Here is a 72,089-nt window from a genome sequence, read left to right as displayed (position 1 = left end):
TCATCAAGGTTCGAGGCTGAGGGAGCAGCAGGAAGGCGCCTGCTGCCATGGCAGGGTAAAGAAAGCATGGGCAGTCACGAATTGCCACTCAGAGCCTGGGAGGACCTGAGGAGTCGAAGCTTACATTGTACATTGGCTTTTTTTTTTTTTTTTAGACAAGGTCTTCCTAAGTTGCCCAGCCTGATCTCAAACTTGCGATCCTCCTACTCCAGATTCCTGAGTCACTGATTACAGGCACCCAGCTACTTTGCTTTAATTAAAGCAAATGGTTCGGTTACACCAAACCCCCAGAGATGAGAAATTCAATGCTTTTTTGCATCTGAGAGGGCAACCAGGATTCAGTCTCTCTAAATGTCTAATTTTCTATTAGTAAGACATTGACAGTGGTGGTAGTTCCTACCCTTCCATCACATAGAACTATGTGATGGATAGTAGGGACTACCACCATTGTCAATATCATAATAATAGAAAATGTCAATATAAAAAACATCATCAGAGATAATATAGCCATGAAGTTATCCTTATCTCTTCAAAATAAGGGCCTGTGGGTTATATGACTAAGTCACTGTTGTCACTTAATAACAAGAGCTGCTAGCATGGACAGGTAAACTATTTTGCTTCTGGCAAAATCAGATTCATTATTGCAATGTACAGTTTGGAGGGCAGGCACTGGCCATCAATGCTAGCTCTCAGTGTACATTTTGCTCTGATTAATGTTCAAATCTACTTGTCTTCCCTGAGAAGATCACAACTGCTGGGTGTGTAAGGAAGGGGTGCACTAGGCTTGGAGGGAAAGGGTCAGGGAGTCTGAATCTAAGCTTCAGTTGCTGATAGGAGACAAAATAGAAATAGGCTGCTGGGCCTAGCCCTTTTACTCAGCCTCCTACATCCATGATAGCAGCTTTCTCTGATAAAGATGCCAAATAAAGTAGTCCTCCCAGGCCCTGGAAAGAAGAGCTTCATTTCTAAGGTGGCCAACTAAAAGCAGTCTCAGATGGGTCTGCGCTAAGCACAGGGTTTGGCTGCCTCCTGCAGAGAAAGCTGCTCCTTGCTCACCAAGAGCCGTCCAGAGTTGTGATCAGGGTGTAATCAGAGACACACCAAAGTGGTTATCTTGGGAACTGGGGCTCTCCTGCCAAGGTGGAGCTGGCAGGTTGCCTGACCTAACAAAACGAAAGGATGTGTTATGTCAGTGTGCTGGTGAGATAAAGGACAACAGGGATCAAAGGGACCGGTGCTATTACTGATCCAAAGACAATCTCTGGCTTTTTTTTTTTTTTTTTTTAATAAAAGACAGAAGAAAAAGACATGGCAGCTCCCATGAACAGGCAATATGCCTTTAGCCTGGAGCCCGCCCGCCAACAGCTCCCATCTGCTCATGGAGCAAGTTGCGGATTTATGGAGAAAGGGGCGGTGGATGCTTCTGCATTGCCATGTAATCACAGGGGCAAACGGAAGCCCTGTGAGCTGCCTGGAATGTGGTCCCCATCCACTAAGCCTTGCCTGGAACCACCCTACCCATCATTCCAGCACGTTACAGCTCCCATGTTCTCCAAGAGGAAAGGATGGAAAGGTCCCCAAGTCGCCCAAATGAGACAAAAAGATTCTTTTTGTCTCCACCATGTACCACGAGTAGCACCATCAGAGCATTCCCTACTGTCTCCCTCTACCCAGTCTCAGGGTTGTGAGCATTTCGAAGAGACAGTGATCAATATGGTTTATTTGCTGATTTCACCCAGTTCCATGTACACAGAAGTGGCTTAATACCTATCTGTTGGTGTAGCTGGATCACATGGTGATTTTGTGATGGCCTCCAATTTCCTTTGTTAACCTAAGAAACATTTCCAACACCTGTAAAAGTACCAAGAATAATATAGTGCTCCCTCAGCAGAATATTCATTTCTACGGATGCCTTTACTTAGGTGATAGACCCTAGAGGTTAAAGACATGGACTTTGGAGTCAGAATGACATGGGTTTCAACATCTGCTCTGTTTCTGATTAACTGTGTGTTTCAGGCAAATTACTTCACCTTTCCAACCCTCAGCTTTCTGTGTATAAAAAGGGGCTGACAATACCTAGCTGGCTGTGTTATTATAATGATTAAATGACATAGTAGGGGCCAGGAGCATAGCTCAGTGATAAAACCCATGCTTAGCAAGCATGAGGCCCTATTCAAATCCAGCATAGAATTAAAATTTTAAAAAATAGTTGAGAGGAGATAATATATACAGACAACTATTAGTTAGCTTTCTGCTACTGAGATAAAATACCCGAGAAAATCAACTTAGAGTAGAGAATATTTATTCTGGCTTATGATTTCAGAGGTGTCAGTCCATGGACATTCGGGCTTCATTGATTCTGGGACTGAGGGGACGCAGAGCATCATGGCAGAGAGCACATGGTGGAACATAGCTGCTCACCTGTGGTGACCAGAAATCAGAGAGGAGAGGGAGGGAATGAGGGAGGGAGAGAAGGAGAGAGAGAGAGAGAGAGAGAGGGGAAAGAAGTCAAATCTACCCTTCAAAGGCATGTCTCCAGTGACTCATCTCTTCCAGTTGGATCCCACTTCCTAAAGGCTCTACCCCACCTCCCAGAAACACCATCAATTGGGAACAAGTTTTCAACACACAAGACTTTGGGGGACATCCAGATCTACACTGTAACAAACGCTTACCCTAATGCCTGGGCAATAAAACTGCCTGAGAAGGCAGCTGTCATTCCATCATATGCACTACCAAAGGCTCCTGGGACTGAGACGATGAGCATGACATCACAAACTTTGAAAAGTATACTATTTAGGGCTGGGGATGTGGCTCAAGCGGTATCGCGCTCGCCTGGCATGCGTGCGGCCCGGTTCGATCCTCAGCACCACGTACAAACAAAGATGTTGTGTCCGCCAAAAACTAAAAAATAAATATTAAAAAATTCTTTCTCTCTCTCTCTCTCTCTCTTGCTCTCTCTAAAAAGAAAAAAAAAGAAAGAAAAGTATACTTTTTAAAAACTGCCTAACGAGAGAGGAAAAAAGCCATAAGTCAAAAGAAAATTAAAAGACTTATAACAAATGGCATTGCATTGGAACTTATAGAGATCCTGATGCAAACCAACTGAACCATGTTATCTGATGAGGAATTATTATTAACTCTTAAAGCTATAGGAATGGTATTGTGGTTATGATCTTTTAAAAAAAAAGTCCATATCTTTTACAGATCTTGATACATCGACAGATTAAAATGTATAATAACGTAGGATTTGCTTCAAGATAATATAGGATAGAATGGGGACCACGGGAAACAAGGGTTTTTAGTTGGTACTTTAGCTGGAGACTAATTGGATAACAGACTAGGTGGATAATGAATAATGATGAATATTGGTCAGTAGCAAAAAAAAAAAAAGCCTTTTTTATCCATCTAGCATACAATGAACACATTCTAGATATTTTCCATGAACACTCGCTGGTTGCAGGTGTTTCCTTTTTGCTTATACTTCAGGAGGTCATCCTTCTCTTCCTTACTCTATCTACCAGCTACTGCTCAAGGGGAATGTTTCTTCCACTCTACAAAATGGGTGCAAGGGAGTTAGGCATGTGTACGTCTATGCAGCAGGCTGAGTTAGGGTTTGGATCTTGAGTGTCCCCAGAGGCCCAGGGGCCAGAGACTTGTTCCTCAGCTTGGTGCTGTTGGGAGGTGGTGGACACTTTAACAGGTGGGGCCTACTGGGAAGTTTCAGGTCACGGTGGGTGTGTCATCAAAGGGGATTGTAGGACTCTAATCCCTTTTTCTTTCTTTCCTTTTCTTCCTGGCCATGAGGTACGTTGCTTAATTCTACCATGCACTCTCCATAATGGTCACCTCGCCTTAGGCCTTAAAGCATCAGGGCCAACTGACCATGAGCTAAAACCTTTAAAGCGGTGAGCCAAAATAAGTTTTCTCTTTATAAGTTGATTATCTTAAGTATTTTGTCACAGTCATGGAAAACTGACAATTTGATAATGAGCGTCACTTTAAGCCTTCTTTGAAGGGACTCTAGGGGAAGTTGATAAAAACATTATGTGTTCCTTAATAGCCGCATTAATTAATGGATTATCTCACCAGTTTTATTTTCTCCTACGGCTAAACAGCAGGCTTCTGATTTCATCTCACAAGAGAGTTTCAACTTGCTGAGATCAGAAACAATACTTTGGCCATCTATGTGCATCCCCATTTAAAGGCTTACAGCCAAAGAGCAGTGACTCATTTCAACTGAGAATTACACACACTCACACACACACACATACACACACATACAAACACAATACACACACACTTATTCTCTTTTGCTATAATACACCATCACTTTTAAAATTTGAAGGAAGAAAAATAGGCAAGGTTTTTCTTTTCACTCAGTGAAAATGCTAGTAGATCCTAGATATCTGAAATCGTGGCAAGACAACCAAAAAGGAGGCCTAAGATGGTTTTTATGAAACTCTGTTAGTTAAATGTCCATGGAGAGTTAAAAGATAAGCCCTGGTACAAGAAGAGGCAAAGTAGACTCTATCTGAATGTACCTGCCGGGAGAAAAGGAATCGATGGTGTTCACCTTCACACATTTATCTGCCGCAGGTACAGCATTTGAGACAAAGAAGAACTGAGAGAATTCATTGCTGGAAGACCCGTGCTACAAGAAATAGCCAAGGAAAGTCTACAGGCAGGGGAATATGATGGTGGGCATAAAGTTGGATCTATACAAAGAAATGAAGTTAAATTGGTTAACCTGAAAGTACAATATAGAAGTCATTTTCTTGTAAATTGCTCCAAAAGATAATTGATCTTCTAAAGGAAAAAAACCCAGAAATAATAAATTGTAGGATTATGACACACATAAAAGTAAAATGCATGCCAACAATAGCACAAAAATAAAAATGAGGAAGTGGGAATATACTGTCATAAAGTTCTTATGCTATTTGAGAAGCAGTATAATATTATTTGAAGGTAAACTATGGTTACAGATTAGGGAAACGTATGTGTATAGAAGACCTATGAACTTGACACAGCTGACATTGGCTAAAAACAACATTTCATTCAACAGGAGCAGAATACACATGGAACATTCACCAATGTAGGCCATATTCTAAACTAAATGAATAAATTCATTTTCTGAAATACTTCCACAGATTTTAAAGAATAAAAATAATACTATGTTCTCTAACTATAACAGAATCAAACTACATATCAATAAAAAAGAGATATCTGGTAATCTGCCAAATATTTAAAAATGAAAAGCCCTCTTCTAATGTCATTCATTTTGAACTGAATAAAATACAATTACAATATATCAAAATGTATGGGATGTAGCTAAAGCAAAGTTAAAAGGGGGAAAAATGTAGCATTCTGTGCTTATATTAGATAAAATGAAAATCTATATTGCTATGGTCTCAATATTGGTCACCCGCCACCCGGCCCCGTATCAGACTTATCTGTGGAAACCTAATGACCTATGTGATGGCATTTGGAACAGGGCCTTTGAGAAGAGGCTAGGTCCTGAGGGCTTTGCCTTCATGAACAGGACATAAAGGAGACCCCAGTGAGTGGACACACTCTGTCTCCTATGTGAAGGCACAGTGAGAAGGATATGCTAATCCAAGAGATAGGAAGGGGTCCCTCACCAGCAACCAACCATCTACAACTTCCTTGATCTTGGACTTCCCACCTCTAGAACTGTGAGAAATCCATTTCTGTGGCTTATAAGCCTCTCAGTTTAAAGCATTTTTTGTTATAGCAGCCCAAATGGACTAAAACAGCCGTCTCAGTTTCTACATTAAGAAAAGCAATTTAACCAAAGCAAGAGATGAAGGGGGGGGGGGAAATCAGAGGAATAGAAATCAATGAAATTAAAAAGAAATATATATATATATATATATATATATATATATATATTCTTTCATATATATATATGAAACCAAAAGCTGGTTCCTTGGAAAAACTCAATAAAACTGACAAACCTTTAGCCAAATTGACAATGACTATCAGGACTAAAACTACCAATACTAATTAGGAACAAAAGAAACGATATCACTGCAGATCCTATAGACATTTAAAGGACAATAAAGTAAAATGACACACAACTTAATGCCAATAATTTTGACAATTTAGATAAAATGAACAAATTATTTGAAAGATACAAATTGCTGAAATTCACTCAAAAAGAAATAAATGATCCAAATGGTCTATTAAGGACATTGAATTTATATTTTAAATTTTTTCTAACAAAGAAATGTTCTGGTTCATATAAATTCAGTGTTTTGTAATGCCAAATGTTTTAAAGAAGAAATAATTCAACACAAGTCCTTCCATAGAATATAAGAGCAGTCTACCCAACTCACTTATTGAGGCCAGCTTTATTCTGATACCAAAACCAGACAAGACATTATCACAAAACAATATTGTTAAGATGCTCAGGAATATAGATGCAGAAAAAAATCTCAATAAAATAGTAGGTGAAATCCAGAAACATATAAGAATGATAATACTTCATGTCCAAGTGAGCCTTCATAGGAAATGACAGGTTAATTAAACATTAAAAAGTTAATTAATGAAATTTGCCATATCTACAAACTAAAGAAGAAAAAATATAAGATTATCTCACCAAATTCAGCAGCATTTATGACAACAATTTTTTAAAACTCTCATTAAATTGGGAGAAAGGGAACTTTCTCTACATGATAAAGAATATCTACAAGACAAAGGAACAAAAAACCTACTATCATTGAACTTCATGGTGAAAGACTGAATATTTTCCACCTAAGCTAAGGAACAGGCCCAGGATGTCTGCTCTCACTACTCTTAATCAGGCCCAGAATGGAAGTCCTAGTCAGCATGAGGAATCAAGCAAAGGAAATAAAAAGCACACAGATGGGAATCTAGGAAAAAATACAACATTCTCTATTAACTGACAACTTGGTGGTATATGTAGAAAATCTCAATCTGTGAAAGAGCTTCTAGAACTAGTAAGTTCAGCCAGGCTACCAGATTCAAAATCAATATAAAACTCTATGGTAATTCTATATACTAGGAACAAAACAAAAATTTTAAACTTCTATTCATAATAGAACCAAAAAAATGATATACTTGGGTATAAAGCTAACAAAATATATGCAAGATGTGCTTAAAATTATAAAACACTGATGAAAGAAGTAAAAACAAATGATGTAAATAAATGGAGACATGTGTCAGTACTGAGAGTGGGAAACTCAATATTGTTAAGATGCCAATTCTTCCCCCAAAGGACTTACATAGTAAACAGAATAAAACTGTGTTAGTCAGATTTCCACCACTAAGACAAGACACCTGACAAAATAAAAGGATGAAAGGTTTATTTTGGTTCATGGTTTCAGAGGTTCACTCCATGGTCAGTTGGTTCTGTTGGTTTGGGGCCTATGGTGAGGCAGAACATCATGGTGGGAGATGTGTGGTGCAGCAAACTCCTCACCTCATGGTCAAGAAAAGGAAATAAAAGGCACACAGGTGGGAATCCAGGAAGATTTCCACCACTGTAGAGAGAAAGGGGGTCGGGGTCCCAATATCCCCTTCAAGGGCGCCACCCCAGCAAGCTCACTTCCTTCCACTGGGCCCCACTTCCTCAAGTCTCCACTTCCTCCCAACAGCTGGGGACAAGGCCTTTAGCCCAGGGCCTCAAAGAGACATTGAAGATTCCAACCATAACAGGAACTTTGAGTGAGATTTTTCTGGTAGAATGTTGTCAGGCTGATTTTAAAATTTATATGGAAAAGCAAAGGAGCTGGAAAGACAGAATCATTTTCAAAAGCAAAATGGAAAGTTGACAAAACTTGATCTTTATTTATTTATTTTTATTTGGTGCTGAGGATCAAACCCAGTGCCTCACAAATGCTAGGCAAGTGCTCTACCACTGAGCTACAACCACAGTCCCAACATGTACTCTCTTAAATCTGTACTTATGGAACAAGATTATCTTTACAAACAATGCAAATATGCAGAAAACAAACAAGCAAAAAGCCAACTTCCTTAACTTAATAAAAACTTGATTTTAAAAGAATTATCATATGGAAACACAAATCCAGACCGTGTGGTATGGGTAAAACAAAAACAGACACATAGGTTGAGGGAACAGAGCAGAAAATCCAGAATAGACCCCTAGCTGTATGGTCAATCGATTTTGGACAAAGCTCGCGGTCAATTCAAAGTGAAAATGGTAGTCTTTTTAACAAATGATACTAGAATAACTGGACAGCCATATGCAAAAAGAAAAAGGCAAAGGAGAAGAACCATGACCCATCCCTTGCACCATATACAAAAACTGAAAATGAATCATATTCTAGAAGGAAAAATAGGAAGAAAATCTTTGTGACCTTGGAAAGGCAAATGTTTCTTATACACGACACCAAAAGTAATAAATTATGTCATTCAAAAATAAATAACTTGGTAATAGATGATGACAAAGAGAAAGATACATTACCATACAGAGTAAAACACAGCATTTTAACTTGTTGAAGCATACTGCAACCCTTAGCCATTTGTGTTAGTTTTTCAGGGAAGCTACTATTTAACCATGCACTCATACATTTCACAGTTACATCATGGGCCACTATTTGTGTATATTTATTTTACTAGCTGCAGGAGAGAAAAATATAACAGCATAAGTTTTTTTTTTAAAGGATCCAGCAAATTAAATAAAATGCCATGACCTTTACTTCTCTCTTGTAGGTTTATTTTAAATTATCACATTATCCTGTAAAAAGGAATTTTCAAATGGCATGTGATTTTTCCATTCTAATCAACTTCTTCAGAATACTGTCATAAACAAAAGAAAAAGAAATAGCTTGGGCTTTATAAAAAAATTTGGAACTTCTCTTTGAAAGGTACTGTTAAGAGAAAGAAAAAATATACTGTGAATTAGAAGCAAATATTTGCACCATACTTACATGATAAAGGACTTTTCTCCAGAATGTAAAATTCAATAAGAAAACAAGTAACCTAATAAAAAATGAGCAAAAGATGTGAAGAGATTCTTTTTTTTTTTTATAAGAAGGCTTTCTATGAACATATAAAACAAACCCCTACAAACTCAGTGCCTTACACACATGCTAGGCAAGCGCTCTACCACTAAGCCACAACTCTGTCCCCAGGTAAATATTTTTAAAATGTGTCATTGTGCTTTATTTACTTATTTACTTTTCTATTTGATTTTTTCTTTTTTCTTCTAGTAAGGGCTACTGACCTGTTCCCAGCCAATTTCAAAGGATATGAGTTTTTTTTTTCAATTGTTTGTGTAATAAATTCAAAAAGTGTTTTGACTCTTGCATATATAAGTATGCTCTGAATGCTATTACAACAGAGCATGTTAAAGTTCCAAGAGACAGTCTGGCTACTGAAAACAGCTTACTTAGTCTGGATGATAAAAGTATATACAGTCATCAGCAGAAGTTCATTTAGCAAGGACCAAAGCTACTTGATACTTTGTAGAGTCTGATGACGGGATGAGGGTTGGGATTGCAGGGTAAATTCAAAGTTGCGTGCTGAAAAAGACCTTCCTCCAAATGTGGGATCTCTGGTAGCTTCTATGTATCAAAGATCAGGAATTTAGTGACTTTGGTTCACTAAAAACAGTGCACTATAAATTCCATTGCCTTCAAAGTTATAGACATTAGTATAAAAATGCAGGTGGGCTCAAGTTCAAGTGGAAGCATTAACATGCTTCTTTCAATAGGGAGACTGAAATGCAAATGAACTAAACCTTACTTCTTTCATTGATACTAAGAGAAATAACTTAAGTGGCCCCACACATCTCAGGCTCTCATGTATGTAAGTTTTCTAGAAGTCAATTCCCAGCTCAGTGATTGCAGCTGATATTGCAATGATTGCAGTTTAATATTTCAGCTGATATTGGGTTTCAATTGGCCCCCAGGCACTAGTCGGGTGGCAAGGTGATTTCCTCACTGTTAGTACCATGTTTGGTGTAATCAGCAGAAACATGGAGAAAATGCTTCAATCTGCAAGACACAAACTCCAAATGCAGCCATGCACTTAACAAATATGATTTTCATGTTTTGTGTTATTTAAATGTTCTATGCCTATATATCTTATCTCTGTTTTACCTGGAACTATGTGTACAGAGTTTTCTGCAAACATCTCAGTTCTGGCAGGGTGAAGGTCTCAGGAGAGTAACAGCCACATTCATTTCACAACATTATTTATATAAATGATATCATTAAAATAGTATATCAGAGACTATTTTTCCATTAGTGAATAAAACAATATACTTTTCAAAGACCTTTGAGTCTAATAAAATTCTTTTAAAATTGTCACAGAAACTTTAGGTGGCGTGGGATTAAAAAAATTTTAGGGGACCAGTTTGTCTCAAATATTAATTGAATGTCTACTTTGTGACAGAAGGTATGAAGACAGTCAGGATTAACATTTTAAGTTAAAGCTGAAAATAAGCTGACGTATTTGCAGAATTAATTGCAAAGTTACCTTCAACAGAATGAGTTATAGATTGATGATAGACTATATTTCGCTTCAAGATTACTACAATATAAACCTTTCCATGTAATTAGTTTAAGGAGGTCACCAAACAAGATTTTATTCAAAAAATCCCTCACTTCTCATTCACCTGATCTCTGACCTAGCTCCCCTTGAAAAGGACCAATCACATTAAAGCCTTTTGTTAATATTTTCTTTTTTCAGAGCTTATGTAAACAAAGAAAAATTCTTTGAAAGATTCACTCTATTTTCAGATAGAACATAAAAGATGTGAAAAACAAGTTGGGCAATAACAGTTAACGTGGCACTGTTGATGTTGGCAGCAGGTGTGAGTATTTCCAAATACTACTTATTCTTGACCTAACCTCATATCTAAATTTTGGACTTGCTCTCTGCATTTTTACTTTGTTAATGAACCATGTGTCTGCTTTGTGACAGTTTTCTCGACTCTCCTATACAAAGTGTTCCTATAAGTAACCAAAGAGTACACATGGGAAAGTTTCTCTTTAGAATGTTCTAGCTAATAGACAAAAGGAATGTAGAGCTAGTAGATCATAATCCTGTAACTCATAATGAACTGATGGATGGAAGCATTGTACACCACCTGTTGTCTAGACACCTCAAAAGAGTGACAATCAGGTCTACTCTGACTCCCAATAGGAAAAGACACCACCACCTACTGAAGTATTCTTGCCAATTTTTTTTTCCTAACATGATTCTGATCAAGCCTTACAGAGCAAGTTACAGTCACCAATGTACAAAATCACAGAGGTCAGAGGCACATGTTAAAGTGTACTGCAAGGAGGCCATCAGCAAAATCCAGATTGCTGGAAATTCTGCAGTGCAAACAAGTTGAAAGAAAATAAAAAGAGATGGAAGGGAGAGGTGTAGAAATCGAAAGAGACTTGAAAGATGTATGAAGCAATTGCAATAAAATCAATGGTCATAAAATCAATGGAAAGTTGTATACACAATGCTTGTGTTCAATAACATTAAGAAATTATAGTTAATTTTCAAGGTATTATAATGGTATTGTGATTGTATTTTTTAAAAAGAATTTCTGTTTTTAGAGATACATACTAAAATGGTTATGGGTAAAATATTATATTTGGGGTTTACTTCAAAATAACACAATGAGGGGAAGTAAATAGTGATCTAGATAAAACAAGACTGGTCATGAGGTGTTAACTTTTTAAAGAAAGATGTTAACTTTCTTTAAAGAAAGGTGTTAACTTTTTAAGAAAGATGATGGATGCAGTTGGGACTCATTATTATTTTGTCTACTTTCCAAGTATTCCATAATGAAGAAAAATATAATCACTGAAAGGCTCACACTTTATCTGCCCCTCTAGATTTTAGTACTGATAACAAAACAAGACCAGCGACATGAACTCACCTTCTGGATCCTTCAGCAAACACTATAGGAAAACTCTCCTTTCACTGTCTCTCGGAAATGAATTTACAGATCTATCAGCTTTAAGCCACTTGGACAGAGTTATCCACCCAACCCTTGTACCAATGCTATGCGAATCTATTAGAGTCACTGTGGGCCCATTGTATAATCAATTGGCCCCCAATAAATGCACAAATGATCCACAGAAAGTGTGTTTCTCTGCCAGGTTTATATGGATTCCTAAACAGCATAGGATAATAATAGTCCTTGGATTGAATACTGGCTCTCCCAATCTCCATCTGCCTAACTGTGTGACACTGTGTACATTATTTAACCTGTCTGAGCCTCAGGGCCCTCATCTGTACAATGGGACTAGTGACTGAAGTATTGTGAGGATTAAATAAGCTACCGGTGTCAGTGAGTATCAAACTTGAACTAAAAGAATAATGAGGTTATGAGGCTGCCTGCAACTTTAATTTTAGGATCCTTTTAGGATCTGTTTATCAGACATCAAAGAAGATGCTTAGGGCTGAGCATGGTGATGGACACCTATAATTACAGTGAATTGGGAGGCTGAGGCAAGAAGATTCCAAGTTCAAGACCAGCCTCAGCAACATAGGGAGACCATCTAAAAATAAAAAAGCAAGGAGCTGGGGATGTAGCTCAGGGGTAAAGCACCCCTGGATTCAATCCCTAGTATGTAAAAGAAAGAAGCAGTTAATGTATAGTGTCTAGCCATTTATATATTTGGTTATGTGTACATATGTGTCTTATACATTCATTTAAACATGAAAATATTGGTACTTGTGCCAGGTACAGTGGAGCATACCTATAATCCCAGCCACTCAAGAGGCTGAAGCAGGAGGATCATGAGTTCAAAGCCAGCCTCAGCAAAAGCGAGGTACTAAGCAACTCAGGAGATCCTGTCTCTAAATAAAATACAAAATAGGGCTCGGGGTGTGGCTCAATGGCCAAGTGCCCCTGAGTTCAATCCCCAGTACCACCCCACCCAAATATATTGTTACTTGTTTTCCAGTTACATTTTAGATTCCAGAATAGTGCAGAATAACAGCCTATATATTTGAAATATATAAAATATTTCAAATATTTTGAAAATACTTTCATTGTAAAATTTAAAACTAAAACCCTGACTTTTGTTTTTCATTTTAGTATGTCTTGTAATTGTTTTCTTGATAAAAGGAACTGCTAAGGAGGACATAGAAAATTTAAACAGATCAATTTCAAGCAATAAAATTGAAGAATCCATCAAAGGACTACCAACAAAGAACAGTCCAGGAACAGACGGGTTCTCAGCCAAGTTCTACCAGACCTTCAAAGAAGAATTAACACCAATAATCCTCAAATTATCCATGAAGTAGAAAAGGAGGGAACCCTTCCATACTCATTCTATGAAGCTAGTATCGCCCTGGAACCAAAACCAGACAAAGACACATCAAGGAAAGAAAACTTTAGACCTATATCCCTGATGAACATAGATGCAAAAATTCTTAATAAAATAAAAAATTCTTAATAAAATTCTTAATAAAAATTCTTAATAAAATAACTGGCAAATGGCATATAAAAACATATTAAAAAGATAGTGCACCATGATCAAGTGGGTTCATCCCAGGGATGCAAGCTTGGTTCAACACATGGAAATCAATAAATGTAGTTGCTTAGGTTGTTGTGACACGTGTGGTCGAAACCTGTGATAACAAAAATGATCTTCATACTCCTGACCATTATTTAGATTCTCCCTCTCTCTCCCTCTCCTAGAATGTTCATTCACTAATTTATTAAAAACATGAAATGTTAACTACATTTTTTTTAAAGAGAGAGTGAGAGAGGAGAGGGAGAGAGAGAGAGAGAGAGAATTTTTAATATTTATTTTTTAGTTCTCGGCGGACACAACATCTTTGTTGGTATGTGGTGCTGAGGATCGAACCCGGGCCGCACGCATGCCAGGCGAGCGCACTACCGCTTGAGCCACATCCCCAGCCCAAACTACATTTTTATTTACTGTTTCTTATTTTGTATTCCATTAAATATCAGAACAAATATAAGAATGCACTAGCTCTTTTTCCCCATTAATATAACAAAATATCTGAGGCTATGAACTAAAGTTAAAAAGGTTCATTTATCTCACAGTTCTGCAAGTTCAAGGGCGAGGTGCTGCCAGCTTCTCCTCGGCTCTCCTGAAGACCTCAGAGCAGATGGCATCATGTCAGCTTAGGAACCAATTCCTGCGGGGCATCATGGCAGGAACATGTGCAGGAGGGGGAATCGAATGCAGGACATGTCAGAGACCCAGACAGCAAAGACAAACCCACATAAATGTAGTATCTCATACTAGACAAAGGCTCCATAAACATACTTTGGAGAAAAGCCTCTTCAGCAAACGGTGCTGGGAAAACTGGAAATCCATGTGTAGCAAACTGAAATTAAACCCCTATCTCTCACCCTACTTTGAAACTCAATTCAAAGTAGATTAAGAATCTAGACCAGAGGCCCTGCACCTACTAGAAGAAAAAGTAGGCCCAAATCTTCATCGTGTTGGCTTAGGAAACTAATTCCTCAACAAGACTCCTAAAGTACAAGAGGTAAAATCAAGAATCAAAACATGGAATGGTATCAAACTTAAAATCTTCTTCACAGCAAAGGAAATTTCCATCAAGAATATGACAAGAGAGCCTACGGAGTGGGAGAAAATCTTTGCCACCTGTACCTCAGATAGAGCATTAATCTCCAGAAAATAAAGTTAACACCAAAAAAAAAAATAATAACCCAATCAAAGGAACTGAACAGGTACTTCACAGAAGATGAAATATGATGGGTCAACAAATATATGAAAAAAAAGTTCTAAATTTTGGCAATTAGAAAAATGAAAATTTAAACTACACTGAAGGGCTGGAATTGTGGCTCAGTGATAGAGCAAAATAAATAAATAAATAAAAGCATTGTGTTGTGTCCATCTACAAAAAAGTTTCTCTCTCAAAAAAAAAAAAAACTACACTGAGATTTCATCTAACTCCAGTCACAATGGTACTTATCAAGAATACAAGCAACAATAAATGTTGGCAAGGATGTGGTACACTTATACATTGCTGGTGGGACTGAAAATTGGTGCAACCACTATGGAAAGTAATATGGAGATTCCTCAGAAAACTTGGAATGGAACCACCATTTGATCTAGTTATCCCACTCTTCAGCATATACCCAAAGGACTTAAAATCATCATACTAAAATGATACAGCCACATCAATGTTTATAGTGGCTTAATATCCAATAGCTAAGCTATGGAACCAACCTAGGTGCCCTTCAACAGATGATTGGATAAAGAAAATGTGATATATATACACAATGGAATATTACTTAGTCATAAGGGAGAATGAAATTATAGCATTTGCCAGTAAATGGATAGAACTGGAGACTACCTTGCTAAGTGAAATAAGCCAATCCTCAAAATCCAAAGGCTGAATGTTCTCTTTGATATGTGGATACTAACACAAAATAGGGGGGTGAGGAGGGAAGAATAGAAGTTCAGTGGATTAGACAAAGAGGAAATGAAGGGAAGGGAGGGGGTATGGAAATAGGAAAGACAATAGAATGAATCAGACATAACTTTCCTATGTTTATATATAAATTCATGACCAGTGTAAGTCCACAGCATGTGCAATTGCAAGAATGAGAAGTTATAATATATAGTATAATATGTCAAAATAAATGTTACTGTCACTTATAACTAAAAAGAACAAATAAAAAAGTAATTGTGAGGTACTAGTCTAGTCTCTCACATTACTCTCATTCCAAGCAAGAATGCTTCTGGTAAGGAAGGATGTGTGGCTAGTCAACACTCTCCACCCACAGTGTGTCCTCCTGAATTTTTTTTTAACTCATGCTAGGAGCTGCACTTCATTTTATGCTATTTTCTCACTTTTTATTGGTGCATCACAGTTGTACCTATTGATGGGATGTGTTGTTACATATATTCTGACATGCACACAATATGCAATATAATTTGGCCAATTAACCCCCCCCCAGCATTTCCCCCCTTCCTCCCTGCTTTCCACCCCTTGTGAATGGCAGGGTTTTATAAGCATTCAGTTGATTTTTGTTATGATTTAAATTTTAGATGTCCCCCAAACGCTCATGCGAGACAGAGCAAGAAAATTTAGAGGTGAAATGATTAGGTTACCAGAAGCTAAATGTAATCATTGCATGAATCTGCTGATAGGTATTAACAGGGCTGAAGCTATAGGCAGTTAGGGTATGGAAGGAAGTGGTGGGTCTCTGGGGCTATGCCTTTGGGGTTTAATTTTGATGTGGTGAGGGTAAACACTCTCTCTGCTTCCTAGTGTCATGTCCTGAGCTGCTTTCCACAGCCATACACTTGCTGCCATAATGTTATGCCTCCCTTCAAGCCCTGAGGAATGGAATCAGTTGTCTATGGACTGAGACCTCTGAAACCATGAGCCCCAAATATACTTTCCTCCTCTAAAATTGTTTTTTGTCAGTCCTTTTGGTCACAGTGGTGAAAAGTTGACTAAAACAGAAATTGGTACCAGGAACACGGCCACTGCTGTGGATAAACTGATCTAATTGTTCAGAAGTTTTGGAGCTTTTTGGAATTTGTGGGAGGAATTAGGAGACATTTAGAGATGCAACCTGGAAAAGTTTTAGGTTATTGTAAGCAGAGCTTAATGGGCAATGCTGGTGGGAGCTCCGAAGACCAGAATTCTAACAGGTCTATGAAGAGTAGGATTCATGAGATTTCAGAGAAGAATGACTCTGGTGGAAATTGGACAAAAGTCCATTCATGTTACATTCTGGCTCAGAAATTGTCTACATTTTGCTCATTTCCTGAGTCTTTTTGTGAGGCTGAATTCAAAGGTGATGGACTTCTTTTTTTGTAGGGTAGGGTTCTTTCCAGTTATTCATGACAGTAGAATCTATTTTGATATTCATACAAGCATGGAATATATCTTATTACTAATCAGAATCCCAGTCTTGTGGATGTACACGATGGTGAGATTCACTGTGGTGTAATCATGTAGGTACATGCAAAAGTTATGTCATATTCATTTCACTGTCTTTCCTATTGAGTCTCCTTTATGCCCCTTTGTCTAATCCACTGAACTTCTATTCTTTTCCCTCCCTTTGTGGGTTAACATCCACATATCAGAGAAAATATTTGACCTTTTTTTGGGGGGGGGGATTGGCTTATTTCCCTTAGCATTATAGAATCCAGATCTATCCATTTACTGGCAAATACCATAAAGTTGTTGTTGTTCTTCTTCTTTATTGGGGGTGAGGTGGGGTACTAGGGATTGAGCCACATCAGGGGTCCTCAACCACTGAACCACATCCCCAGCTCACTGAGTTGCTTAGGGCCCTGCTAAGTTGCTGAGGCTGGCTTTGAACTTGCGACCCTCCTGCTTCAGCCTCCCAAGTTGCTGAGATTACAGGTGTGTGTCACCACACCCTGCTAGATGGTGGACTTCTTAACCTGGCAGAAGAAATTGCTAGACAGCATAGCCTTCAGGTATTGGCATGGATTTGCTGGTGACTTTTAGTCAAGTTTACAGTGATAATCAGGAGCAGAAACAAAGAGCAGAAAGATTTGAAAAATTTGAAGTTTGGCCATAAAATTGTAAGTAAAGCTGGGGCTAAGGAAGGTGTGGTTGTTAAAGACATTACAGACACTTTGCTTTACGACTTGGCAGTTTTCTCGACTCTCTATACACAAATGGGAATCCACTAAATACCAAAAATGTGGCTTGAGGACATTGCAGGAATTGGCAAGACCACAGCCTCTCAGACTCAAGGATGGAAAATTCCTTTGAGAAGAGACCATGGGGGCACCCGGCTTGTACAGGGGTCCTGGCAAGTTGTTTCACCAGGCTCAGCTGCTGAGGCACTCAGAGGCTGCTGCAGCCATGGTTCCTAGAGTTTTGGTAACTACTTGTGATGGTGGCAGATACTGGCATCAACCGCATGGTACTGGACCTGCAGGATGATTGCAGGATGCTGAAATTAGCGGGTCACGGAGGCTTCCATTGAGATTTCAAAGGAAGTTCTGTGATGCCAAAGTGCAGTAGGGTCAGAGTCCCTGTGGGATGCCTCTGGGAGGATAATGCATGGAGATGGAAGGAGGAGGCTGAAGCTGCAGTGGAGACCCCCAAGATTAAGAGATGATAGTAACATGGGATATGTGCCAAGGGAAGTTGCAGGAATTGAACAGAAATAAGCCAGGAGTGGGCTATAACCAGCAAAGCCATAGGGACAGAGCCACCACAAGCCCTTTAGAGAGAACATCACAATGCCCTGAGCCCCAGAGGCTGGATGTGAAGCTACAGAATTTGTTTTCCCAGCTGGATTTCAGATTTGCTTTGGCCCCATCCCTTCTTTCTATGCCCCTATATATTCCTTTTGAAATGAAAATGTTTTCTCTGTGCCTTTGTATATGGGGTATATGTAACTTGCTTTTGATTTTTACAGAGGCTCACGCTGAGAGTTTGCCTTGTGCATCAGGGGAGACTTTGAACTTGAACGCTGGGGCAATGCAAAAACTGTTAAGATTATGGGGACTTTTGGAATAGACTAAATATATTTTGCATTGTAAGATGGGAATGTGCTTTTGGGGGCTAGGTATAGAATGTTATGGTGTAGATCTGAGGTGTCCCACAAAAGCTTTATGTTGTGAGACAATGCAACAAAAATTTAGAGATGAAATGATCGGGTTATGAGAGTTTCAACCTAATCAGTGCAGTAATCCCCCAATAGGAATTAAATAGTTATTAACTGTAGGCAGGTAGAGTGTCACTGGAGGAGGTGGGTCATTGGAGGGCATGCCTCTGGAGTACATATTTTGTTCTTGGTGAGAGGGGTTCTCTGCTTCTTTGTGTCCTGAGCTTCCTTCCTCTACCACACCCTTCTGCCATGATATTCTGCCTCACCTTGGGCTCAGAACAGTGGAGTCGGCCATCCATGGACTAAGACCTCTGAAATCATGAGTGCCCAATAAACTTTTCCTCCTCTAAAATTGTTTTTGTTGGGTCTTTTGGTCACAGTGGCAAAAAAAGGGGCTGACTAAAACAATTTTTAAGCTTTAAGTTTGGTGGAGAATAAATAGAATAAATACACAGTAAAAGTAGACCAGGGAACTACTATACCGAGTTAATCTCAGACGGACAAGACACCCGAGAAAGGAACAGCCCGTGCATGGTGTGTGTTGGAAAGGCTATTGTGGGTCACGTTGAGGAATTATGGGCCCTCCCCTTTCTTGTGAAGGAGGCTGTCCCACTTGATGCCCAGGCTACTAGTCATGTACAAAATGATCTTTTAAAAAAGAATATCAAATTTTAACAGATTCAAGTAAAACAGCATCTATGAAAGATAATATGGTAAAGTGAATGAACGTGTAGAGGAAAAAGACAGTTAAATGAGTGTAATAAAAAGATGAAAGGAGAACAAAATAATGGTCCAACCAGGTGTTTTGGGTTTTAAACTGAGGTGGCTGCAGCTGTAGAAATCATGTGAGAATGTCCAACCAGGATGAGGCTCTTGGAGCTGAGATTCTCAAAGCTTAGGTCTAGGGGCTCAGGCTAACCACGGTGGTGTCAACAGACACACAGATCTTAATCTACAGGAGTGGGTCGGAGGGTGTGTCATTACAACTCCTGACTCACATATCTCTGGCCCCTTTCTGCTCCTTAAGAAAGCCCACCTGCTCATCAAGGACCCCCACCCTGGTCTCTTCATGCCCTTCTGCCTGGCTTGTTTTCATCATTAGTTCTCGACTCAGACATCATCTAATCAGTGAGGCCTTTCCTGACCATTCTACTCCGCAAGTCACTCTCTGTCGTATTATTTCTTTCTGACACGTCTCCATTTAGAATCATGTTGTCTTCTTTCTTCCCATTAAAGTCTAATCTTTATAAAAGGAGGGAGACCTATCAATATTGTTCAAGGCCATAGATATATCATCTAAGTTCTAGAGAGATTCACCTATGTTTTTTGTTAAGGGTCAAATAAAAAATATTACAAGTTTTGTGGACCGTATAGTTTCTGTCACAACTAGGCAACAGGGCTATTGTAGTACCAAAGCAGCCATGCATAGTAGGAAAACAGATGGGCATGGTTGTGTTCTAATAAAACTTTATAAACAAAGACAGGCAATGGGATTTGTCCTATAACTGCAGTTTGCCAACTCCTGCTCTAGAATATTTTACTAGATCACCGTACTCAGTATGATATTTTTAAATGAACGAATAAACATAATTTAAAAAAATCTGATGGATATGATATTATAATTGTCTACTTGTTACTCCATTCCAACCAAATGAGCAATATGTTTAGATATTGCTTTTTCATAAACCCTTAGTCCTGACAATATTGAGAGAAGGATGTGATAAATCTGTTGGAGGTAACTCAGTTGTGTCAGTGTGGCTTTGTCAGGGTATATGCTTTGTCTTATAATTATTTTTCATTTCTAAACTCTTAGGTGCAGAACTTACTTAGAGTAGAATATGTGGCCAAGGAGGGGATTTGATTTCTGGAATTTGCTTCTACTATTACACTAAAAATACAAATACTTTGAAAAAAAGTGATAGATAGGTTTAAAGTCATAATAAGTCATTAATAAGGATTTTCCTAAGTTTTGTGGTAAAGCATGTCCCTAGCATGTACAGGACCCTCGGTTCATCCTCAGTACCACTAAAATAAACAACAAAAACACCATGCTAGATGTCAAAAGAAGAGATGCTTCAGAAGAGAACCATGCAAAAAAAGGACCAGACTCACAAAAATCAGTTTTCCTCCTTCATAATTTTGAAGAGAGCTAGAAGACTAGTACGGATGGCAATTGAGATGATAAGAATACTGGCCCAGGATTCAAGCGATCTGGGCTTTAAGACAATCACCTAGCAGTTGTCAGCCTTCTCTAACTTATCTGAGATAGTTTATTCACCTGTAAAATATAACATGTACATGAGAAAATATAAAATTTAAAGAGATAAAAATAGAGTCTGATCTTTTTTTTAGGTTTAAGATTCTTATATTAATTATGACTTTATATCATAGCACATGATGAAGCTATAATTATGTTATTGTATACACATTCAATATCAGCTAAGAAATACCAGCAGATTCTAGCTTTTATATACAAATAGAAGAGAATAAATAATAAGAAAGAAGTATTATAAAGTTATATTAGTGATGGCATATTAAAACCTTCATATTGATAAATAGGTGGGAATTCATATTATGTCTACTTAAGACCTTTCCCTGTTATATCTAGTTAAGACACTTTCCCAATTCTGTTTATATAAGTAAAACTGCTTCCTTTCTCTATTTAATGAACAGTGGTGGGAAAAAATACCCTCCGACACTTGCTGTCTCTTGTGTTTCTTTATTGTAGTAATGGGGGAAACCATAAAATAGTAGTTTAAGAAATATAGATGACTTTTTAGACTTCCTTCTTGCCCTGTAGGTTGACATGTTTTTAGGTAATAAAGGCAAAATAATAATCATCAGGCTAAATAGGTAATGGTAATAGAGTAAATTCAAAGTTTAAGAGTTCCTTCCACATTCTAATGTGGTGTGCCTTGTAAGGTATAGGTGACATCAATCAAGATTCTTGCAAGTAAACAGCAGCAGAGTGCTTGGAGGTTTATGTCACTTAACTTTTTTTTTTTTTTTTGGTGAGGTCCTTAGTTCAATCCCAGTGTGGGTGTGTGTGTGTGGGGGGGGGGTGTCCCCTTACATTGTTAGAAAAATCGACTAAAACTTCCCTTGAGTAGATGATAGTATTATGTTTCTCAAAAGATAGTCCATGGACCACCTTCCTGCATCAGCATCATTTGTGGTTTGTGAAAAATCCATGTTTCTGATCTGTACCTGAGACCACCTGGACTCCTGGGGTATCTGTATTGAATCAGACACCCTCTGTAGCTATTTATACACAGTAAAGTCTAAGAATCACTATCTAAAATCCTAACTGTAGAGTATGTGTTGGGGGTTTGCTCATCAATGCATTACCAGCTCCAACTACAATGCCTCAATATTTGTTGAATGAACAAAATGAATAACTGGACTCATTTTGAATGTTTGATTTTGGCTCCCTGGACACTTCTTATAAAATATGCCTGGACTAAATATAGTATTACTTTTTGATTTTCACTGTCATCAAGTCAATAACTAGTATTTTTTTGCATTGGACATTTTCCTAGAGTTTTACTCCTATTAATTTCATCCTAATATTATATAGTGTAAGTGCTATTTTATTCTCATAGAGGAGGAAACTGGAGCACAGAGCCCAATAACCCACAACCAATATGTGGCAGAGGTGAGTCTTGAGATTTCTGAGTCTTAGCAAATATATACCTGTTTATGGTCATAAAGTCATCCATTTCTTATTGACAAATATCTACTTGACGTTTATCGCTCCAACTAAGGGAAACTCTAAAACAAGGAGTGATTATGCAAGAGTTAAGACTCAGCCGGGGAACCTGTAGTTACTCACTTTGCTACTTTACAAAATTCTGCAAACAAGTCCTGCGTCAGGTGTGGAACATGAAATGTATGTCACCTCCGTGCACATTCTGGAGCGTGTGGCATTCTCAACTACCAAACACACGTCGGACTTTGGGCGCTATCTAAAAAAGCAAGTACACATTCTTATGGCCCCAAAGAATGAAAGGTCAAGTAACCCAAGTTTACCTTTCTCTAGGTCTTTCCTTTAGCGTGCCCACACTCACACACAATAAAAACCCCAGGGCCTCAGATTCCACATATTCGGTTCGCAGAGTTGAACCACTAACAGTGGAGATCACTGGCAGAGAAGCCCTGGGGCTAAGATTTTGGAGGACGTGCCAGACCTGCGGGAGCAAGAGCCAATCCCCCTTAACGCGTGCTTTAAAACATTTAGCCAGCCTTAAAGAAGAAGCGATAGGCTCTCCTCCCCACGGTGGGTTCTCGCGACTGTGGCTTTCATCCGGGGGCTGCAGGTGGGTCCTCGACGGGCTCCGCGATCCTGCAGCAGCCGCGCACAAATGGCGCCAGCTGAGCCTGCAAATCTCCGCCCGACCGGCAGGAGGCGCACGAGGCAGAGGGTCCGCCGCCTGGCGCGCCCGCGTGTCCCCGCGCGCCCTCCTGGCGGCGCCGCCCGCGAGGCCCCCGCGGCTCGCTGGGCGGGGCGGGGCGGGGCGCGGGCGAAACGGCCCTGAGTAGGGCGCGCCGCGCGGCAGCGGCGCGAGCCCGAGGGGGCGTGGAGGCGCGGGCGGCGTGCGCGCGCCGGGCGTGGGCGCGGGTTGGGGTAAGAGGAGCGGGCGCCGAGCGAGCGCCGGCAGAGGGACGCCGGCTACCCTGGACAGCGCATCGCCGCGCAGCATGGTGAGTGCGGGCCGCGCGCCGCCCCTCGGGCCGCGCTTCCTTTCTCTCCTCCGCCCGCGCACTCGGCGGGCACCGGCGGCGCGGGCGCTGGGGGTTCGACCGCTAGAATCCGCGGCTGTTGGCGGCGCCCGGCCGGGTCCGCGCGGGCGGGCCTGGGGAGGGGGCGGTGGACGTTTGGGCGGGGGCGCGCGGGCCGGAGCGGGGCCTGTGGTCACAGAAACTTTGTCGAGGTCGCTCCCCGGGACCTCGAGGCGCCCACTCGCGTCCAGCCCCCTGTTGCATGCACGCGGACGCCGAGGACCCGGCCGCGCCCGCCCGCCCGCTCTCGCCCACCGGGACCGAGGACCGCTTTTCCCGCGCGCGGGACCCACGCTGCCTCGGGAGGTTCTCGGGTCGGGGCCCTAACGGTTGAAACCCTGCGCCCTTCTCGCCTGCACCCGGGGGCGTGTCTGCGCGGCCGCCCTCCCCGGCCGGCGTCGGGTGCTTTGGGGTGAGTGTCGGGGGGCCCTGCCCGGGGGACCCCGCCCGGCCCGTTGGTAACGCTGGCTCCTCCGCCGGGAGCTCGTCTCCTGGAGAGGGAGGGGGTCCCGGCGTCCAGCGGCCTGCCCGAGAGTTTTAGCAGCCCAGCCCGGTTCTCTGGATACAAAAAGAGAAATGGTGCTGTGCTTCGCACGGAAGAACAGCCCTTGGCAAAATGTGAAATCCACATTTGTCTTCCGAGGTCCATTTTCTGCCTTCGCCTCCCTCCACTTGAGGGCTTGTTAAAATTCACTAATCTCCTTTTCCCTACTCCACCTGACCCTCATCAGCCCGAGGTTTTGCCCCCGCTACTGTTTCAGGCACACAAGTGCCACTTGATTGTATGTGAAGTCCGATCACTTTTTTTCTGAAATTTCCACCTTTCCCACCATGTTCATATTTTGTTTACCTGCTTCATTTTTGTCTTCATTTATTGTTTAGCATCCTGTATGTTTTGTTTCTTGTTTATTGAGCATCTCCACCAACATCTAAGTTTCAGGAAGACCATTTTTTTTTCCTATCTCTCTCTCTCTCTCTCACACACACACACACACACACACACAAACCACCAGTGCTGGGCACACAGTAGGTGTTCAAGAAGTATTTTTAAAAAAATTAATCCCAGTAAATCAAAATACTTTCTGTTCATGCAAAACTGGGAAGCAGCATTCACTTTGTAACGACTGGGTAATCACTTCGAGGATTATCCCATTGACATTGTGATGATGAGAGTCTCTAGTGATGTTTGGGAAGAGGTAGATATTCTTGGACAGTGGGGATTCAATTTTGTGACCCTCAATGGTAAGAGTATAGGTGGTCATCTCTTATTCCTGGTCTGTCACTTCATGCTCTTGACATCTTGGCATCAGAATAGACAGGTATTTTAGGGTTGATTGGCTCTCTCCTTTGTTCCAAAGTATAAGTAGGAGATTACTTGAATAAGGGAACAAATTCAAGGGTATCTCCTTAACTGAATGAAAAAGTTGTGAGAATTAATCTAACAGCCAGAATCAAGGGTAGGCTCTTCTAAATTTTATCCTATACAGTTGTGCTGCTACTTCTTTTGGTAGGCATTTTTCAGTAATGTATCTGAATCCAGATTATCTCACTTAAAAAATGGGGCAGGGGGTTGGGGATATATAGCCCAGTTGGTAGAGTGCTTGCCTCACATGCACAAAGCCATGGGTTCACTCTGCAGCGCCAAACACACACACACACACACACACACACACAAATAATAATAATGGGGCAGGGAGGGAGAAAGATTGGGGGTTGAGTTTATATATAGTGGGTCAGTGAGAGAAACCCTTTTGAATTCCAATAAGAGCTATATAACATGGTTTGTTCTTAATCTAGGGAGTATGTTGTTATAATTGGAGACCAACTGCTTAATGAAATTTAGAGGAGCAAACTTGAAAATGATGTTTTTTAAATTGTGACCTCATACAGGTTGGTTGTTCTGTGTTAACCATCTTGTCCAGATAGGTGATAGAAATTAAAGGTGAAAAGGAAGGGAAGACAAGCCTGTTTTTGAAATCAAAGCCAAATAACCCAACATAAATGAAAGATACCTTATTCTTTGGTTCTAATTGATATTTGTTGGAGATTTTACTGTAAGGATTCTGGTCAAAATATCAAGTCTTTTTCTATCCCTTCAAAGTGTAGCATTTTCAAGAAGTATAAGATTCATTTTAAAGTATCCAGTTGGGTAGGCTTAATTTTTGAATCTTTAGCAAATGGTTGCAATTTAACCTAGCTTCCTTCAAAACATTTTAGTCAGTTTGGGCAGTTCAGGTGCTGTCAAGAGTCTGAAAGGGACTGCTGAAAATTTAAGCACATGCATTTCATATCTCAAGTTATACTCAGAAAACAGGGTTCTCCTCTTCAAGGTAGTGCCAATAACCCATCTTCATTGTACAGTTAGGTATGTACCATTTAAATTGGCAGGTGGAACTTTTAGGAGTAAATGCTGATAAAGGGAAACAAGTTTTGGTGGAGACTTATTTGGTGACTCAACATGATGAAAGTATGCCAACAGAAGTAGCTCATCATAATTCAAAAGTAACACTTTGCCGGATGTTGTGGGGTATGTTTGTAATCCCAGCTGCTTGGGAGGCTGAGGCAGGAGGATTGCTACCCTCAGTAAAAGCAAGGCACTAAGCAACTCAGTGAGACAATGTTTCTAAATAAAAAGTACAAAATAAGGCATGGGATGTGGCTCAGTGGTTGAGTGCCCCTGATTTCAGTCCCTGGTACAAACACATTTGTATTTTCTTCTCAAATTAGGGCATTACCAGTTAATATCTGACTCTGATAAGGAACCATTTTTAAGAATTGTTAGATTTTCAAAGGCTGTAATTAAACTGTTTAATAACTGGAGAGAATAACTTGTTTTAGAACTTGAGATCTGGTGTCATTCATGGGTTTGCATCTCAATACCAATATTTCACTGTGACCTTGGATCTCAGTATTTTCTTCTATGAAAGATGATAATATTTTTTCATAAGGCTGGGAGGAACAAATAAGATGTACTTTGTGTCAAGCATAGCGCTTAGGGTGCTCAGTTAATACTTTTAAAATGTGTTCTTATTTTTTGTGTATCTGTTTTTGATTGAGACACTAGATGGTATCTCTTATCTATTTCATATTTCTCTGTCCTTTATGTAATTTTAATATATATCTTAAACATTGTTCTGCATCAACACTGTACAATAGGAACATAATGTAAACCACATGTAATTTTCTAGTAGTAACATTAAAAAAAAAGACTAGTAGAATTAATTTTTTTCTATGGTGCTGAGGATCGAACCCAGTGCCTCACCAGTGCTAGGTGAGCTCTCTACCACTGAGCCACAACCCAGCCCTAAGACTAGTAGAATTAATGATGTATTTTATTTAACCCACTCAATACAAGTATCAATGTAAAAAGGTTGATAACATATTTTACTTGTTTTTTCCATAAAAAAATCTTCAAAATCTGGTGTGTATTTATTCCTATAGCACAGAGCAATTCAGACTAGCCACATTTCAGTTGCTCAGTAGGTACATGTATTTAGAGGCTGCTGTGTTGCACAAGACACCCTAAATAGCACACATCCTTCAAACTTACATGTTATCTGCTAGGCCCTTTCCACTGGGGAGAGCCTCACTGCCACCTAAACCCAGCATTGCACAGAGGAAGCTACTCATCTTTCAGACCCTCCTCTCTGTTCCCTCTCATTGACAGTAATTCCACCAGCTCTTCAGTCTACTGTGTCTGAAATCTGATTCTTGTTCTCTTTTCTTTTATGTTGTTTATTGTCCTAAAATTCTTAATATTCTTTTTCAAAAATTCATTCTTTTCAGCTCTTTCTGTCATTTTTACCTTTTCTACAGGTGTCCAATTTTATTGTCTGTTTTAAATTTCTGCCTCTATTGAAAATGTAGTTCTCTATATAAATCACTGAACTCTACATTCTATTCTTTACTTAGCCCTTTTCATGTGAAATTATAAAATGGGTTCTGTTTCATAGCTTATTCCTATGCTTAACCTCTTTCCTTTATGAAATATCCAAAGAAGAATACTGAATATGATAATCTGGTATTAAAATGATCCACCCAAGAAAAGGATAAAAATAAGCCACAAAAGGAAAAATGAAATTGTTTATTGAAATTTTATTATCTTCCAAGAGGCATAATAGAACTAATAATAACAATGAATATCACAACAGTGATGACACCCTACATACTTTATAAGAAACAGCACTGTCCTCTTTGCCTGGTGAATGAAGGCACAAAACAGAAAACAGACACTGGACCAAGAGTCGGCACACCCAGTGTCTAGACCTGGCTTTAGTATTTACTAGATCTATTCCCTTGATCAAGTCCTTCTGAGACACTCGTTACCTACCTGCTAACTGGGTGTTCTTTTCTAAAAGATTGTTAAAATCCCAAGGGACCTGTGCCCCTTTTTACCTCCCTTGGCTGCATGGCTTTTCCCCCCAGAGAGCTGGATGTTTGTCTTAATCCTTTCACAGTCAGACCTGCCCTGATTATGCTGCTCATCAGGTTACTCATTTACATACACTTGAACCACTTGTGGTTTTTTATTTTTATTTTTTTGATTTTTTAGTTGTAGATGGACACTATACCTTTATTTATTTTTATGTGGCACTAAGGATCCAACCCATTGCCTCACACATGCTAGGCAGGTGCTTTATCGCTAAGCTGCAATTCCAGCCTCCATCTATGTTTTTATTTATCAAATTGTTTATTTCTTACCTGAATGCAAATTTCCTGAGGCCAGAGTTTTGTTCAGTAGTGTATCTCAAGCACCCAGGTTGTTGCCTGGCAGGGAGGAAGTGCTAAGCTCTTTTGGCTGAGAAGCTGAATGCCAGCTCTCCTGTCTTGCTGCACTGCTGTTCTCTTCACATCCCCCATGGTGGTTTGAGAACTGAACATTGGCTTTGCAAAGATACTGTGTAGTTCCTTCAAATTGCAGACACTCTTGAGGCAGTCAATTTTATTTTATTATAATCATGATTCAGCTTAGACACGTTTCAGTAACATAGCTGCTTCATTAATGCACATGTGCCAGTGTAACTTTTAGTAAAAGAGAAAGTGCATATACTCCTACAACTATGTTTACACTTCAGTCATATTTGTGGAAGGAGCCAGGTTATATAATTATATTCAAATGATGAAATCTGTAATTTTATTATAAATTCTTACAAAATTAAAACATGTATTTCCATACTTAAGTTTGCATTTCATGGTATAATTTGTTGAAGGGGCCAGATTATGTTATTTTTACATCATGAAATCTATAATTATAGCATTAAGTTCTTACTAAAACGAAAAAGTCTCAATGTAACCAAAGATGTGATACATAAATTTGCAGAATAATTTTTACTTTATATGTATTTATAGTAATTTTTAGCATTAGTTATATCTTAAATATCTCATTTTATATTAATCAGTTAAATATTTTCAATGCATTTTTTGTGCACATTCACTCTTTTGAAGCTTCCATTACAAGAAAACAAATGCTGTATCAAAATATCTCCTTTACAATTAAGAAAATTGAGTTTCAAAAAAGCTAAATGAGGGCTGAGATTGTGGCTCAGCAGTAGCGCCCTGGCCTTGCATGTGTGAGACACTGGATTTGATTCTCAGCACCACATATAAATAAATAAAGATCTATCAACAACTAAGGGAAAAATATTTTTTTAAAAAACTAAATGATTTGTTCAGAGGTACACATACTGTGGGTAGCAAAACCAGGTCTTAACCTTCAGATCTAAAAATGACACCGTTTCTACTATTCCATATATTCTAGCCATTAGCCAGCCTAACTATACTTATATAAATTAACAAAGTACTTTGGGAGAATCACTGTGACTTCTCTGTGTAGTTTCCTCCCAATGAATTACAAGAATAGACAGATATTTATGGATTTTACATACATATATGTACATACACATATATGTAAATATATAAATATATAAAAAATAAAATGCTCACATATGTATATGTGTATTATAAATACATATTATATGCATATGTATTTATATATATGTAATACATACATATACATACATACACACAAACACACAGGTTAGATGTCCTTTATCTGAAATGCTTAGGACCAGAAGTATTTTGTATTTTTTTAGATTTTGGAATATTTGCATATAAATAATGAGATATCTTGGGGATGGAATCCGAGTCTAAACATGAAATTAATTCGTGTTTCATGTGTTCCTCATATGTACAACCTGAAAGTAATTGTAATATTTTTAGTGCAACTGTGTATTAACTGTGACCTATTACATTAGGTGAGGTGTGGAATGTTCCATCTGTGTTCCTCATGTCAGTGCTTAAAAATTTCAGATTTAATTTTGGATTTTGGATAAGGATGCTCAAACTGTAATATGCACATATTTACTTAAACATATTAAATATACAAAAATCTGTTTCCATTTTGTATGTATAGAAAATGGGACCTACAAGGAAAAAGTGTTGTTTGTAATGGAGGTGTTCATGAACAAAATATGCACATATTAAACTTATTAGAATAATAAATTGGAGCACCCTTAAACTAGACTAATAATTTTCAAGTCACTGTTTTTTAATAGAATGCAATATTAAGACATTGATCAGAAAGAATAGCAGTAGCTTTGCACATACATTCTTATTTCAAAATGAAATTTGGCTTTATTTCTAGTACTTTTAACCATTGAAACACATTGAATTTTTCATGTGACTAAGCATAATTTGGTTTGTGAAATCTTTTGAGTTTCACAGATAATAGGACTACCTTATTTTTTCGATAGGGTCAAAAATTTATTGACCATTAAGGAGTTAAAAATTAACTCATGCCCTTAAAGAAAAAGATAATGTGCCCATAATGCAAAATTAAGTTTGAGCCATTTTCAGTGTTCCTGGAAATCCAGTTCTGTTCCCCTGACCGTCTCTGCCTCTGGAAAGTCTGTGTAGTGCTGAGGCATGGCAGGAATAAAGGAAGTCTGTGCTTGGAGCCTCTGCTCCTGTTCTTTAGGCTTTTCTTAAATTGTTATAGGGAAGGCAGTCTTGGAACAGCAGCTTCCTTGACTTTGGGACATCAGATTTTATGGCTGTTCTAATGTCAGTCATGAAGTTATGCTTAAGAGGGAGGGTGCTTTGGGCTGTCAGGAAAACTCTCAGTGGGCTCTACTCTCCTCTAGGGCAACCCAACCAAAATTGTTCTTGGGGCCTCTTTACTTCCCTGTCTCCAGAGGCTAGGCAGTTGTTATCTGTTGTATTTTCAAGGAAGCCATTATCCTACCTTCCTTTGGCCTTTTCTGCTTTCAGACTCCTAAAAAGAAATCACACAGATCACAAGTCAATTGAGATTTATTGCCTGAAGTCTTTTTCAAGCTCACAGATACAAAAAGCAACAAAGCTAGTTTCATTGTTTTGTTACTCGTGTTTCTTAAACAAGAGCATAGTTATGACATCAACCCCTAACAAATCCTACCAGTGCCACTAAAATGCTGCCAGGTTCATTTTGCAAACTAGGTTTATTGTAATAATTGTTAACCTTTACAGTTTAAAAAGTCGATGGAAACATCCCTGTATTAATACATTTCTGAAAAGAACACTAATCTTATGAATGCTTGCCTCATATAAGCTAGAACAAGTATCTCTAATAGTCTTAAGCCCTTAGTGTGAACTTCGAAATTAATAGTTTTCATTTGTCGTTCTTTTGAAGGAAAGAAGTATATTGTCTACATTGAATATCTGAGTCTTTAAAATTGCTCTCAAGGATACATGCAAATACATTGCCTCAATCATTTTTTGATTAGATATATTCAACACTTTGTTCATTCAGCATATACTCAGTACTGCTCATTACAGATTGTGTGTTAGGCACTATCAATTTAAAATAAAAGACAGTCTCTGCTTCAAAGAAATGTGTAGCAAAAGTGATGATTTGTCTCTTCCAGTGCAGTATACCTCAAGTCATCAGAGAGCCTTCATGTCCTACTCAGGCTACTAAATGTGCTTCCATGTCTATATCCTTCTATCTAATAGAAATACCTAGTCTAATAACATGACTGATTATCATACACAAAATACAGATTCTATGGCATGGGTAAATTTTAATTTATCATAACAAGTATGTGGTCAAGGCATGCAGAGGACTGGTAACTAAGAGCCAAAATATCAAGGATTAATAAGAAGACAAATCTGTGTGACACCAGAGTACTCGGTAGACCAGGCAATTCAGTGAAGAGGAAAAAAGACAAACCAGTGGTCTGAGAGATAGTATTGATGAGGTAGTGTGGGTTTGAACAGGGCCCCAGGAATCTGACAGACATGTTTAAATGCACATGTGCAGACTGGGCGTAGCCAGACCTGCTGCATGAGAATTTCTGAGGGAAAGGCCTGAGAATCTGTATGCTAGGAATCACCTGCCTCACATTTGAAATCTGATGCTCTAGGAAATACTTTCTAGCCGAATGTTTAGAATATGCTTCCTGAAGGAATTGGGATCAATATTGAATCACAACTGGGTTATATTTTGATAGGCAGGAAATGGGAGGAGTGTAGGATTGAGCTGAACATCCTGGTTAGAGGAAATAGGTGGGTAATGTCCCAGGAAGTGGTAACAGATGTATTTGAGAGACACTATACAATAAGCATTTTATGGATTAGGTGTCGGCATGGAGCTAGCTCACATGTAGGTGTTCAGTAGTTGCTTTTTGGATATGTAAAGTCTATGTATCACTTGGTTATGGGGCTTATACCAGGGAGAGATGAAATCAAGTCAGATTCTGAAGTTTTAGACTAAGATGTTTCTCCTAGATTGTGTAGGTGGTAGAGAATGGTCCAGTTTTTGATATAGAGAGTCCACTGATAGCAGCATCATTCAGGAAGATTAATCTAATTCCCATAATCCATGGGGCTGGAAGGGCCTGGGTAAGGAGGTTATAAGGGTTCAAGTAACATTCTCTGCCTTTCACTTATTTTCATGTTGTCAACTTTTGAAAAAAATCTTGCTGCACATTCCTGGGTTCAAGTCCCTATTCCATGTATTACTAGGTTAGTTATTTGAACGTCAGTGGTCTCATTTATGACATGTATAATAACTAGCACATAGTGAAGGTGGGTCAGATAGGATAGGACATTTTAAGATTCTCATGTTACACAGGCCAGCTGGTAGTAGACTCTCAGCTGGTGCAGATTCCCACAGAAACTGAACCATTTCATCTTTACAATCCTTTCCCCAACCCCTCTATGCCTAAACAGGAGATATTTTAAAACTATCTTGATTAGTGTATATGCATTTACGTTTTTAAAATTCTCAAATCAAATTCCTATGATAATGGATTTGAATTTTAACATGCAGGATTTTTTCTTAGAAGAAAAAAAAGTAAAAAAGATTCATTACCTGATTTCTGACCCTTATCTATAGGATTAGTTCTGCTAGAGTAATCAGTGAACAATAGTAATTAGTGAACATAGTTCATGTTTGTTTCAAAACTATTTTTGTCATGTTCTCACCTATAGATACATTGGTATTACAAAACTGATTTTTTTTTGGAAAATTTTAATGGATTTGAATAACAACATTGAGAAATCTCAAGAGATATACATAACCATTAAACTTCAGTTATCTGCCCAACCACTGGCATAAAATTGTCTGTCTTGAGCTTCTTAATAGTCTTTAATCTAGTGCCTTAACCCCTAAAAGTTACACTGCAGGAAAACATATCTTCCATTTTCTGTCTTTCCCACCTAAATAAGATAAATAATTGGATTTGTGTATTGTTTTGGAAATAATAAAGAGGATGCATATATGCATTTAGCTTCTTGTCTGTCAATTTTGAAGTAATGCAATTTGATTACATGTTTAAGTGGATAAATGGGAACAATAAATGAAGAACAGGCAGTGTTAAATTAAGTGGAAAAAGGAGGAAACACAGGTTGGGTGTATTAGCAACTAATAGACCAACTGGACTGGAATGAATTCCTGTGCAAGGGACTGAAGACAAGAAGGGAATATTTTGAACCAAACAGAATGACGTTTCTAGGTCTCTGGTCAAAGTCCGTAACTCCCTCCAGTGTAAAATGTTTTCCTGCTTGGTAGAATAACTTTGTTTTATACCCTTTGAATAGAGGGCAGAATTTAAAGATACAATCAGGCATCCCTTGCTGAAGACAAACTAATAGGAGGAGAATTTTTGAACCATATGTTTTCAGAGAAACTTATTTAAAAGTAATATTTTTAAGCCCTAAGTCATGTTCTTTTGTACTTTTTATTTTGTAGGGCTTCTGCACACAAATATCTTTGTGCAGTAAGTTGTTTTATAGAAACAGAAAATAAGATGCAAACTACTTTGAGAAAGGCAGAGTCAAGTTTCTGAATTTGGTACATATTTATAATAATATATGTCGGGGGGGGCAATGTATTTTTAGATTTCCTATCTCTGACAATGCTTTCTTAGTTCAGAAAGTAATTTCTTGGTTAAATACATTTCAGTAGAATACATGAACTTTGGAGTAATATAGTAAAAATACCAACTAACCATCACCACAACAAAACTGTCATTTTAGCCATTTGGAATACCCAGTATCTTAATGGGGTTAAAAAACAAACACAATGAAAATTTTCTTAAGAGTTTATTGGTATTTGTCTTCCTTTCCAGAAGTCGCCTTGTTTTACACAAGTTTGCAAGTTCCTTTCCTGAGCTAAGTGCTCAAATAGGCCAGTTTGCTAATGTCAGAGGTGTCTTGAATGCTTGATTTATTTGTAATGATTCAAGGGATATTTGATTATCCTTTGTTCATGTGAAAATAGATGGTATCTGCTACTCGAATTCCCTAGATTTGCCAATGATCTTGTACATACGGTAGAAAAAAATTAAGGGTTTAACACTAGATTTTTGTGGCCTTGTAGAGGTACTATCCAGGTCTCTCTTGCTTTTTGTTTTGGTAAAAACTTTTATTCAAAGTGGTAAAAAATATGAAAATTAATTGTGGCAGTTTTTAGAATAAATTCTGCAATTTAGTAGTGTTGTCACTATTTTTAAGACCTTGAAGTTTTTTTCATAGCTAAGACCTCAATCTTATAAGGAGCAAAATAGACAAATATTTTAAACATCCTGTTAGAGGTATGACAGAATCGAAGCATAGAAAGTCACTTCTCCAACACATCTGATGCAGACTAAAACTGGAGTCCAGGTCTTTGACTTCTAGTTCTTCCCTATTTATAATAGGAAAACATCTTTGGTTTTGCCATAGAAATGTGGAAATTTCTGAATAGACATCTGGATCAGTGAGACAAAAAGAGAAAGTCCGTGTAGATGTGGGACCTTGCTACCAGAGAGGTGGCATTATAAACCAGAAGAGACTACTCAGGGAATAGTGTTGGATAGATTAAATCTCTACTTGACATCTACAAAATAAATTTCAGACCACTTAAAATACTGAAGGAAAGTGAAGCTTTAAAGTATTAGAAAAATATAGGTTATGGAAGGAATAAAGTCTTAAATGAGACTAAAAAACGTAAATGATGATAGATTTGGACTGAGGCCATACCTGGAAAAGGAAAAAGTGATAGGTTTGACCACATCAAAATAAAAATAAGGGCAGGCTAGAAGAAGGTATTTTCAATGTACATAAACAAAAAAAGTAACACCTAGGATATAAAAATGACTTTTAAACACAAGTCAAATAATCCATTAGGAATATGAATGAAGGATATTCAAGACAGCTCACTGCTGGGCGTGGTTACACATGCCTATAATCCCAGAACGCAGGAGGCTGGGCAGAAAAATCACAAATTTGAGGCCAGCTTTAGCAACTTAGACCCTGTCTCAAAATAAAAAATAAAAAGGGCTAGGTATGTGACTCATCTGTGTTCAATCCCTAGTATCAGTTAATGAATACATACATACATACACACATACATAGGTAGCTCACTGAAGAGGAAACTATTTATATTATGTGAGTAAACATTTTAAAACTTGCACAACTGCAATAGCAATATGGAAATGCAAATTAAAACCATGGTAAACACATGGACTTGGCAAAAATTAAAAACAGTAGCAGGTTCTGTAAATTTTTCAGAGCAATGTGAGAGTTTTTACAAAAATTAAAAATGCATTCTTTAAACAACATAGCAGCTCCACAACTAGATTTATTCCTAGAGAAATTGTGACTTGTGAACATAGAGATTTGTATAAAGCAGCACTTTTCATAATGACAGAAAATTGGTAACAACCTAAAATGTCCACTAGTAAAGAAATGGACACATAACAGTATAGAGCACCCACGTGGTGGAGTGCAGCCAGCAAACAAGACTGGGGCAGAAGGAGCCACAGAAAGGCCAGTGTGTACGGTACAGTGTATATGAACCCAAATGCCCAAAGCCTCTTGTGTCTGGAAATCTGTAGCAACGGGGATGCAGACAGAAGAAGGGAAGCAAGGTCCAGGGATGTGCTGAGGGAATGACATCCCTATCTATTGTTTTATTTCTCAGTGTCCAGCACATGACAGATAACTCATAAACATTTTTTGAATTAATTAATTTTAAAAGATTTGGAGCAAAAATGATATAATTTTAACATGCATATGTTTGTCTTATTATTCTCTTAATTTCTATGCTTCACATCTCCCCTTCCAAGTTAAAAATAGGTTTGGATTTGGGATCTGCATTAGAGTCTTAGATCAGAATTCTATTAATTAAGAACTGCATCCAGGACAGATGAGCCACAGGGCAGGAGACCTTCTGTTGTTCTGTTAAACCTTAATCCTGTTGTCTTGGCTAAATGAATCGACAGGTTGCCTCCATGCAGCTGTAGAGAACTAACAACACAGAAGGCTGGGTTTGTCATTTTCAACATCTGTGAAAAGAATAAGCCAATTTCCCCATCATGGAAAGACAGAATGACCAAATATAAGCAGTAATAGCAACGAATACATCTGATCGAGTGTTCCTTACTTCCCAGCAGCTATAGGAATCTCTTCTTTACTCAACTTCACAGCAACTCTGGACGTCGCTACTGTCATTCCCTTTTTACAGATAAAGAAACTGAGGCAAGTCCAGGTGAGAGGGATATAAAGGAATAAGGAGAGCATTTTTACTCCAATTGTATACCATAAATATTTGTTTCCTAACCAGAAGTCAGTTGTGAAGGGCTCTCAGGAACCAGTAGTGTCCTCTCCCTTCTCTCTTTTCATATACACACCTCATTCCAGTGTTGTTTTTGAGAATTGTATATTGACTGTCCATGAATTGCAACTCTCCTTTTTACACCACTGAATTTCCTCTTTTATTTTTATTTTTTTCAAGATGTCATTCTTGACAAAAGCACTAAAGGAGGATGCTTCTCTAGGATGACACTCCCCTTGGAGATAAGTCTGATGGCAGTGGGAGGGAGTGGAAAGCCGTGACAGTGTGTGCCTGCATTGGGATGCAAAAACTTAGAACACTGAGGTCCTATCTGTTACCTTCCATGTCCTGCCTGTCATAGATCCTTTACAAATATGAGGTTGACTCTTCACAACAACACTGTGAGGTTAGGGTGATTAGCCCCATTTCCTAGATAACAAAGATGCTGCTCAGAGATAATGGTTTACCCAAGATATGCAGTTACTTGGAGTCAGAGTCAAGACTGGGACTTGTGTAAACTCCCATTCTTTGCAGTGAACCATGCTGAATGCCATGCTACCTCTTGGCCATAGCCTGAAGTGACCACTAGACTCAGGTTTGGCTGAAAATAATCACAATGTGAGTGACTGGCAGGAAGACACAGCCGTCCTATAAACAAGTCACTCATCATTAGCTCTATGAAATGGGGCAAGTGGCTTTATTTCTCCAAGCCTTATTTTACCAGTCTGTCAAGGGGGAAAGAAAATACCTACCTTATAGAGCAGTTAAGAGAAAGAAAAGAGATAATAGGATACAGTGTATTCAGTACAATGGCCGGTGTCTAGTGACACTTTCTTGCTACTTTCACTTGTTATTCCTGTTATCATCATCTTCTGTAGTGTATGTAATGAAGAAATAAGTGATGACGGAATTCTAAAATTGGGAAGTTCTTGATGTATTCTAAAATGGAAAAAAATAATAAAGAGTTAGCTTTATGACTGCTGTAGTAGCTAATGTGGAAGAATGTACTCTTTTCCCTTTTTATCAATCACTTAATAAAAATAAAGGAAAAGAAAGCTGACCACCATTGTCACAACATGGAGACGGTTTACTCTTCTGATGGGAACAGCTGCTCTGCACTGAAGCCATTCAATCATGGGTCAGCCTGTTTTTTGTACCTGCTTCTAGTCAATAGTAAAATCTCCTTATAAAGTGATCAAACTAAAGAGCCAGAGAACTAGAATAAATCATGCAATGGTTTATCTTGGCAACTATAGCCAACGAAGCATGCAATATTCTGGATTGACTTTGTTTTATTCTACTAAGGAGTTAAAATGCTATCCAAATCTAAAACTAGAAAATAATCCCCAAAGAGCAAAAGGCATCCCCTAACCAGTGCGACTTAGATGTAGTTAAAAAGGAACTCTGCCGTCATCATTTGCTTGATTGAAAAGAAGAGAAATCCATGTGTGTTGACCCCCGCCCTGCACTGGCAAAAGTCCAAAGGAGACCATTTGGAGGAAGGTGCCAGGGGAAAAGGTTTTAGAGAGGCCCAAGCAAAAGAATTGGTTATATTAATAGATACACAGTGTTCATATTAGGAGTGGTAATAATATTTCTATTACTTTCTGAAAGTGTTCACTTCCAAGAGCTCTAAAATTGTTTAAAAATGGACAAACCTGAAAGATTTTTTTAGCACAAAATTAGGAAGGGCTTTCCAAAAATAAGAAACATTTAAAGCTAGACTTTTTGAGCTGGTTTGGAGGCTCTGGCAGGGGAGCACAGCTGCACCTGTGCCTTGCCCTTGACCACAGCCTGTTCCCCTCATCCTAGCACACAAATTCTGGAGGGATACACGGGGAGAAGTGAGGGGAAGGGGACACCCACCAGCCAACCAGATCAGCCTCATCAACCCTGGTGATCAGTGCAGTGATGGATGTCACAGCCAGATCTCCCCCACACCAAGAACCTAAGGTCCCTCACTGGAGGTTTTCTAGTATGGTAGGTAAATGTCTATCAGAATTGTGGAAATATTTCGATGGAAAGTTGAAATAGATGTTTATGACTGTCTGATATTATAAGAGCTGAAAAACTGCTCATTCACCTGAGGTTGAAAAAAATAACTGCTTTTTGAGCTCTTTTTCTATTCAAAATGATAACTGAACCATGCAGAGCTAGTTTTTATGCTTTTACCTTGTGATAGGCAGTGAATCCTTACAATAAAAATTGAAATTTTTCTTTACGTTTTAAAAATTATTTTTCATAAAACATAAGGATGAATTTAAGGAACAGAAGTACTCACACTAAAGATTTCCAATATATTTTACCTAAAGATATAAATCTTTTGTTGGTCAAAGGACACAAAATTTCAGTTTGACAGGAGAAATAAGTTTACAAGATCTATTTTACAACATGGTTATTAGCTAATAACAATATCCTTGAAAATTGCTAAGAGAATAAATTTTGAGTGTTCTCACAACAATAAATAAAAGAGATGTGAGAAATGCATGTAATTAGCCCAATTTAACTGTTCCATTTATATTTGAAATATACATATTTTAAAACATCATGCTGTACACTATTAGCATATATAATTTGTATTTATCAATTATAAATCAAAAAATGTAAATCTCTAAGGTTAGTTAATCTGCTGGGTATAATAATATTAGTAATCTACCTGGTTAAAGTTCATATGAAGAAATCAGGTTGCATTGTATAGACTGGTAAAAAAAAAAAATCTGTTACTACTTCTACTTTCTATGTGCTGGATACATAAAAAGTTAGAGACCCAAGTTCAAAGGCAGATTTTAACATCATTAATCCAGGGATCATGTTGGAATTACATGTGAATAACAACTCAAAAGTATACTTATTTTACTGATTCTAAGATGTAGTGAGACGCCTTGATGCATAATTGATATTCTATGAATCTTTGTCTTCATAAAATCTTTGTTTCTAGGTATATGTCTCAATAGCAGCTAATTCATTCATCATAAAAAGGATGAATATATATGCACACATATATGTGTGTATATATAAATAAAATTGAAGTCCAAGACCACAAAACTTGTTATTTTGACTTGCCAGACCCAAGTTAAGAATGTAGATCTCTTAATGCATATTCTGGTGCTTTCTGGCTTATGATGATTATTACTAACTTTGTAGTGAAACATTAATCTTTTAGCCCTTAATCCATTTTGGTTAATATAGGACTTCTAATTAACATATCAACCCTGAATTCCTTCTATATTCTGACATTTTGCTAAATGTATGCAAGCTGCTTTTATGGGTTTGACATAAATTTGCTTTATGCTAAAATATTTTAAGATGAAGTAACTATTTCTGGCATGGAATCAAATAGCTTTCTTTATTAATATATTTAAGTGACTCTTCAATTAGAGAATTCTATGGACTGAGGGATAGCAAACTAGAATGAGCCTAGATAATAAGTGAAAATCAGCCTGCATCTAAGAGACTGTGGTAAGGTTCTCTTTCTATCACTTCCCACTGCTACCATCGTAATAAGTTTCTGAGACTTAAATCTCCTTACTGATGAGACGGTGGACATTAAAAACAATTAATAAGCAGCTGTTTTCCCACCACTCCTAGTCTGTCAGTGAAACAAAGGAGGTTCTCTCCTGCAGCCCAGCCCAACCCAGCTTGCCCATCCTTGTAGCTGAGAGGAGCCTTTGGATGTCCTGCCAGGAGCTGCCTTATTGTCTCTTGATGGCCAGCCCTGAGTGACCTGCTAGGCTTGCTACTGGCTGTGTCCCAGTCATTTACCCTTTCAACCCTGGGCTGTTTTTTAAAGCCATGCAAATGAGTTAACCAGACTTTATCTTTTAAAAGCCAACAATAATTTAAAACAAAAAAATTGATAGTCTAGCAACTCCTTTGCCTTTTTTAATAAATCTAACCCCAATATACATTTATTTTTTACATAGTTGATCAGGAAACTGTAAGTCTTTACTTACAGGACGAATTTGGCCGCTATTGGAGAAACAACCAAAACCACGGACGAGGCTGAGACCGCTTGCAAAGTGGAAGCCATGCTGTCGTTAACTGTCATAACTCCTGTGTTGCTATGTCCATTTCACCATCCTGAAAACACCCGCTGGAAGAAAACTCCAGAATGTTCTCAGCTCGCCTGTGCACACCTGTGATCCCCTTACTACCCACTAGTGTTACTGCATTTATCCTTTCCCTTCTGTAGGTTGAAAGGAAAAACACTAAATCTTGCACAGCGGCATTAACTACAGTAGTTAACACTCTCTATAACAAGACATCTCTGAAAGCCATATCTGAAAAGAAAAACCAAATCATCTTTGGGAGCTAAAAGGCTAAAACTAGGCAATGACTTCTGCCAAGAAAATATTCTAAGAATTATGAAAGTAATTGTTAGAATATTTTTGTTTATTTTATAGAAACCAAGTACTTTCTAATGGACAAGGGAACAGAGTCATACCTATACAGTTTTTAAAGATAATTTGGGAGTATTCTCTTAAATTATTTTGATGTCCATGGTTGCGCTTTTCTGACTGCACTTTGATTTTTATTGTACATTCATAATTATTTCAAATAGGCAATTATTATTTTTAAAACTTTCCTTCCACCCTGCTAAAAATTACACCGATAAGCATTTAAAAGAAGACCTTGCTGGCATGCAGTTGAACTAAAAAATGGTCAAACGAATGAAATGCCTAAAGCAGCCCAACTCATCACACAAATCACTGAATTTTAACCTCAAAGGCTACAGATTTTGGTCTCACTGATTTCAGGTTTGTCTTGCCTGTTTTTTTTTCTAAATTACTCATCAGTCTTATGTACATCAGATACTGGCATCATACATGAAGCCAGAACTAGGTTAATTTGGTCATTATGAATTTTACATTATTTTCAGTAGTAGCTTCAAAAACTTATATAAGAATGGATGGCCATAGGGTTGGCAGCTGGGGGTGGAGGATGAGGACCAGGGGAGTGGGCATAAAGCTGCTTTTACTTCAGAGTTGATTAAGAAAATAGAACTTCTGCACTCTGAAGAAGGTGGGCTGGAAGTTACGGGAGGGTGCTGAAGCCTTACAAAGCCATTTTTCTGTGCTTCTGTTGTACATTGCCGCTGCTTCACCTAACAAGGCCACTGAAATCTTTTGGCAGGGGTGAGGGGCATGGAACAAACTTACTTCTTTTTTTCTGAATTTTTTAAAACAGGTACAGAAGGACTGTAAAACAGTTTCTCTCTTTTGGCAAGAAATCCGAACAGATTTGTCCTTGGAGTTTAGGTACAAACTCATGCTTTTCCTCCCGAACCAAACTTGCTCTTCAAAAACCCAATTTAAGCATATGTGGTGGTGCATGCCTGTGATCCCAATGACTTGGGAGGCTGAGGCAGGAAGAGGGAAAGTTTGAGGCCAGTCTCAGCAACCTAGTCAGACCCTGTCTCAAAAATGAAAAAGGCTAGGTATGTGCTTGGTGGTAGAGTGCCTCTGGGTTCAATCCTCAGTAATACAAAAAGAAAAAAGAAGAAAGCCCATTTAGGTCAAGGCTACTTTTTTCAAATAGGCAGTTATTATTTTTAAAACTTTCCTTTCACCCTGAAAAAGTTAACATAGATAAGCATTTAAAAGAAGACCTTGTTGGCATGCAGTTGAACTAAAAAATAGTCTAATGAAGAAAATGCCTAAAGTTACTTTTTTACTTGGGGAGGAGTACTAGGGATTGAATTTACGGGCTCTCTACTACTGAGTTACATCCCCAGCCCTATTTTGTATCTTATTTAGAGACAAGGCCTCACTGAGTTGTTTAGTGCCTTGCTTTTGCAAAGGCTGTCTTTGAACTCGAAATCTTCCTGCCTCAGCCCCCAGAGCCACTGGGATAATAGGTATGTGCTATCGTGCTTGGCTCAAGGTTACTTTTTAGAGTTTTTGTACTTCTTGTTGCAAAGAACCTTGTTGCAAAAGCCATGGTAATTTCATTTTTGGTGATTGTTGAAACTTTAGAGTAATTCTTCCTTTTTGGTGAGTCTCGTGCTCTGTCTAGCAGTTTTGAGACTGTGGAAGGGAGAAGAGGCAAGAATAGAAAGAATGGGAGAAAAAAAACCTCATTATCATCGTCTCTTTAAAACTTTAAAGTGGGAAAGGGCCTTGGGGGTCACTTTATTCAATAATTCTTTTTTTTATTCTCTAATTACAAAAAGTTATGGTCTTAGAGGCCTAATAATAGCAGGAATAAAATGTTTCTTTAGGGAGCATTTTGAACTACAAAATGCTTTCTATTCATTAGAAAAAGGGTAGTATTCTTAATAGCTGCCATTCTGACTGGAGTGAGATGAAATCTTAGAGTAGTTTTGATTTGCATTTCTCTAATTGCTAGAGATGATGAACTTTTTTTATATATTTGTTGATTGATTAGATACTTCTCAGAAGAAGATAAACATTCAGTTCCTTGGCCCATTTATTGATTGGGTTATTCGTTTTTTTGGTGTTAAGATTTTTTAGTTCTTTATATATTCTAGAGATTAGTGCTCTATCTGACCTGCATGTAGTAAGAATCTGACCTGCTCTATCTACCTGCATGTGGTAGTAGGCTCTCTATTTACTTCACTGATTGTTTCTTTTGCTGAGATGAAGCTTTTTAGCTTGAATCCATCCCATTTATTGATTCTTGACATTCTTGTGCTATAGGAGTCTTATTAAAGAAGTTGGGGCCTAATCCAACATGATGGAGATTTGGGCCTACTTTTTCTTATAATAGACGCAGTGTTTCTGGCTTAATTCCTAGATCCTCAATCCACTTTGAGTTGAGTTTTGTGCATGGTGAGAGGGGTCTAATTTCATTTTGTTGCATATGGATTTCCAATTTTCCCAGCACCATTTATTGAAGAGGCTATTTTTTCTCCAATGTACATTTTTGGCGCCTTTGTCAAATATAACTGTAATTATGTGGGTTAGTCTCTGTGACCTCTGTTCTGTACCATTGGTCTACAAGTCTATTTTGGTCCAATACCATGCTCGTACATTGCTGGTGGGACTGCAAATTGGTGTGATCAATATGGAAAGCAGTATAGAGAATCCTTGGAAAACTGGGAATGGAGCTACCATTTGACCCAGCTATCCCACTCTTTGGTCTATACCCGAAGGACTTAAAAACAGCATACTACAGGGACACAGCCACATCAGTGTTTTATAAGAGCACAATTCACAATAGCTAAACTGTGGAACCAACTTAGATGTCCTTCAGTAGATGAATGGACAAAGCAAATGTGGTATACATACATAATAGAATATTATTCAGCATTAAAAGTGAATAAAATCATGGCATTTGCAGGTAAATGGATGGAGCTGGAGAATATAATGCTAAGTGAAATTAGACAATTCTAAAAAACCGAATGCTGAATGACTTCTCTGATTTAAGGATGCTGATTCATAATATTCTGTGTGGTGGAGGATGGGAGGATTAAATTAACTCTAGATAGGGGAAAGGGGGAGGGAGGGAAATAGAGGGAGTATAGAGGTAGGAAAGATGGTGGAATGGGATGGTCATCATTACCCTAAGTACATGTATGAAGACACAAAGGATGTGACTCTACTTTGTGTACAACCAGAGATGTGAAAAATTATGCTGTATATGTGTAATATGAATTGTAATGCATTCTGTTGACATATATAACAAATTAATTTTTTTTTAAAAAAAGGTAGTCATTACCCTCTCATAAAAGTGCTCACTTAGCAGGAGTCAAAACAATAGCCAAGTAGATTGTTTTTTAAAATGGGGATCAGAGCCTTATATTTACATAATATTCTTTCTTTTTTTAATTAATTAATTTATTCTATCTGTTTTGCCATCCTTGGGATTGAATCCAGGGTACTTTACCACTGAACTGCATCTCCACTCTTTTAAATTTTATTTTGAGACAGGGTCTTGCTTAAGTTGCTGAGCTTTGCTTTGAATCTTTGATCTTCCTGCTTCAGCCTCCTAAATTGCTGAGATTATAAGCATGTGCCACTGCCTGGCTAATTTTCTTCAATTTGACACAATATCTTGGCAAAGGCATTGGCTTAGTTACACATGGTGTATAGCTTGTAATAGATAACTTTTGTCTTTACTCTTCAGCCTGTTTTGGGAGACCATGATGACTGATGGTTGAACACTGATGAGTGAACTTAGGTGAATTAAGTTGAGGTCCCAGAAGGTGTGTAAAATAACATGAACTTAAAATATCTAAAATTAGCTTGTCACACACTCTATCCATCATAAAGCCAAGGGGGATGTCCTTCCCATTTTTGTGCATACACAGCTTAGGCTGCAATTGCTGTTGATGATTTTTTGTTGTTGTTGTTGCTGTTCTCATAATGGCTGCTAATGGTGTTCAGTTTGACTTGATATTGTCCAGGTTAAAATGCTAAGGGAGAGGTATGAATTTTTTTCCTTTACCTCTTAGAAAAAACTTTACACAGTGAAGAGTGGTACAGCTATCACTTTCGTGATAATATGCTGCCAAACAAAGAAGTGTTGAATAAGGATTTCATAAATTTCCATATTGGTTGGTTTTATATCTTAAAGAAATGTGTAACCAGTCTGTCTATATGCCTCTCATTTTGTCTCTTGCTCAGAACAGCAGTAAAAGAATACACCTTTTAACTTACCATAAATACATTTAAGTACTATTTAGTTCTAGAATATATATACAAATAATATAGATGTGAGCATTGTTTTTTATTAACTTTGTTTAATTTATATATGACAGAATTCATTATAATTCATATTACACATATAGAACATAATTTTTCATATCTCTGGTTGTATACAAAGTATATTCACACCAATTCGTGTCTTCACACATGTACTTTGGGTAATGATGACCATCACATTCTACCATCATTTCTAACCCCATGCCCCCTCCCTTCCCCTCCCACCCCTCTGCCCTATCTAGAGTTTGTCTATTCCTCCCATGCTAGATATGAGCATTATTTAAAAATAAGGAATAATGACTTATATTTTTTTTCCAAGAAATCATTTAAAAGGTTTGCTTTGTTTTCATATCCAAAAGGGTACCACTTGTACATGCAGAGTAGCCAACCTGCTTCCCCTCTGGTCAGTACTTGATAACCAGAGCACATTCGAACAGAATCTCCTTTCATTGCTACTGTTAATTGTGAAAGAGCTTTATTCTTTCCCCATGTCCCCAAATTCAGAAACTGGTACAATTCCAAGTTGTCCTGAGTACAGATATCTGTTTTTGGATTAAATCTCCAAGGAGTTTTATATTCACTCACCACTTCCTGTGGAAGTTTAAATTGTAATACTTATAAATATCTTGAATTGCAAACTTAGCATTCTTGGCTTTTTTGCTCTTTGCATATTGAATCACAGAATAACTTTTTAAAATTTTTTTAATCATGAAATTGAAACTTTGTTTTTCTGTTTAGCAGATTTTATTTTATTCAGTTAAAATTAAGGCAAGTTATTTAATATCTTTCAACCCATAAAGTTCAAAGTTTTCAATGCTGTAATTATTTCTGTGAAATTGACAACAGTTGCATTAAAATAGGTTGGAAATCATTATATTAATCAGCATTATTATCATAGTTTTATATAATCTCAGATTATAAAATTTTATATACTGAAAGTTTTTTATATGTATTCCACATCTAAGACAATGGAACAAAATGTTATGAGATAAATGTGTTTGGATTTTATTCCCATACTCTGGGAAAGAAAGCCATAACTTTCAAAAGGACTGGAAAGAAATTAATTCATTGTATTCATTTTTAATGATATGCATTTAGTAAAATATCATTTTCCTTAAACTTGGTGAATATACCTGTATAACCAATGAATTAATTCACAAACAAAAGCCTTGTGTGAGTATATTTTAAAGGTGTTCAAAATCTGTTCTTATGATTTAGGTATGTTTATATCATTGACCAAGCACTGTTCTGTGTCCATTGATGCCTTGTATCTATAGCTTATGTTTCACCAATTCTCCTCTCACTCCTCATGAATTTCCTGCAGTGTTCTCCACCCTCCATCCACTTCTTTTCAGGAGTGCTTCCTGGTTGCTCCTGATGATTCTAGTCTGTTATTTCATGACACCTGTGGGGCAGTCGGCTTCTCTCACTCCGATCTCCTTTGCTGGACAAGGCATCATCCCTTGAGCACTCACCCCTGCATCTGTGGAGAGCTGACTACCTGTTGGGCACTGCTCCATGCAGTGCTATTGTCTCACTGAGTGTCTCCATCTCTGCTGGGCACTGATTTCTCTCTAGCTGAACAGGAGCTGTGACACAGTGGAGCTCTGCACATACCAGACTTTATTCTGTGGAGAAGTTGAGGAGAATGCCTGTCTCCTCTTTTCTGTTCTGTTAGATTGCAAAGCCTCTGTTTTGCAATCCAATATTTTTGTAAGTTACGTGTGCCCTATTTTTCATCACTGTTTTGTCTCTGCCTGGGATCTGTGAAGAATCCAGGATATTACCTCGACTGCATTTCACATGACTTTACTCCTCTCATGTCCCAGGCTTGGTTACTGAGGCAGTCCTGTCAGTATCTGGCTGCTGCACCAGCGAGCCTCCCTAGGACCAGCTCCTTTCAAGACATTGTTCAGGTTCTTGTGCAAAGTGGACGCTCGTGCCAGTTTGTAGAGTTATTCTGCAGGCAAGAGGCAAACCATCTGCAGCACTTGGCCACATGTGGCAAGACCAGAGGCCAAAGGGCATATGTGCCTTCTGGTAATTCAGAAGTCTGCTGTTTAAAACATGGAAATTAGTGATTTTTCAAACATTGGTGTTTGTTTCTTTAAAATCTAGAATAAAAACATTTGGGGGTATGGAGATATGGTAGAGGGCTTGCCTAGCATGTATGAGGCCCTGGATCCATTTCCCAGTCAATGAAAAAAAATTTTTTTTGATTAGGGTTTTACTAGTTGGTGATTTCCACTGAGTCATGGTCCCTTAGTATTTTTTGTATCACTGCTGTCTTACTCTCTCTCCAATTTAAAAATACAGTGATACTTTGCCAAAGCTTTTCCAGTGACTCTCTTCTTTTTGTTCCCCACTACTCTTTACTTGTCAAATATATGTTCATACATATATATATATATATATATATATATATATATATATATATATATATTCATACATATTCAATCCTGATAATCCTCTAAGCCTGTTAAAGAAGAGCATTGTCAAAATAAAAGGAGTCAAAGGCGGACCCTTAATGTTTTCTATCCCATTCCTGATGTGATTCTGGCAAACTCATTCTTTCATTAACAGAGGCATTTCACAAATGTTTCTTTAAAATTATTATGTATAATAGTAAGAAGCATTTTTACAAAATCACAAAAGCATGGGATATAATTTGCTCCAATTTAGTCCCTAGAACTTCCTCCCCTCTGCCCCCAATCCCCTGCTTCTACTGATCTTTCCTCAATTTTAGTTTAGGTGGGGTTTTTTTTGGTTTTTGGTTTTTTTGTGGATATACTTGATGTTGGGATTCACGGTGCTTTGTTCACATATCTACATACAAACGTTTGGTCAGATTCATTCTACTGTCTTTACTTTTCCTGTCTCTCCTTCCTCTCCTGAATTCCCTTCATCTACTCTAGTGCTCTTTCCTCTATTTTGATGAAATTCCCTCTCCCTTTCTCTCTCTCTCTTTTTTCCAACCTTATTTTAGATTAGTTTCTGTGTATCAGAGAAAACATTCAACCTTTGGTTTTCTGGGACTTGCTTATTTTACTTAGCATGTTAGTCTCCAGTTTCATCTATTTACCAGCAAATGCCATCATTTCATTCTTTTTCTGGTGAGTAGTACTCCATTCTGTATAGTACCACATTTTCTGAACACCTAGTATGTGCCAGGCAAAGAGGGTCTTGACTGGTTTATGAGGTGGTGAGTGGCTTGGGAAAACCAAAATACAGCTGGGAGGCATCCAGGCAGAAACAAGAACATATATGCCATGGCACACAGAGGATGCATAGTGCATTGGATGGATGTGTCTGGAGCAGAGCACACGGAAAGAGGTCAGAAAAAAGGGGGTGAAGGTTATTGAATTCTGCAGCAGTCTGCCAACGGAGTTAATACAGTGACTTGATTTTCTAAAAGCTTTCATATTTTATGCTAAATTAGAAAAGTAGTTCCTTTTGTAATGTTCAGATGAGTACCAAGGAATCGCGGTTAAGATGCCTAGTGTGTGTGTTTGAATTACCTTAGAGCGGTCCACTGAGCAGATGTACTTTCCTTCCACTGAGTTCTGTAATTTTTGTGTTATATTAAAATACTGGTAATAGTATCACTAATACTTGTAATAATAGAAATAATGAGGCTGTTACTGAAGTAGGTTGCTTTGGGACGCCTTGTAAAATTTTAACCTGTTTTATTGTTAACAAAATGGTAATCTGACACATACTCAGGACAGACTGCTGTTTCCCTTGAGGGAAGCCCTGACAGGTTGCTTTTATTAAAGGCCGGTCCTTCTCTTGCTATGGGAATGGAGCCGTGGCTCACTCGGATTCTTGTTCTCTTGTGGTGTTAGTGGGTAAAGCAGAGCGGAGACAGTTGTTAGAGGGCCCTCTTGATCTGTTCTCTGAGCATCCTGGTATAGAAACGTTGTGGGTGGACAGCTACTGGCTTTACTGATCTTTTGAAGGTAGTTGGATTTTAGTAGCTTAGAGGATGTGATCTGAGATTCAAGATTTAACCAAATGTGTGCTGATTACTATAGAGAATTGGACTGATCACTAATCTGTTTGTATCAATACAAAATAATAAAATATTTGATGGAAATTTAAGTTGCTTGTCAGGTACTTAGTAAAAAATTTCTAAGTAGGGTTATACTTTGTAGACATTTTATATGATGATATCTATTTTATCAAACCAACCCATTAAAAATTGATTTTCTTTTCCAACTCGAGGAGAGCATTGTACAACTTTCCTGTAATTCCATTAATTTTCTAGATTTTAGTTGTAATAGTTCAATTATGTAACTGATGTATTGATAGTGAGTTACTAGAGGTGATCATCTGGAACAGTTTGTGTATTGTGAAAAAGAAATTCTTTTTACTTGGACACACATGCTAGGTAAATAGGTATACTATTTATTTATCTAAGCCAAATCTCCTGAAGTCAAATTTGTGCTTTGTTATCCAGCTTCACCATGGTTTCGTTTTTCTTGGAGAAAGGCGGTCCTTGAAGTTATAGAAAGGCATTCCAGAAGGCTATTTTTCCTTTTACCTAGACTACTCAATTTCATTTTATTATTTTAATAAAGAAGTCAAAATTTTGAAATAAATATGTTAAATTGGGAGAGGAGACAAATATACGTCTTGGAATTTGAATTGATCTTGTCAAGAGGCAAAAATAAGGTGGAAATGAAGATAAATTCAATAGCAATAAAAATTTAAATTGCCATATAGTTTTAAAAGTTTATTTGGAGGAGTGTGGTAAGGCTTGATTTGTATAGCTCACATGAGAAAACCTTGTGGTGCTTATCAGCAGACTGACACAGCATCTGAATCCAGTCCTATGATGCTTTAATAGAAATATTATGACCTCATCAGGAGAGACACAGGTCTTATCTCCCTTCCATGCCACCAAAAGGAAAAGAAAAGGTATATGTATTGTATGTGAAAAACTGTGTGTACACATATGTACATATATATATATATTTATTCATAAAGAAATTGTTTTCTTTGCTCTTTGGAGGAAAGAAACGTCAAAAGAGAAATTAAGAAAACATGGGTCCTGTTGGCTCTGAGGGTAAACCTAGCATTGTGAGTGCTTAGAGTCATTAAAAATACACTAGAAACCAAATCGACATATATGAGAATGCTAATAAGGTACTCAAAGTAATATGAAAAAAGGAGCAGATGAGTATTGTGAATGTTTAGAAGAAGAAAGTTTCATCAATTCATTCAATAAATATTAAATACCCTTTGTGGTCAGTCATTGTTCTCGGGGATTTTGGTGGAGGACCCAGACAGTAAACAACACAGCCAGTGATAAGTTTGGTAATGACAAGGGCTAGGAAGAAAAAGTAGAGCAGGTCAAGAGATGGCCAGTGATTCTACAGCACAGGTCCGGACCCCACAAGCAGGTGCCATCCTCCTCCTTGGAATTGGACCCATGAGAGATGACCAGGGAGATGTGTAAGGAGCTGTCATTTGACTAGACCCTAAGTGAGATGAAGAGCCACGTGGGAGGGCAGAACATAATAAACAAAACTGCAGTCATCATTTCTGGCCTTTGTAAAGTCTGTTTATCCCCTAATTGAAATTGTCCTGCCGACTCAGTTACCCAGGAATATTGCCAGACACTGCAGCCCAAGGAAGGAAGGTGAGCCCTGCTGGCTGTCCCATCTCCTGACATGCTGTCATTTAGCCCTGCTTAGAGACTTCCTCTGACACCCAGGCTCTAGAACCTCTCCATCTAAAGGCATGAGAACCCTGAAGGAGGGTGCTGCACTTTAGTTCAAGCCTGATGTGGCCACAGTGCTCTTGAGCCTGCAGCTCAACATCTGTAAGTCAGGAAAGATTCCCAGCTTTTAAGGCTGTTGTGAAACCATGGATGGTGTACCTCAAATGCCCAGCACATAATAAGTGTTTGATAAAATAGTAGCCAGTATTACTCACCATATGGGTCACTCATTTCTAATTTAAGATGTGATAACCAAATGTAAGTGTTCCTCTGATTTTTTCAGGACTTAATTTAGACCAAGATTTCAGTTTTGGAAATCATTCTGTAAGACACACGACAATTTAGAGTAGTTGTACCTCCACCCTTTGCCTACCCTCAACCTAACTTCATTCATTGCTCTCTCCAGAGAACACTAGTGGGAAGGTGGGGATATGAAGTGAGTAGGTCCCCGAAAGGCAGTTCAGAGTGTCAGTGTAACGTGTGCATAATACACACTGTCAGGTCATCTGCATGGCAGCCAAAGAATTGGATGTGTTTGTGTCTGTTCACTTATCAGTCGTCTGAGCCTTTTAGTTTCAGTCACAAATGTGAACACATATAGTTTCTTCAGATACTTGAGGGACTGGCTGGGAACAATCGAGTCTGCCAAAAGAGGTCTCAACTTTTGACAACCATCCTGAGCCCTTTTACAATATAAAAGCCTCATTATGTTTGGCTCATAGTGTGACTGTACTCTGAACTGCCTCCCGTGTCCCTGAGAGGAGCCACATCTCCTCCTCTGTCTGTATAACTCAGCCTTGACCCTAAGCCATGACCTGGGAAACTATTAGGGAGTGACAGATTAATCCCAATATGCTCCATTCCTCAGCTGGCTGTCCCAACTCCTAATGTGCTGTCATCGAGCACTTCAGACTTAGTTCACTGTGAAACACAAGGAAGAAAGGATTTGGACCCATGTCTCCTTTTACATGTAAGAGTCTGTTTTGTGATCTTGATGATTTTGCTAATTTTAAAAAGCACTGAGTTTGTGCTGAGGAAATGCTATTCTGGTTGTCTTCAAAATGTATAAAACTATCAACAAAACCGAACAAACACTGAGCTCTTGAATCACTGTCTTTTTATATACAACACAATGTCATGGTAGACAGATGCTAAGCTTAAGACAAAGAATGGAGAGAGAAGAAAGGAAGGAAAGGAGATGGAAGAGGGGAAGGTAACAAAGGAAGTGAAGGAAGAGAGGAAGGAAAGACAGCTCAATCTGGGGTCCTTTAGAGATCAGAAGCGGCACAGCAGGATTTTGTAGTGGGGTTCGTTTTAGCCTTTCCTCCTGCCTTGGCTTTCACGAAATGGCCCTTGATCCTGGTGGTTAAATTCTGACTGCAGGGCAGCCTTTTCTCAAGAAAAGGTGGGCTGTTGTGGTGTTCTGGGTGACCCCAAGCTCCACGCCTTCAGTTCACAGACATGAAGTGGCCTTGCATTGAAGACTTGGGGTAATGTTGACCCAGTTATACAGTTAGGGTGGGAGTTTCATTGAGCATCATGGTGGCAACAAGTAAAATGTGACCTTCCTCGCTTTCCCGTCTACCACATATCCACAGAAGGTGATGGCTGACACAGGAGTGTGTGTGTGTGTGGGGGGGGGGTGAGTTACCCATTTAGTTGCCAGGAAGATTGTCCCACCTCCAGGCAGTCTTCTGCTAGCAGAAGGAACAGGCATAGGATATCAGCCAGGTGTTAAGCAGTGCTGCTTCCTGGGGTAGGGATGAGGTGGTATAAGAGGTGGTAGTGGTGGTGCTGGCAGTGACAGAGGCAGTCGTGAGTTAGGGTAGCACCTGTGTTAGGGTGCTCTGCGTTATGGCTCTTCAGTGAGATCCATTTCTATTGCTTTTGATTTTCTCTAAATTCTACTTTCCATGTGGAATCACTTATCTTTAGTGAAGACATCTTTAACATGCTATATAGTGCAGTTCTGCTGGCTACCAATTCTCACTTAAGCATATGTGCAGATGTCCTTACTTAACTCTTATTTTTGAAGGATATTCTGGTTTCTTCCTTTGCAGTCCTTAAGCAGCCACTGATCTGCTTTTTGTCACTATAAATTATATTTTCTAGAATTTTATAAAAATGGAAATATGTAGTATATATTCTTTAATCTAGCTTGCTTCGTGCAGCATAATAATTTTATGCTCTACCTGTCTCATTATATGACAGTTCCCAACTTACCACCTGTTGGTGGACATTCCGGGTTTCTATTTTTAGCTATTACAGAGCTGCTATATTTTAATACCAGTCTATGCATGGAAATATTCTCTTTTTTCTCTTGGGTGGATACCCAGAAGTGGGGTGCTAGATCATACAGTGGGTGTATGTTTGTTTTTACTGCCAAACTGTTTTGAAAGTGATTGTTCTATTTTACATTCCCACCCACTGTAAGAAGTCATCAGGGACACATCCTCCTTGCTTCCATCCTTTCTGTTCCTTAGCTATCTATTGCACACAACCACAAACATGGAACATGGACTTTTTTGTTGGGGCAAGGAGTTTTAGAAGTGTGTTCGGGTTAGTTGGTAGAGTGTCCTGAGGCCTTGGGATCTTGAGACAGTCTGGAGAGGAGACATTGTGCCCATGGGTAAATGTGTTTCCTTGGCCGAAATAACTTTTTCCTGTGTGACGGGGTATAGCCAAAGGATGACTAGAGAAGAGTCCTCAAAAGTGTGGAGCTCGGGACAGCACTTGTCTTGCTCAGTTCTGAAGGCAGGACGGTTCCCCTACCTTCTAATCTATCTTGTTTCTAACTATCTTTAAAAACCCATCTCACTCTTCACTCCTATATCTTTCACCCTGGCAGTTGGAGGCTCTCCCTCAATTTCTTGCTATTCACCTTTCTATGTGCCTCACCTTCCCAATTATCTGTATGCTTTTGCACCAACCACTTCTATGTCTTCAACTATCTAACAGACATATAAATTCATTAAAAATGTTGAATGAAGCAGAGTATGAAGTTGTTTTTTCTCTTCCTGGATTATCATGCTAATCTTGAGTTGCCCGGCATGCTTTTCCATTTGCACAGGTAGAACTTGCACATGTACGTTGTTATTTTCCTGTCCAAGGTCTACTGCATCATTCTTGGCTGTGTTTGTCTTCAGTTAACTAACACCACAAAATTCTGTGTACTTTGCTTATATTTTACTCACCCAGTGTAACCTCCTTACTCGCTATGTGAAATGACCCAGAAAGGCAGAGGCGATTTTTACTAGACTTCTGATTTTCCTGCATTGGCTGTATTTGTCTTCCAGGTTACTAGAAAACCTGGCCATGAACATTTACCAAGTGAGCGGTGCCCAGTGTGCTTGTCCACACACCTGTCTCTCCCTGGTGTGCTCTTTCTTTCCTCCATCTAGACGATGGAAGAATATTTCAAAATTCAGCAACAGCTTTATCTCTTCCCGGAAGCTTTCTCTTTGGGGGAGATCTAAATTAATGTACTTTTCTGTCTTCTTATAGTACATCTCTGTAAATCTCTCATAATATTTAAGTACTGGCACTGAGATTTTCAATTTACTTGCTGGTTAGTCTTTCTAGACTGAAAACTGGAAAGACAGGAACTGTGTCTCATTTGACTTTGTGCTTTAGCATCTAACATAGTACTGGCTTGTGGCAATGCCCAAATAACTGGTTAATAAATGAATACATAAGTGAATGAAAGAATGCCCTTTATATTCATCTTTTTGCATTTTCTGCTTTTCTTCATATCTTTCTTCTTTTGTTTCTACTCTTTCATTTTGAATAAGTTTCTGCAAGTTTATAGAGTGAGTTTTGTGGCCTTTTAATTAGTTTTACTAGCTCTACAAATTTTGGAAAATGGATTTTGAACCTTAGCAAACAAACTAAAATGTTAAATATTTGTTCACAGACATGGCAATGGAAGATTTCATTGGTATCTGCTGCATGGGCAGGTACATCCTTTAGGTTCTTAACCTTCTCTGTTGAGAATCATGGGCCTCTGGACAGATCTGCCCTTTCCAGCAACACAGATCCTGTGCTGTCACACTGATAAGTTAGGTAACTGACCTTTCTCAAGTCAGGAGGGCTCCCTACATGGAAGCCAAAGTTTAAAGTACTGTCGAGAAACTTCCAGGCTTGATTTAGCCAAAATAATTTTTATAAAGATGTTATGAAATAAGGAAAACAAAGTCATTAATGCCTTGGTCAGCAGTAGTAGGTGCTAGTAAATGTAGTCCCATCCTCCCTCCCAGGCTTCCTGAAGTTCCCAGAGATCTAAATTCCCTTGAAATTTCTCTCAGATCAAAGACACGAATCCAGAACAGGTCCAAGTGGCTAATGCCAGTTGTACTTGGGCAGATCCTTTTTTCAGGTGCCACCAGTAGATTTCGTCCTCCTCTCTGGCACTTATGCTTTCTTTTGGTGTCTTGACTGCACTCCAGCTATTGAATCTAGAGCTTGCTCTGTGTGAACTTCCTGAGGCTGCCCCATTTAACTCACAGCCAGCCAGGGACCAGTCTGCTGGCCCCGAGTCCTCGTTAGCCATCCTCTTCTGGAAACACTGGCTTGTGCTCTTTTCTCCCCTTTGCTTGAGGGGGAGTGTTAGACCTACAGTGTGTAGAGGGTCAGGGACAGTGTAACAGCAGAAGTGCATGGATCAGAGGTAGATCAAATTGACAGTGGCCAACTTAAGATGCTTAGCAATATTCATCCCCAGCCAAGAACAGTTAAGACCACAGTAATTAATCTGGTGCACCCAAGTGACATTCTTTACCATAACATTAAGTAGATGTTAAAAAAAAACAAACCAAAAACTTTGAAACAAGGTTAAAAAAGATTAGCTGTAGTACACAATTTCCTTACTTCAGAAAGTCCTCTTTAAAACTTAGATTTGGCCTCATGAAATATAATGCAGTTTAATTTCCATTTAAAAATTGCATTTATATTCTTCATAAGACTTTCTCTGTTGCTTACACATAGCTCCTCAGTTGCATCAGTGGTAGTTGCTTATGGAACAGTTGCATTCCAGAGGTAAAAGGCATTGAGTTTAAATACAACAAGTCTGTTTTCCAGGAAATGAGAAATGAAAGAGATTGTTTCCTTCCAAGTCTCTGCAAGCTTGTGAAAGATGAGGCTGCATTTCCTGTTTAAGTCTTTGCAGTCAACACTCCTTGAAGCTGGGCCCTTGGAGACTGTAACTGTGTTGGGGCAGTAGCATTTTGAGAGTTGAAAAATGAATAACCTTAAATAATGTTTTCTTTCTCTCTTTAGGAGCATCTAAAGGCCTTCGATGATGAAATCAATGCTTTTTTGGATTATATGTTTGGGCCTCGAGGTGAGTAAGCTCTTGAGAGCAGGAAAAATGCCATTTAATTATAGAAAAGGATGATGTTGTCTCTGGTGTCTTGAAAACAGTATAGCACCCTCACCTTTAATGTCCTCTGAGAACATCCCACAGGGCCCGTTTCTCCTCCTGTTCAACCTCACCTGGTACTGCAGTTCTGGGAGCAGGAAGCAGGAACACGGTGAATGACATGCAGTGTTTTCCTCCAGTGTCTCTGTAGCTTTTCCTCTTCCCTCTCCATTCTTCACTGCCCGGTCATCTGTAGAATTCCTGCCTTTAAGCACGGGTGAACTTTCTCTGCCCCGGCCTTTGGAATGAGCTTGGAAGTCTCAATCATTCCTCCATCACCAGCAATTTAGACAGTCATAGCTCCTAACAGTCTCTCTCCTTGGAATCATTCATGAAGAAGCATCAGCTGGGATAATATTCTAAAGACCCAAATCATTACTGTGTTGTATCTTACAGTTCATCAGTGTCTTTCTAGTACCCATGTGGTTGGACCAAACTTCTCATCATGGGCAACAGACCCTTGAATGATGTAGCCCCAGCTGCTGCGCCAGCTCAGTGCCAGTCTTCCTTACTCAGCTTTGACCCAGGCACTGGAAACATCTTTTAATTCCTCAGATACTTACAGTTCCTTTATGTGCTGTTCCTTGAGCATGGACCTCCTCCCTTCACTTCCTGTTCCACTTCCCAGTCAGGTCTGCTCCTTCTCACACTTGAGATAGATACCAGTTGAAACGTGCCCTTTACGCGAGGCTCTTTCCTCTGTGGCAGCTTCTTGCCAAGCTTCCTTCTCGGCACACTCCACTGTTAACCCACAGCAGGTGTGCCATGCTGTGGGTTAACATTCGGAAACCAGGGCTGCTTTTCTGCAGGGCTTATCACTGTTCTGGGAATGTAATAGCACTAGATATTTTGCAAATGAATGAATTCTAGACAAAATGTTTTATTCCACTTGAGCCTTGCTGGTTCACAAACCTGTAGAAAATCCATTGTTCTCTCAAGTTATTTCCTCAACTCTGTTAGGTGGAAAAGGAAGGAAAACTTCCTTTTTTCCCCTCTTTATCCCCCTTAGATATTGTTTTGATCCCTCTCAACCCCCAGTTCTACACAGGCTTTGTAAACTGTTCCACGTTAATGTGATGATTTATATAGTTGTAATGATACTCGGAGTAGTGGCTCACTCATGAAATCCCAGTGACTTGGGAGGCTTAGGCAGAAAGATCACAAGTTAGAGGACAGCCTCAATAACTTAGCAAAACCTGTCTCAATAGAAAATAAAAAAGGCTGGGGATGTAGCTTAATGGTAAAGCAGCCCTGGGTTCAATCCCCAGTGTGAAAAAAAAATTATGTGTGTGTGTCATGGATTGCTTTTTTTAAAAAAAAAAAAAAACAAACTTTTTCCATATTCTCTCCTCTTGGTGATCCCGTGGGTAACCAGGACAAAGGATCTGTCTATGTACCTACTTTCATGTATTCCATACCTTGCAGGTCTAGTGGGTGAAAAGGAGGTCAGGGTAGAGGGTGCAACCTCTTGCCTAGGCCTGCAGGATACTGGGAGGAACTATGAATTAGGTGACTGGCTTTCTACTGGGCACATCCACTGGAGTTAAAAACAATGTCTCTGAGCCAAGTTCACACTGAACTTTGCTATCAGTAAGATCAGCATGATGTGGAGTTCCGTGGAGGAAAGGACTGCATTCGTTTTCTCAGCTGTGACAGTTTTTAATGGAAGCTCTCCTCTGTAGCAAGGAGATTGTACCATTGACAACTGAATCACACATCCTCCCCAGTGACAGGGTGCTCAGTATCTCAGTGTCAAGAATCCTTTTTCCTTCCTCAAATGGCCCTAGCTTAAATTGCCTGGCATGAAACCTATTAAGCTTCTAGGTGTCCCGTCTTCTGATTATGTACACGTGGTATCAGTACCTGACACAGATGTAGAGCTAATATTCTCACGTTCTCAAAGGTAAGAAACATTACATTTGTTCCCATGTTTTTATTGGAGCATTGTGACCATTCTTAAGAACTGTAGCAAAAATTTTTAGATACAACATTTTTAATAAGACCTGCTCACTGTCTCCTAGTACATATACTAGAGTTGGAAAGGTAACAACTTTCCAATTATTACAGATGTGCTAGCTTTAAGTACTAAATTAGATGTGCTCTTTTCCTAGAGCTGCCATAACAAAGTACTGCAAACTAGAAGGTTAAAATAACAAATTTATTCTGTTTTGGAAGCCAGCAGTCTGAATTGAGATGTTGACAGGGCCTCTCCCCACCTGAGGTGATAGGGAAGAATCTCATCTGTGCTTCTCTACAAGTTTCTGGTGGTTGTTGTCAATCCTTGGGGTTCCATGGCTTATTGATGCATCATTAGCCTTTGTCTCCACATGATTTTCTCTTCTGTGTCCCTGTATCCAAACCTCCCCCTTTAGAGGACACCACTCATCTTAATTCAGTATGGTCTCGACTTAACTCAGTTACATTTACAAAGACCTGTTTCCAAATTAGGTGACATTCAGATGCCAGGAGTTAGGGCTTTGTCATATCTTTTGGTGGATACACCACCATATAGAGATAGTATAAGTTACTTTTCCTCAAAAGCAAACTGGGGATAATATCACCTATATAATAGGATTGCTTTGAGAATAAACTAATGCAGGCTTCAGAACAGAATAAATGCTCAGTAACAGTTATAGCCATAATAAAATCATCTTATTATGTAAATGAGGAGCTGTAGTTATGAAAGAGTAGGAAAAAGCTCCCTTCAGAAGGCAGGGCCTTTTATCTGGGCAAGAAAGGATGACTTTTTAAAAAGTTTTTTTAGTTGGATACATTTTTACGTGGGTGCTGATGATCGAACCCAGTGCTTCAAGCATGCAAGGCAAATGCTCTACCACTGAGCTAGAGCCCCAGCCCACATTTACTCAGAAATGAACATCAGGAAGCGGCACATAGAACAAGCTTTGGTTATTAAAAGGGAGGTGGGTGAGAGTTATCTTTATTGCCAGTGGGAAAAGCGTACAGAGTAAGTAATGGCACCGGTCTCAAGGCACTTTTTCCAAAAAATGGTGCCTTCTTTAGGACAGATGGTCTAACTAAAGGGTGGTTGGTAGAGTGGGAGTAGTAGGAAGAGGGACTAAGACTAGGGGAGTTGATCAAGGAAAGGGCTTTGCCTGTTGGCAAAACCAGCTCCTTAAACTGTTTATGGAGAATAAAAACAGTATGCCATTTTTATAATTCTAGGTCTTTAAACCAAAAGAGAAAGTCATTGTGTCTACAATTGTTAACAGTTCTATGATGAAGCTATCACATGGGCTTTTTTCAGGTTTTTAAAGATTCAGGGCACTTGATGTATTCAGGCTCTCACCTCCCTGCCTTTGTTTTCTTCTCTCACTTCTCAATCATCAGCTCCAAGCCTTTGTTATCTTTGGCTGTATTATAATCTCACTCCTGGTTTTTTGTATAAATGATTCTAGGCAATGTGGTTTTTAGAAATTATAGTATAATGAAAATGTGCCTTCTGACTATCCAGATTTTCCCTATGGGGGATGGGTGTTAGTAATGAATAATGGGGGAGGTGGTGGGTGTGTAATCACAGCCCTTGTTTTACTTAATAATGGCCCCACTGTGCAAGATTGGTAGATTCAAATTTGCCACCATCACTAAGGTTGCTGAGGTTGCTAAAATCTATCCATGAAATTGTAAAGGAAAAAAGCTTTGACTATGGTGGTAAGTGCTTAGTGAAAATGAAAAAAAAAGGCATTAAATTTGTGTATGTATTGTAAAAAACAGTACATGGTGTTCATGGGTGATCTTGGAACTTACCCCCCAAGGGAAAAATGGGGGAAATGTTGTATAAAAAAATGTATTGCTAACCAAAACCTCGTTCCTCGGGTTTCTGTGTGCTTGTTTTCAGATTCCCGAGTCAGAGGGTGGTTCATGTTGGACTCTTACCTGCCTACCTTTGTTCTTACTGTCATATATTTGCTTTCAATATGGCTGGGTAACAAATACATGAAGAACAGACCTGCTTTTTCTCTCAGGGGAATCCTCACCTTGTATAATCTTGGAATCACACTTCTCTCCGCCTACATGTTAATAGAGGTAAGCATCTCTGGCCAAAGCTGGAGTTGGTGGCCCAGTCAATTTAGGAAGCAGTCACATCTGGTCTACCAGAATGCTCCACAGTTTCTGTCATTACTGTTAAGATCTCAAGAACTTGTTCCAGCATTTGACATGGTTCCTTCCCAAAGTTCTGGAAGTCTTTGTTTCTAACTTGAACTTTTCTTATTCCATTTTAGGCTTATTCTTTAATCCTTAGTCTAATTGCAATTTGGGATCATTTAAATTTGAATGGGCCTTTAAAGATCATGTGTTTTTAACCTAAGTATTTTTTTTTTTTTTAGATGTCAAATTCAGTTAGTTTCACTGAAATGCAGATATACATGCATATAAATGTTATGTGTACACATGCACACACCTACCCTTAAAGAATGCAACCACATCTTTGTCAGTTGTCCCTCAAGACTGACTTCTGGAGGGCCAAGCTGCAGCACGCACCAGACCCAAATTTATGAGAAGAGGAACACGTAATGATTGCTCTGCCTACTCAACCAGCAGTTACTATTATACTAGGCAAAATCTAAAAGTATTAAACTTGCTGTAGCAAAGATGGAGATACAGTGGAAACAAAGTAGGATTCATACAAGTTATACATGACTGATAATGACCAAAACTTCCTGCTGTGTTTGAATTAAATCCTTGCCTTAAAATATAGGTTTTCTCATCTGGAGTTTATTCTGTGCCTTATTATAATATGCACTCTTTTTTTGTAATATGGGGAATTAAAAAGTGTAATTTGAGGAACATTCTCCCATTCCTTGCCCTTTTTCAAGAGAGGGTCTGGCAATCAAGTCTTCCTGCCTCACTTCAGCCTCCCAAGTCCCTGGGATTACAGATGCACTCCACCACACCAGACTTCTAATATGTGCCGTTCTAATAATGTATAATAGCCATTATCTTGAGTGAGTGGAATGAATCTCTAATGAAATTTTAGGCATCAGAATGCAAGAGATGGAATTTGGGATCAGGAAAGCCATGCTGACAACTCTAAAATCCTAATTTTACCTGGTACTGAAAAAAGTTTTTATTTTGTATTCTTTACAAGATGAATTTTAGCACTAGATAAGTTTGCATGGTAGTGATTTATGGTTTAGTTTCTCTGTGTAGCAAAGAAAGACTGTCTCTTAGACAAGGTAAAGGCAAGTTGCTAGATTTGTAAAAGCAAACTGAACTTGGATTATAGCAGTGGATGAACTCTAGGGATGTCCTGGAGTGATTGAGGTTATACCTGCCAAGGCTAACCCTATTCGACAGACTTGTTTCATTTTCTTCAACATAGCCGTCCTGCACCCATGAAGTTAGGGGACTCAGGAAGTTCTGTCGCACACTGGATCATTCTGTGGCTTGGCTGCTTATTCTGCTATGCAGGTAGTTCTGACAGGTGATACATGGATGGGATCAGCCTGACTAAACCTGGTTAAAGCAGTCTGTCAGAGAACGTGCCCTGGCTTGCTCCATGACTTTTTTTTTTTAGCATAGAAAATAGCGATTAGAACTCCATGCTACAAAACTGCAGCCTAACCATAAATTTTTAAGTCAATTGTTGTACACAAAGTTAAACAGCTTTCTTAGTTTGCAAAAATGCACCAATGTGAAATTGGCATATCCTCTAAAGTAGTCCCTAGATCTGTCTATCTTGTCACTGTTCCCAGGTAAGAACAGGAGCTTACAGCCCTGGGATTTGTTGGGCTCTATTACCAATCAAGTCATTTCCCCATCAGGAAAATCCAAGTCTTGCTTCTTTTACTGGATTTGTTTGTCCTGATAATCTTTAATTATGGTATCTGAAAGGTGTTTTCTTAAAAGGAAAGAGAATCATCAGAACAGTGAAAAAAAGACAAAGGTTCTGAAACCTTCTAGTCAGTAGTCCATCTCTTTTTAAGGTTTAGTGTTTTAACAGATGTATACCTTTACAATCTCTAGGACAGCAGGAAATATTGGGCCTTTTGTCTGTTATACTTTGTGGAATCAGAGCCAAATGTTCCAGAATCTTGCATTTTTACAGGGAGAGAATTTAACATTTTCTTACCAGGTTGAGAAAGAACAGTGATTTAGGAAGTTTGATCTTTAGTCAAATGGTTCTCCCACCTCTAGCCGTGTAACTCTGAACAGACCATTCACCCATCAAGTACTGTACACAAGGTATCTGGCAAAGACGCTAGACACAGAGGAGCTGGAAGCAGCATAAGTTTTGCAGAGCTCTGTTTGTGGTTTTTGTTTGTTTTGCTTTAAGAGTAAGATTTTAACTAATCATGAAACTTACCAAGTAGCATAAATACGGTGAAGAAAATGGTTGATCTTTAAAATGACAATAGGTATATATTTCATGAAATTATACAAACAACACATTAAATTTTAGTGGTTTCCTTACACTTTGGGTGGGGGGCAGTACTCGGGAGCACTTGACTACTGAGCCACATCCCCAGCCCTATTTTGTATTTTATTTAGAGAAGGGTCTCACTGAGTTGCTTAGCACCTTACTTTTGCTGAGGCTGGCTTTGAACTCATGATCCTTCTGAGCCACTGCAACTATAGGCATGTGCCCGGCTTTCCTTACTCAATTTTTATTCAATTAATTCTACATCTTAGTTATTGACATAGATGACTAGATGATTACACAAAATTTTGTAAAGAAAACCACTGGTTTCAGTTTAACCTCAAGAATTAAATCCCTTGATAATGTTTAAGGATAGGGTTGGATTAAATACAAAATCTGGGACATTTGTACTCAAACCTTGAATGGTTGCCAATAATGAGTGTAATACACTCCATTATTGTCATGTATATTAAAAAAGGGGGGAATTGCTTCCAAATTCTTATGTTGAACCAACCCTCCTTTCTCGATTCCTTGACAGCTCATTCTCTCCAGTTGGGAAGGAGGCTACAACTTACAGTGTCAAGATCTCACCAGCGCTGGGGAAGGCGATATCAGGGTGAGCTGTTAGAAACAAGACAACCATCTGTTACCATTTCTCACTGAAAGGAGACGAGGCTCTTCCTCCACATGTGAGGGTGGGCTGGGATGAGATAACGGGTTCCTGTTCCAGTAGAAATGTTTGGTAACAAAAATATCTTCTGAATGTTCATCTGAAGGGCACTGGCTGAATAAACCATGGCACATCCACAGAATGGAACAAGGGCGTCTGTGTTACAGAATCATCTTGAGGTTGCTTTGCTGGCAGACCATGGTTATTGTATAGCACCTGTAGTCAAGAGATTATGTGTATTTACCTATATTCTTGAAACAATGGCAGGATAAACCAAAAGCTTTTCAAAATTGTTTGAGAGACAGAGAGATAGGGATGGAAGCTAGAGTCGGTTATATTTTGGAACCATTAACTGTTTTATGTAATTATAAAAAGAAAGTAAAGCAGCTTTCCCAAAAAAATTTAGAAACAAATCAATGAGTATACCTTAAGTATACTTATTAAGGACATGGCCACTTAAAAGCTTTTGAGTGGATGTCCCTAATGAGATATCTTTAAAAGGATTTTTTGTTGCTATTACTATTCTGAGACTCTTACAGGGACATTTTAGGATAAAATATGTAAGTTATATAAGTAACTAATATTTGAAACAAAGAAAAGACATTTTTAAAAGTTAAACTAAAACCCAGTAACCATACAAATTAGAAATACTTCTTAAAATATTTGCTTTGTCTATGACAGCCCAGAGCAGTGAGCCATGCTTATCCAGAAGTGCTCTCAAAATATAGTTTTCTACCCCAAGGAATGAGGGTTCTTAGAGCCAAGTGGCCAAATTCCAGTTTGGGGCAGAGAATGTATTTCAGGTAAACCCAGGACATCCAATGTCCCAAAGCAAAGAAACATTATAAGCATCATGACATGAAGGGGCCACCTTAAAGGAATGCCCACTGGCGATGGGACACTAAAAGAACATTGACTGGGATGGATTGAAACATACTAAATGTATTTTTAAAATTGGAGTTTAAAAAAAATATTATAAAAGTTGCCAGACCATCATTTTACCTTTTATATCCAAGTTTCCAAAGAGATGAAAAGGGTAAATCTTTGTTGTAGGAAAAAAAAAAAAAGCACCAAATAACAGAAAAATTGCCATTTTGTAGTTCCTACATACCCAAGCTCACTGCCCCTCTGAACATCACTGGAGCAGCGGGGAAGTGAACTTGAAACAACAGAAATCCTATCTGGCACACCTGCATGTTGATAAATAATGGTCTACACCCCAGACCCTACCAAAGTGGTAGGAATTAGAATCAAGAAAATGAGAGTCATACTGAAAATTCTTGAAATTCAGTGATGAGTAGCTAGTGTTCATTATTTGGCATATTTACAAAAAAAATTAAAAATCTAATTGCAAGTTAGAGATATGGCAGAGATGGTTAGAGAAAATAAACATCCAAATCCAAAATATCAGGAATTCTGTATAACTGATGGGAGTTTTAAGAAAAAGATATGGGGAGTGGGGATAAAAGGAAGGAACAAGATGAGAAACTTTAAGACCATATTAATAAAAATTCAGTGCGGACCTTGTTTGGATCCTGATTTAAATAAGAAAGGCTATTAGAAGATATTTAGAAGTTAATTGTATGGACAAGATAATGACTCATGGTTTGTTAAAATAAAAGTTCATTAGGAATATTTATAGATAAAATGATGTCTTGAAATTGCTTATAATGATCTACCCCACCCCACAAAAATGTTTTAGGAATTGAGAAAACTAAAATTGGAGTCATATTGAAAATTCTCAAAGTTTAAGGATGGACACAGTTATTCTTTCTGTATTAGAGAATTTTTGAAATTTCTGTAATAAAAGACTATAAATAAATAAAGGATGATATATGTTTTAAAGTAAGATGTAGGTTTCTCTATACCCATTTTATTTCTAATGCATTATTACAGGCTAGTGCATATTGGGAAAAGAGTCTGCTCAAAATTGCCATTCTAAATGTATTAATATTTCTGAAGGCTAATTGTTCCAGACATTAAGATGAATGCTACCATCTCATGAATGTCTTGAGAAGTAGACAGTATAGCATGATAATCTAATTTCAAGATTCCTATTATCTAACCTCTTCAAAAATATGTTTAAATCACCAAGCTGCTTTTGCGGAAGCTAGAGCAAAATAAGGGGAAAAAGTGGGGGGCCAGATATTATAGGAAGATCAGTGGAGGAGGAGGAGGGACTGGAAAAGGGAGGAAATGCAGAATGAAGTGGATAAAATTATGCAAGCATGTATATCACAAGTGAATTCCCCATTTATGTATATCTATAAAGCACCAATTATAAGAGGGGCTGTAGCTCAGTGGTAGAGCACTTCTTGCCTTGCACGTGTGAGGTACTGGGGTTTGCTCCTCAGCACCACATAAAGATACTGTGTCCATCTACAACTAAAAATATTTTTAATTATAATAATAATAAATGTAAGACCAGGAGAGAAGGGGAATGGGGGTGGGGAGGGAAAGAGGAAGCACTGAGGACTGAAATGGACAAAATTCCATGCATGTATGTTTACATAAACTCAACAATTAGGAATAACTACAATGCATAAATAAACACATTAAAAACAAACACCATGCTCTTAAGTAAAGAGGTATTTCTAGGTAGATAAGACTATGTAAAGGGCATTGGAAGGAAAGCAAATTGGTAATCATGACCTATCAATGTTAGTAAGGACAAAGTACTTCTTGACTTTTAATCTCTTCCTCTCAGAGGCATAAGTGATATAGTCAGACTTTTTTTTAGGTAATATAATGTTTGAGAGAAACAGGTACATTAGAGCACAGAAGAATTATAATTTAGTATAACACACAGTAATGACCTATTGAGATCTACATACTGCACAAGTCTGAATGAGACCGTCTCTACCTCTGAGTTATATGCAGTCCAACTATAGGTTCACAACACTTGCTAGACTTTAATGGTGGTTGATTATAGAGATGTAGGCAAGTAATTTAAGACTATATATGAAGCCACTGGTTCCACCAAAGGAAAGGAAAGGAAAGGAAAAGATTGGGCACGTTCCAGAGGAGGTGGTGCACTGAAGGAGTATTAATAAAGGATGACTAAAACATGACTGACCTGGAGGTAGGACAGGAGTGTTGGATGCAGGAAGAAGAGTCCTTGGCACTCGAGTAGGAGATTGCAGATGACTTACATGGTACCAGACTACAGTGATGAGGAATCCACTTAGTTTTGTAGGTGCTGAGTGGTAACTTGGACACATAGGTATTTTGGGAAGAAAATCCGACTTTCACTTGAGCAGGGTATACTGCCTAGAATGAGGAGAAACTGGAGGCAAATACTCTGGACTAGCAGTAAGTAGTCTGAGAACAAGACACACGCTGGTAATGCACAGATGGTGTATGGAAGGCAGGATGCGCGGTAGGGCTATGCAGGAACATTTTCACTTCTCACACCTTTCTCCCCTTTTTAAATTTTTATAGGTAGCCAAGGTGCTATGGTGGTACTACTTCTCCAAATTAGTAGAGTTCCTGGACACAATTTTCTTTGTTTTGCGAAAAAAGACAAATCAGATCACTTTCCTTCATGTCTACCATCATGCCTCCATGTTTAACATCTGGTGGTGTGTCTTGAACTGGATACCCTGTGGACAGAGTAAGTTCCCAGCTGGTTTCTGGTCCTATGCCATGGCTCTCACAGGCCTCCCAATAGGGCGGGGAGTGGGGCTGTGGAAGCAGGTGCTCACTAGTGGCCTTTGAATTTCTATCCTTTGATGCTGGCAAAATCTGAATGTAATTTTAAGTTTTAAAAATATTTTCTTTCCCATACACCAGAAGGCAGAGACACACACCCAGCCAAAGCAGACCAACTCTGGTATAGGTGCTGTTTGGTTCCTGTGGAAAGTGGCACCTTCAAGAGTTACCACTTGGTTGTGATATAGAGTTATTTAGCTCTTAGGGCTTGTTTTTACATTCTGAAAAATTAAGATAACATCTTTGTGTGACCCACCAGAGCAATGACTTTCAATTTTGTTAACTGAGAACTGCAGTACAAAATATATTTTATTTCACAATCCAGCCCACTTATTCATATTATGTATTGTGTGTGAAACAAAAATTTCATTAAATATATACTGTGGCTTTTTTTTCTTATTAAAATTAGGGATTAAACCCAGGAGCATTTAACCACTGAGCTATATCCCCATCCCTATTTTGAGAGAGGGTCTTGCTAAGTTATCAAGAATGGCTTTAAACTTGCAATCCTCCTGCCTCAGCCTCCCAAATTGAGGGGCTTACAGGTGTGCACCTCACTTGGCCAACTGTGGCTCTTCCTGATACTGTGGTATATACAATTTTTCATGAAACAAAAATTTCAGGTAACAGTATTTACTGTGGGTTTTTTTTTTTTTGTAAATTCTATTTCACTTGTCAAAATACAAAAAGCAGACAGTTCTCACTGCACTGACTTCACAGTTCATTACTGCATCAGTCACAAACTGCAGTTTGAGAAGCACTGAGCTGGAAAGATCAGGAGTTTCTATTTTATAATGTGTTGTCCCCCCAATTTGAAAATATCCTATGAAAAATCAGAACAGGTAAAATTTAAGAAAGTTCTTTTGTTTTACAATTCAATGTCTTTGTGGAAATAGAAAACAATCCAAAGAAAATTTGGAGTACAGATGTGTGGAGCCACATCCTGGTATACCCATTGTGAGTTAAAAATTTCATAAGTCAAAAACACAGTTAATACAACCAACCTGTCAAACATCCCAACAGCAGCACAGCATGCTGGTAGTGTGGGTTGTTCCTCCTGTGACCTCAGAGTTGCCTGAGAGCCGCAGCTCCCTAGCATCATGAGTATTACAGCACATACCACTAGCCCCCTGGCTAACACTCAGAATCCTAGTTGTGGTTTCTACTGACTGCATCACTTTCACACCATCATAGGGTTGGTTTCTACTGACTGCATCACTTTCACACCATCATAGGGTTGAAGTAAAGCTATCAGGTCAGGGACCACTTTATATCAGTGACTGAAGATGCAAATAAAAACTAGTGTCAGGAGGGAAACTGGTAGGGATGCAGTAGGCAGAAAGGAATGCTTTCCACACTCCTCCTAGACAGAATCTACTTTTTTACAAATTTGATATTTAAAGAAGACTATAATAACTATCAAAGGAGAATTGCAAAGGTTAGTATTTTTTATCAAGTTTCATTACAAATTAGTACCTAAATCATTGTGTAAAAAGTCCTATAAATAATGTGATAGTTTCCACTCAAGAGTATTATAAAAACCTTAAGCAATGATCATTCACTAATTGATAGAAATAAAAACTCAAGTAAATATCACTAACGTGTCTTCTGATACATTATATCTGTGTTTTCTATATAAATCAAGTGTCATAACAGCTTGTGCACCCTGGACAAGCACTCTTTCCCTGAATGATAACCTGCTGCCCACAGGAGGCTTTTTCCCATCCAAGGTTTAGTCAAAGCAAAGATAGTTCTGGTTGAGAGGAACTCTGCCTCTAGCTCTAAGTTATCTACCCCCCCCCACCCCCATTAGCTATTGTAATGACAAAGAGACAGTTAAAACTTTGCAAATAAGAACTGGGTGGTACTCTGGCTGAAAAAGTATTCCAGTTTACTTCGATCCAGAAGTTTCTGCCAAATTTAGGGCAATAGCACAATAATTGGAGAATTTATCAGTATGAAGTTCATCATATGATTGTCCTTTACCTATTAATATTTAGTTATTACGCAGAGAAGAATATCACTAGACAAAGGAGAATGAACAGTCATTTTATAAAATAGTAACTCATGCTATACTTTCCTAGGTTTCTTTGGACCAACACTGAACAGCTTTATCCACATTCTAATGTACTCCTATTATGGACTCTCTGTGTTTCCATCCATGCACAAGTACCTTTGGTGGAAGAAATACCTCACACAGGCTCAGCTGGTATGTCACTCCCAGCTCTCTCCATATGGCTCATGGAGGAGCAGGAAATAGGAATCTGTCTTTTGGACATCAGAGGCCTCTCTACATGTGATGAGGATGCCTATTTTTCTCTAAGAGCCTTTAAGAATTATTTTGTGAATTAAAATGTTTGTATATATACAATTTATGATGAGAAGATCCTTGCTCTGAAATATAGAGGAATATTTTTAAATTATAAGCTAAACATTTTTATTTAAATAACTTTAGCTGCTGCTTCTTCATAAGAAACTTATATTGGTAACTATATAACATTGCCATTACTAAGTTCAGATAGTTCCTGGATAGGATAGTGGGCTGCCTCAGCATTGTGCTTGTTTCATTCCTGCAAAATGTAGAGCATGACAGGAGTTGATCTGACTGAGGAGGTCCCCGGGCCCTGGGGAGCGGAACTCACTCACTCTGGCCCTGTGTGCCCCTGCAGGTGCAGTTCCTGCTCACCATCACCCACACGCTGAGTGCCGTCGTGAAGCCCTGTGGCTTCCCCTTTGGTTGCCTCATCTTCCAGTCCTCCTATATGATGACACTAGTCGTCCTGTTCTTAAATTTTTATGTTCAGGTATGTGAAATAGAAATATTTGTAGCAAAACACAGCATATGTGCACTTTGCATTATATGTTTGTAATTTTACTGATTAAATATTAAGCAGATGCTTGTGGATGAATTTAGATGAGGGGTTTGTAAATGAAAAAGTAAAACTTGCATTCTGATTTCTCTCCCTGTGGCCTCCTACTCAAAGAAGAACCACAGTTAATAGTCTGGGGGGCATTCTACTAAAACTCTGTGCATTGCATTGAAAAACATTTATCAGAAATACCGAGTTATATTGTTTGCATCATGTATTTGCATTCTGAAAATTAATCAGGTGTGAGACAGATCTAGGAAACTTACATGAATGGAGAAAAAATGGGACATTATTTTTGAATATATCATAGTGTTATAGATCATTTGGATAAAATTCCTTAAGGCCAATTAGTATGGGAAGGTTACACTGGCTTTTTGTTAAGTGTCATTTTCTTTTTAACAATTAGAGGTTCAAAATGCAATTTCAAAGTGACTGTTTTGCAAGAACCTATGAAAGCTATGACAGAGCATAGGCCTCAGCAGGTTGTAGATTTTAAATTGCACTCCTTTGTGGGCTGGGGAAATGGAATGCTTCCTTTAAAAAAAAAAAAAGGCATAGTTACATTCAAAACAGTACTTCAGAAATTGTATTCATTTGCGGTTTCTTTTGAACAAGAAATGCTCTTATTTTTTAGTTTGGTGAACAAGAGAACTCACCATTGTTTTATGCAAATATAGAGTCCAACTGGAGGACTAAACCTTTGACATCTTTTTAGATTTTGTGTTTCTGAAACTGGACTGACTAGGCTTTGTCTCTTAAGAAATAATAGTCGACAGACCCAAACAAAGCCATACACACACAGAGGAGTGTTAAAGGAAAGTGGGGAGTTTGGGGTGCTAGATATTAACCCTGGGCAGGAAGTAGAAGCCCAGCAGCGGTAGATAATGGCAATGGAAGCCTGAGCCCCACACGCTGACTCAAATCAAATCTCAGTCCTGACGCTGAGTCTGTAAGTACAGTCTTGACTCTTAGTTATTTTTTTTAAGGCAATAGTACTATCATCTTGTTTTTACTTTTTAAGTTATCATAGAAGGAAGGCTATGCCCAGCTGGGGTTATGCTCAGTGGGGAGGCCCGGATTTCAGCACCAAAAATAGAGGATACTCTGAAGCCAAATCAATCCAATAACTCAGGTGTTGGTCTTTTAGAATAAAATAGCACTTTTTCATTTGAGGTATCTTTTTTAAAAATTATATCCTTTCCAAGTAAGAAACTAATGCAGAAAAATTTCAGTGCTAATCCCTTAATGTGGAAATCCTGATCTAATATAAGATGAAGGGAACCTCTCATTAACATCACACATTTGTCTTGCTTTTACCTTGTTTTTAACTAGGGGCTTAAACATGGTCATATTTCAAACACAAATTCCTAGGAGAAAAGTCCAGTGCCCAAGAAATTCATGGACTATTTTAACCATATGCAGCCTTAGAGATAAAGTCTTACTAAGGAATTTTTTTTTCTCTCCTATATATACACACCCAACAGACATACCGAAAAAAGCCAATGAAAAAAGACATGCAAGAGCTGCCTGCAGGAAAAGAAGTCAGAAATGGTTTTTCCAAAGCCTGCTTCGCGGAAGTGAATGGAGTGATAAGCAAGAAAGCCCAATGACAGAGTGACAGGGAACGCATGCCTGGCACCAGCCCAACAAGTCCGCTTGTTTTAAAGCAAAGACTGAATTGAAAGTTGTATGTTTTAGCATAAACTAATTTCTTCTGAGTTTATAAAATCATTTGTACCAGAATGTATTAATATATTGCTACTAGGTTAATCCATTAATGCTTTGGTCAGCATCAAGGCGATGCTGGACCCTGAAACTTCAGAGCAGATGCCCCCTCCCTCCGCGCAGACTCACCCTTCCTAGGTGCACTCTGTAACGCCACACACGTCCAAGGCCAAGAGGTGTGGGGCACTGTCATTCATGGCAAGTCTTCAAGTGGAGTGTTGTTCAGATTAAACTGTCAAACAAAACGTTGTATTGTAAATATTGACATGATCTAATATACAGTAAGCAATAATCGTCAGTGCATAAAGGAATCAACCGCAGAAAATATTAAAATGGGATCAGAAAGTGAAGACAAAAATCTAGTCAAACCTCTCAGGCCAGAGCCTTGTTTATCAAACTGTCACAACCACTTCTGATTATCTTTTGTTTAGAATAACTAATCTTAAAATTATTTTGAAACTTTTCTGCGAAATCCTCATTTCTCAGGGGC

General features: G+C 38.6%; 1 protein-coding gene across 2 annotated transcripts; it reads left to right on the top strand.

Moving 5' to 3' along the window:
• The first annotated feature begins 23,152 nt into the window (after positions 1-23,152).
• Positions 23,153-71,844, top strand: Elovl2 (ELOVL fatty acid elongase 2). 2 transcript variants are annotated; one of them, XM_078020538.1, is made up of 8 exons: positions 23,153-23,281; positions 56,103-56,166; positions 60,101-60,288; positions 63,162-63,239; positions 66,735-66,906; positions 69,089-69,213; positions 69,674-69,808; positions 71,359-71,844. In XM_078020538.1, exons 1-8 carry the CDS (start codon positions 23,279-23,281, stop codon positions 71,482-71,484), a joined length of 891 nt encoding a protein of 296 aa, XP_077876664.1. In that variant the 5' UTR covers positions 23,153-23,278; the 3' UTR covers positions 71,485-71,844. The 2 variants fall into 2 exon arrangements, with proteins under 2 accessions (XP_077876664.1, XP_005327530.1); XM_005327473.4 differs by lacking the exon at positions 23,153-23,281 and adding an exon at positions 51,780-51,798.
• Positions 71,845-72,089: the final 245 nt, after the last annotated feature.

This window comes from Ictidomys tridecemlineatus, chromosome 8 (assembly GCF_052094955.1).
Source record: "Ictidomys tridecemlineatus isolate mIctTri1 chromosome 8, mIctTri1.hap1, whole genome shotgun sequence".
Classification (NCBI taxonomy): Eukaryota; Metazoa; Chordata; class Mammalia; order Rodentia; family Sciuridae; genus Ictidomys; species Ictidomys tridecemlineatus.
Note: the sequence above shows the minus strand (reverse complement) of the source record. Positions and strands in the feature narration are given on the sequence as shown.

Excerpts from the sequence above, each read along its gene's own strand:
- Elovl2 (XM_078020538.1), top strand. Across the intron at positions 56,167-60,100 it reads TTATATGTTTGGGCCTCGAG|ATTCCCGAGTCAGAGGGTGG; the intron begins GTGAGTAAGCTC and ends GCTTGTTTTCAG. Across the intron at positions 66,907-69,088 it reads CTGGATACCCTGTGGACAGA|GTTTCTTTGGACCAACACTG; the intron begins GTAAGTTCCCAG and ends ATACTTTCCTAG.